Genomic DNA, 64,269 nt, shown 5'->3' with positions numbered 1-64,269 from the left:
AATATATCAAAATTTTATAAATAGTAGTGAAATAGTTTGAGTTAAAGTATTTTATTGGATTTTGTACAATGAGAGAAAAAACTTGAGTAAAAATATTACAAAATTAAAAAATGGTTTGAATCTAGTTTTTTAGTATTATTTTTATTTTAAAACTTGAAAAGATTGCATTGATTTTTGTAAGAGTTGTATTGATTTTTGTGTTTGAATAATGATTAGATAAAAAAACATTTAAAAATATAAAATTGAAAAGTATTTTATGTTTGAATGATATTTATATCTTAATAAAAAAGAATTATGAAAAACTTTGAAAAATTTACATCTCATTTTTTTGTTCAAACGTTCCATTAGCTAGTAGCTTCAAGAGAGTTTATCTAACGGTTAAAAAATTGGAAGATTCTAGTTTATCTAACCGTTAAAGAGTTGGAAGATTCTTACATATGAGAGACTGCAGATTCTTCTAGCTAGAAGATTGATGAGAACTTTCTAGATTTCACATTTTGTTAAAATGATTTACAAGAATATGTTGCCTATGATCACCTATAGTCTTCCTTTTTACGGCCTTTAAAATGTTTTTAACCGCATATTAATTAAAAGCTCATTTTGACACATAGACTAGATTTGGAACATTAACTCACCTCAATTTATTTTAAATTAATCATTAATAAAATTCACTATTTTTTCAGCTTATCATAAAAAAATTAAACTCATATCAATTTATTTCATACATTTAAATACATATCACAACTTATTTACATTCAAACACATTTCAATAGGCTCAACAAAATAATACTATTATTTACAGATCAATGTAAATCATTTGAGATTATTTCAGTATCCAAATACAGCTTTAAAGTAACTCAAAATTTTATAAATAGTAATTAAATAGTTTAGTTTTATTAAATTTTGTAAAATGAGAGAAAAAAAAAAGTTAGGAAATGAGAGATAGGTGGTTTAAAATTATTTTTGAAAAATGAGAAAAAAAATAGTTTAATATTATTTTTGTTTTGATGTTTGAAAAAAATTATATTAATTTTTATATTTTGTTTTGACATTTATAAAAATTATAATGATTAGGTAATAATTAAATAAAAAAATTGAATATTTATAATTAAAAAATATTTTGTATTTGATTGATGTTTAAAAAAAAAAATTAAAATCTCTTATCTCATTTCATCTCATCTCAACAACTTTTAACAAAATTAAGTGTAAAAAGATCAAAATTTACGAAAAAGAGCAGGGAAAGAAAATTAAATTCAACAGTTCGGGGGAAAGGAATAAAAACGGCCTCCAAAATCCAAGTCCAAGCATCCCAAACACACAGAAAAGGAGAATGATCGGTGTCTGCCTGCATAAAATGGATACCAGCCAAAACCGAGAAAAGGGAAGGGAGTCAACAGTCTCCTATTCCATATGTGGATAATCCGTTGGAATATCTGCATTCATATCATGAGTTAAACTGATCATCATCCATGCCAAATAAGTTGGTCGGAAAAAGTGGCATTTGGGTACTAAGATTACCTCGAGTACTTTCAACACTTTTCATTACTATTCATTATTTTATTATTATTTTTTACCTACTTTTACTACTATTCATTACTTTTCACTTACTTTTTACCACTATTCATAACTCTTCTCAACACTTCTCAATATCCAAACCCGCTCAAGGTCATTGTACAAAGAATCTTCCAATCTGAAGTCTTTATGTGTTGAATTCTTCATTCTGCTTGCAATCTTTGATACTTCCCATGCGGTTAGGCCCTATTTGGTTACACAAATGAGATGAGATAAGATGTTTTAAATAGTAATAAATAAAATATTGTTATAATATAATTTTTTAACATAATTTTGTATTAAGATTTGAAAAAATTAAATTATTTATTATATTTTGTATGGAGATTTAAAAAAATTGTAATGATGAATTGAAATAAGATGAAATTTTTGATTTTGTGTAACTAATCCGGTGATTTCGATGTTACCGATTGGAACTCAAAACCGTCGGACAGAAAATGTTTTATCCGGGTAGAAATGTACGCGCATCAGTATGCACAGTAGGGGTGGCAATATGTTACACAATCCATTAACCCAACGCAAACACCACACGATAATAGCGGGTTAGAGTTTAGTCTTAACGGGTTCCGGTCAAAACGGGTTGATCCGTTAAGATACGATTGTTTAACGGGTTGATAACAGATCAACCTGTTATAACACGTTAAGAAAGTTAAAGTTACAATTATACCCTTATACTTATAAGTAAAATTGTTAGAATTTTAATATCAATATTTTTATTATTTAGATTATAATTTTGGACTTGTATTTCTTTTTATAATTTTTATAAATATTGTGATTTTTAAATTTATATAAAATTATGCTAAATTTAATTAGGTCAAACTGGTTAATTTTGGACATTTTTAACCTATTTAAATAAACCTATTTACATAAATAGTTTGAAACAGGTCGTATTGTGTCGTATTAACTTATTTCGTAACAGTCATTAATGGGTCAAAACGGGTTGACACGACAGACCCGTTATGTTAACAGGTCGTATTAAGATTTGAGATCTTGACACGATAAACTGAACAAATCAAGTTAAGGTTAAACTATATAGTATAATATATATGCTTTAACACGACATGAACACGACCTGTTTACACAATTTGACACTCCTAATGTGCAAGGGGATATGACCCTGTTTTGCTTCTTTTTTCTTATATATTTTCTTTTAAAGAGAGGTCGACTTAGAGAACAGAATGCTTTGGTGATACCATAAGATACGGTACACAAGCTTTCTTAATGTGCAAACGGCATCTTATGCACGTTATTTATGCAGACATTCACTTCAATTGATGAAACAAAAGCATCATGGAGTCGCTGTGTCTTTCTGAACCTTACTGCCGCTACTCTTTTTGGCTGCAGGAAGATGATTCTGGGTCTTCATTTCTTTTCCTGCAATCATAATACCAGATTTCCACGTTTGATCAAGGCGTCTTATGAATGCAATCTTGATTAGAAGAACAAAAAATAAAAATAAAAAGTGAGATCTGGGTCGGCTTTGCATCCAAAAAGTGATAGATTGGTTGCAAATCACAGGGTTCTAACCATGACATACGCTTTTTGTCATGTACAAATTACAGCTTCTCTCTACTATATATAAAAGACATGCATAGAGAGAGAGAGAGAGAGAGAGAGAGTATGACAAACATATATACTTGGAAGTGAAGTGGAAACGGCCATTGCAGGAGGAGGGTGAGGATCGTGTCTCGGGTTGGCTCCAGGGCCATCGTAGTCCTCGTTGCCCCAAATAGTTTCATCTCCTGTGGAGTAACATCAACAGTTTACAAATGCTTTTGCCTAATCACTTCTTATATTAAGTGGATAGTGACCGTTTAAGTGAATCTGGTATTTACATGCTTCCATTCGTTAAGATTTTTGGGTTTCCTCTGATCCATAAATCGCATATTTCAAGATGAACTTAACCAAGTCAGACCTAACAGATAAATGAAGATAATGAAATCATATAGCCTACTGCATGCAACAACGATGTTACATACCTGCAGGGATTTTGCGAGCAAAGCACAGTATGGCAAAGGTGAGCAAGAAAAGGACGCAGAGGCGAGCTTCAAAACCCATCCCTCTCTCACTGTTTCTCTCTCTCTCTCTCTAGCCGGAACTGTGTGAAATCTGTACATGACTCATGACCCATTTACTATTTGTATTGCATTGGAAAAAAAGGAAAAACGGCTATCCGCTGGTAATGACAAATGGCCAACCTTTTTAGCCTAATGAAGTGATACTCTCGAACATGAACGCCACGACCTCAGAAGGAAAATGCCACGTTGGAAGTCCATTTGTAGTATCTATTAAGAGCGTGGCGTTAATATCCAATCCAAACCACTTAAGATTAGGGATTTTTTCTATTTTTTTTAGGTTTTTCTATTTGAAGTGAAATAAATAGAATTTATTTAATTTAATATCTATGATAAAATCAAAATGTCAGGACGGTAAAAACATAAAGAAGAACTGAACTTGTACAATTTTTTTTACCCGCTTCTAAAAGCAAAATTTCCCTTATTTAAAATACAAGGGTATAAAAATTTGTAAAAAGATTATGTCTATTATTTTCCTTATTTTATTATATCTGATCTCACTTTCATTTGCTTTCAAATCGTGGGTATTGACATGTAGAATGAGACTCTATTTTTATTCTCGTCCGATTAATTAATTCTTCAACAGATCCATTAGATTATGATAGAATAAATAATTTGATTAGTTAATATTCGATTATTTCTTCAATTTGGATCGATACACAACAATTGCTTCAGTTTTTATATAAATAAAAAATTTTAAAAAAAATAAAGATTCAAGTCATCATTAATTATTTGAAATAGTATGTTAGTAAGTATACGTATGTATATATATTTATCCTTCATATTTTCTGTAGTTTTGATGGAAGGATTACTTTAATAACAGAAAGAAGTCAACTCCATTTTTTAGAACATCTTCCATTGAGTCTCTTCCTTATCTATAAATATCCAAATTTTGATGCCTAATAACCCATAAATAGTTCCAACTGTATAAGAACTATAGTCAATTTTAGCTCGAACAGTTTATAGAGGAACCCTATCTTATCTTATCCATTCGATGCTAGCAATTTCTCTTCCGTCGATACGTCCTGCAATTTGTACTTGAATTCCTTTTATACCTAAAGGTACGGTTAGATAGTGAAAATTATTTCATCTCATCATTATAATTATTTTAAATTTTCACATAAAATATAATAAATAATTTAACTTTTTTAAATTCTAAAACAATAATAATATTAAAAAATAATATTATAACAATATTTTATTATTTTTTAAATTCACTAACCCGACTACACCACGAGCTTTTGAATAAATGTGAGCAAAAAGTCAAAACAATCCATAAATTTCTAAAAGTTATAATTTCAAAGACATTACAGGTTCGAGTCACTGTAACGGTAATATATTCCACAAAATACTCGTTCATTTTAGTCACAAACAACGCTTCAATATCTTCGAAGATATTTTAGTGCATAAAAGCTATTTAAAAAAGTAGCATATATATGTTTATGCCATGCTCATCATCCAACATAACAAGAGCCGTCATCTCAAACAGAGCAACCAAAAAAGGAAAGGCAGTTCAAAAGCACCAGATATTTTTCTATCCACTGCTCATCATCTTTTCTTAAAACCATACTTCTTGCGTTCATAAAATAGGTCAGTTTTTGCACTACCTAAATTAACAATTTTCGGACATCCATCCCTATCTTTCTCCTGCTGCGTACACTCCTTGCAATAGTAGGCATCAGAAATCCCCACGCCTCCACAGATAACACAGCGACCCTGAAAGGACCCATAGTTGCATTCATCACAAACCCGCACAAGAGTGCAAGGGCGCACATAGGAGTCACAGATTACACACTTCCCATCACATTTCTCACAAAGTCTTCCAATGGCAATTCCTGGCTGCTTCCGGCACATAATCAGATCTGGATGATGCTTGGCCATGCTTTCTGAAACCAGCTAGTTCCTTAATGAGAAGTAAAGAACATGCAAAATCCCTGCATGGCATTTTTTTTTTTTTTATCAGAGATTTTATCATCAAGAAGACAAAAGCTCAACCAAAAACAAAAAAGAATATTAACAGCATCACAGTTTCTAATTTCTATACTGGATTGAGTAAAGAATATGTGCTCCAGAGAACAAATCACAATGCATGGCATATTAACATGATGTGTGCACGCACAGCAAGTAAAATCAACCGCTTGGTTTAGACAGCTGACTATCATCTGATGACATAAAAAGAAAACTTCCAACTTTCCTCATAATCATCCAATCAATCCAACATTTTTTTCAAACAAAAGTTTAGATAGGGAACAACTAGATGTCACAAAAGTCTCCAGCTGAAATTCACGAGGATTAAAATGGCAATGGTCCTACAAACTCAGGCGCCCTTCTCCAAGCAATTTGCCACGTTTGTTCAAGTAAAATCGATTTTTTCTTTTAATTTCAACACTACCTCCTCCATGTGTTGGACGCATACAACTAGACAAGAAATCAAAATGTATAAAATTTGCATATAATATGTGAGCATTAAAAACCCAGATAAATGTCACACAATCAAATATATTTCCACGTTCTTCAGAATTCTACAAGAAGCAGCCAACTCAGAGAAAAAGGAATATGGATAGGGTCAGGATAGACTACAATTATTTACTGACAAATGAATGTGAGGGGACAATAAGAGAAAAAACCATTGCAGTGCCTGAGATAAAAACAATTTCAAACGTTTGTCCAGGATAAGGAATTCAACAATGACTTTATAAGTATGCTTCTGTTCAAGTTTTGAGCCAAATTCAAGAATGGCCAAAACATTGCTCCTCACAATATGAACTTTAACTGATCCGTCAAGTTTTTGCCATCACCGGTCAAATAAAGTGTCAGCTTATCATCACACTACAGCAGCTACTACTTAATTCTAGCACCATGGTCCAAGAGACAATCCATACGACACAAAACCCATGTGAGAAATGAAGGAAAATGGCAAACCAGGATGATCTTAGGTCCTCAACTTCCAAGCAAGTATAAACTCTATGGACCTACCTAAAATTTGATCAAACAACAGTAAGTCCAGTTTATTGTTTGTACTATGTCCAATATATAGATAATCATTGTCAAAAATATACTGAAACCCATGGCTGGTCAAAAATAAGCAAAATGACCTTGACACTTGTCACTAATGGTTTCATGGCTGGCTTCTCAATTGGAACCCTGGATAGGGGACTTATTAATATTTCTCATTGGTTATTTGCAGATGACACTCTTATCTTTTGTGAGGCAGATCATAACCAGGTTCGAGCATTGAAGACCCTTCTCCTTTTTTTTGAAGCAACATTCGGGTTGAAAGTGAATTTTGACAAATCAGAGATGGTGCCAATTGGAGGTGTTCATGATTTTTTTTTTATATAGGTATAAGACAAATGGCTAGCACTCTGGGGTGTAAGATTGCCTCGCTTCCTATGACTTACCTTGGACTCCCGTTGGGGGCTGCCTCGAGAGAGACTTCACTATGGGACACAGTAATTGAGAAAGTAGAGCGCAGACTAGCAAGATGGAACATAATGTACCTGTCAAAAGATGGTAGGATTACCCTGATCAAGAGTACATTATATAATCTACTAACTTATTTTTTGTCTCTTTTCCCTATCTTAACATCGAAAAACTTCAATGTGATTTCTTGTAGAGGGGAGTGAGTGAGTTTAAACTCCACCTAGTCAAGTGGGAGAAGATATTTAGCCCTATCTCCAATGATGGTTTGGGCATTAGAAATATGAGACTTTTTAATCAAGACGTTACTTGGAAAATGGTTGTGGAGATGCAATGAGGAATCAGAAGCCCTATGGAATATGGTGATTGAGAGCAAACATGGAGGCTTATGGGGGAGATGGTGTACTAAAGAAGTGAGGGGCATATAGAGTGGAATTGCGGAAACACATAAGAAGAGGGTGGGGAGTCTTTACTCGACACACAAGATTTTGTCTAGGAGAGGGTTCCAAGATTAAATTCTGGAATGATATTTGGTATGGTACCAGTGCTCTAAAGGATTTATTTCCTTCACTTTTCTGGGTTGCAAGTGCCAAATATGTTTCAGTAGCGGAAGTCATGGTGATATCAGAGAAGCAAATCTAGTGGAACATCAATTTTAGTCAGGTTGCACAAGATTGGAAAATGAGCAATTTCAAAGCCTTTTTCAGCCTTTTGTACTCCATAAAACCGAGCATCCTGCAAGAAGATATATTATGGTGGATACTTGCAGGTAAAGGCACTTTCTCGGTTTTCTCTTTTTATAAGTCCCTCACACAAGAGCCCAATATTCAGTTTCCATGGGGAAGGGCTTGGAGACATAAGGCATCCCCCAAAGCAGCTTTTTTTTGTGTGGACAACTTCCTTGAATAAGATCCTCAAAACCGACAATTTGAGGAAACATAGGGTGGTCATTGCAGATTGGTATTATATGTGTAGGAACGGGGGTAAATCTGTGAACCATCTCTTACTAAACTGTGAGACAGCTAGAGGGTTATGGAATAAGGTATTCAATAGACCAGACCTGGCTTGGGTTATGCCTAAGACAGTGGTGGCAGTTCTGGCCAGCTGGACAAATCTAAGAGGCATTCAACAGATTAAAGTTGTGTGGAAGATGATCCATATATGCATCATGTAGTGTTTGTGGCAAGAATGCAATGAACGGACGTACAAAGACAAAGATAGATCGATGGAGGAACTTAAATCTACATGATTTTCTTGTCTCTATCGCGCCTACTTAGTGAGGGCATTCTTTGTATTGTACCTGGCTATGCCTATTCTTTGATCAATAAAATTTGTTTACCTATCAAAAAATAAATAAACTGAAATATACCATTGTAACAATACATGAATGACATGCAGATTATTTCCTTTCAAATTGTGTTACAAAATGGTCCTACAAACCTAACTTGTTCTAAGAAAAAGTAATTGCACCACTACATCCCACAAAAGTTCCAATCAACCCTCAAGATTCCCTTAACAGCTTCTTCCCCTACTTTTTTTCTTGACAACACTTAATAAGCTCAACCCAGTTACTTATATTTTGTCCCAAAATAACCCACCCAACTATATTTTAACCCAAACATTCTCAATAGCACTTCATCAAACATTATTTCCTATAATATAGCTATTTGTTTGGGAACAATGCATGACCTATTAAGAACCCAAATGCAATCAAGTACAGTCAAATTTAAAAATTTTAAAAAAAATGATAATAATTAACTTTGATGAGAATATTTCATAAACATGCATTGACAAAATGCACTTAAAATAAAACAAAAACCATGTATGTGTCTGCATGGCATGCACAGCGCTATAGCAGGCAATACATACTCAAACAATGCATCTCGGTGTTTTTTATAAATTTGATATTCTTTGACTAGCTTCTCTGTATCCAATTTCAATGTGAAATTTCTAGTTTTATGGTCTTAAAACCCCCAATATTTTTGGTATATGCACTAACTCCGCCACAGGATTGCCTACCTCCGAATTAATTGGAGGTTGAATCTGAAATCCAAATTCACCTCCAAAACTAAAAGTCTCGCTCCACTCTCACTCCAACTTCACAAAGACCAAGCAGAAGTAGGATTGGTGTGTCGGATTTGGGCCTTTGAGGCCTTCCAAACAAATTTAACTAGCAAAAAAAGGCCAAAATGTAAACTTCGTGTTAGACATAAGATCCGTTTATGTAACATTCACGCCAAGATGCACAAAGTAATACAAATGAAATAAATCTTGTAGACACGATCCTGCCTTCCAACAGGCGATTTTTCAAGACAAGAGAGAGAGAGAGAGAGAGAGAGAGAGAGAGAGAGAGAGAGAGAAAGAGAGAGAGAGAGAGAGAGAGAGATTCCATATATGAACGCAGGATTTTGTAGATCTGCATTCCAACTCCAGGAAAACCATCTTCGAGAGTAATCTTGAAATAATCCAAGCTAAAAGCATCATAGAGTCATACTGAACTATGACTCGTACACGATGACATGAGTTAAAAACAATTCAGTGTATTTAGAAGATATGAGTTTAAAAGAAATTCGCCATATTAGAAAGAAAAAGGATAAGCCAGAGCCAAAAGAAGAACAAAAGAGCTACAACAACCACAAGGGGAAAACAAGGTAATATTGGAAAGCACAGAGATGCCAGTCGGGACCCGAAAAACATCGAGTACCATTACAAAACAATAAGGAAAAACAAAACAAAACCCTAGATTAAAATTGAAACCTGGATGCACGATGGGAAGGAAGGGCGAAGCTCTGCCTCTGTTTGACTTCGAAGAAAACCGGGAGGGGCAGGCAGGTGTGTGGACTAGGGTGTGTTGCCGGATGCGAGTCTGCGACAGTGAAGCGAGAGAGAAAAAATCAGACAGAGAGAGAGAGAAACAAACGGCAGAGAGGGGGAGCTAACAGTCATAGTAACAAACTTAAAACAACGAAATAATACTAGAAAACGCAAGAACCATACCCAGGAGGCTCTAACGTGCGCCGAGGGCGATGCTCTGCTCTGCTCCTTTAGTGTAATGTTGAAGAGGCTGCGCAGTCGGAGGGGAAGGGGAAATGTTGAAAAGGACCGAACCACTGCTATTTGGGCCGGTCTTTTTTTAAGGACAGACCTAATGAGGCCCACATGGCCCAACCCATTTCTATAATAGTTTATTTCTGTTGCCATAGCCACATCCGGCGTTAGATGAACGGAAGAACGTTCTCATTTTTCTTCAGTTTCATTAAAGTAGAAAGTTAATTATTAAAAAGAAATAAAAGGATTGTGCCTCCTAATGAAAAAGAGTGTCAATAAGAGATGTTTTAATCTTAATGAGATTGAGTCAAGTTATAATCCAATCGTTTTAATTTTTATTAAGATAAGTGATGATACACGCACTATCCTTATTATACGATCCATTTATATAACTATATTATAAAATAATAATATTTCTAAGTTTTCATGAGTTTACCTTCTTAGAATTATCGTTTCAGTATTTTATTATTTATATTTTTAATAGTTAAATTTGAGAGAACAAACTCGTTGAGCTCGTTGAGCAGCATCCTTTTCGCTATCCTCAATATATTGTCTCTTCTATTGTCCTCGTCTTCGCAAGTTGTAATCGAGTCGATTCACTAATTCCAACAGCATCGACAAAAGACTATATATTTTAACATATTACTGATTTCAACGTGTTTTTGTTGGCTTTTGATCCATTCTACCCAATCAAGACCGTTTCATGAAGTCTAATCAAATTACTAGAAATTAATAAACCTAACTATTGACTAATCTACAAAGTAAGAAGAGGAATCTTACTCACCATCTCACACTATAAATTTTATTTATTTTTAAATTATTTTTTATTTTTATTTTTATTAAACTAATGGAGTTGTTTTTTTATCATCCATTATATACTATATATTTTTGCGTAGATAATAAGTAGAATCATTTAAGTAAGAAACTAGAGGCTGCCGGCCCTTTCAATATTACGGCTATTTATATTCTTCACGCAACTATATCGGCAAGACCATCAAATTTAGCAAACTGATCAGAACCAGCTTCTGTTCAAAGACTTTGTTCTGGAAGCCAAGGCAGGGCAGGACGGAGGGACCCCGGAGGAATGTGTCGCTCGCGATATGTGCCAAAGTGGACCCTCTCCTAGAATGAACTAAGCTTTTCATAACTTTTTTTTTTTTTTTGTATGTTTCTTCTTTAAATTCTAGCATTACCATATTCCGGGTTGAAGTGCAGGATTGAAAACATGTCTGAATCTGAAGTGAACTTTGATTCCTACCCTCCTGTCTTTCGCCAGTTGAAGCAGCATACCCAGGACATTGACACAGTCGGTGCTATAAACCAGGTCCCAGATTCAGACCCTATACCTGTCATAGATCTCCAATGCTTAGACCTTGACCAGCTTGGGGAGGTTTGCAGAGATTGGGGTCTTTTTCGTTTGGTCAATCATGGGGTTCCTCCAACCCTTCTGAGCCAACTTCAAGACTATGCCAAGAAGCTTTTTTCTCTTCCCTTTGAATCCAAGCAGGCCATATTTAGCAGCCCTTTGTCATACTTTTGGGGCACCCCTGTCCTCACTCCTTCTGGTGCAGCCCTACAGATAGTTCCCCAGAATGTCAATTGGGTTGAAGGGCTCAATGCTCCTCTTCTTCAACTCTCGCAATTGCAAGCTGAAGATCCTGTACTTGCTTCTTTCGGGTACACGTTTCATTTGCTATAGTTCTTTTTTTCTTCCTTTTGCTTGTAGACTGTTGGGGTGGTCGGGGGGGCTATTAATTCTGACTTGCTTAGTTTTTAGGCGGGCAAAAATTGCATGGGGGAGTCATACTGATTGAACTATCCAGAGTTTTATGGGAAGTAGAAAGATCAAACGTACGGTCAATGTCAAGCAAAGTACAATAGATGTTCACAAGATTTTATCCATCTCCCACCTTATGAGATCATTATAATGGAAACATAAATTTGTAAGATAGATTTTGATGGTATTAAATGATAACCAGTAGAAAGAAAAAATCTTAAGATATTATGATAAATAAAATATAGCAAGACGAGAAAAAATAATCATTCATACTATATCAAGTGATAATAAAAGAATGATAAATTATATTATTTTGGAAGGAAAATATCTCTAGAATCTGTTAATCTTCTGTTTAATTGGATAATTAAACTCCTTTCATATTTGATATTAGTCAAAACTCTTCATTTTAGGGACACATTTGTAAGGAACCAAAAAAGAAGAAGAAATGCACAAAAGTGCATAGAGGTTTTCATACGGGAGCAGCTATGAATCAATGAAGAATCATTTCATTTGCATTAGGATGTACAGTGCAAGGGTACTCATATACACATTTATCTTAACAAACTAACAAAAGAACATTCCTAGAATAGATCATAACTCATTATAAAGAGAAAGTATTTACAATAAATGAAAACAAAAATTAAAGGTGCAGAAGAAGGAACAAATAGTTAAGTCGATTGTCCTTTTTCATCCTTCTATGTTGTGGCTGAGCAGTCCGTATTTGATATTGCTTCATGCTAGGCTTGGATGATTTGCTTGTGGGCTTTGACATTGTGAACTTGGGTTGGATGCACTTGGGCTAGATGCATACTATGTAATAACCCCCCCCCCCCAACAAGATGGAGAATAGATATTTACTATTCCCATCTTGGACAAATGTAAGTTGAGAAGATATGCAGGCAGTGCTTTGGTGAAAATGTCAGCTACTTAAGATTGAGAAGCAATGTGAGAGGTGATGATGCTACCTTCTTGAATCTTATCTCTGATGAGGTGACAGTCAAGTTTAATGTGTTTAGTTCTCTAGTGGAAAACTGGGTTGACAGCGATGTGTAGAGCTGCTTGATTGTCACAAAAAAGTAAGGCAGCTTGTGGATGTTATACCTTCAAATCAGTGAGTAAGAATCTGAGCCAAGTTAGCTCAGAGCAAGTGGAGGCCATAGATCAATACTCATCTTCAACTGAGGATCGAGATACCATTGATTGTTTCTTCGATTTCCATGATACAAGAGATTTACTGAGGAGAATATAGTAACCTATTGTGGAGCGACGTGTGTCAGGGCATGAAACCCAATCAGAATCACAATAAACTCGAATCTATAATTGAGATGTAGATGATAATAAAATGCCTTGACCAGGAGCATTTTTCAGATATCTGAGGACCTTGTGGGCTGCGAATAGGTGTGAACTTGTGGGCTGACTCATGAATTGACTCAAAAGTTGGACTGCATAGGAGATGTCTGACCGTGTGATGGTAAGATACAACAAACGTCCAATGAGTCTTCTATATGAACTAGGGTCAAAAAGGGGTTGTCCAGATGCTTTGTTTAATTTAAAATTCTATTCAAGAGGTAGCTTGACTGGCTTGCAACCAAGTTGACCTGAATCTGAAAGTATGTCTAAAGCATACTTTTTTTGAGAAATATATATCCCTTTAGAAGATCTTGCAACTTCCAATCCAAAAAAATAACGCAAACAACCAAGGTCTTTGATATAAAAGTGAGTATGCAAGAATTTTTTAAGAGAAGCAATGGATGTTGAATAATTTCCAGCAACAATAATGTCATCAACATACACTAATAATGCAGTGAATGAAGTGCCATCAACTTTTGTGAAGAGACTATAGTCAGCTTTTGATTGCTCAAAACCAAAGGCAATTAAGGAAGTAGAAAACTTGGAATACCATTGTCTTGAGGCCTGTTTAAGGCCATAAAAACTTTTAACCAGTTTGTATACCTGATAAGGTTGCCCTTTATCGTAACCAGGAGGTTTCTTCATATATATTTCTTCTTCCAAGTCACCATGAAGAAAAGCGTTGTGAACATCAAATTGATGTAAGGTCTAACCCTTTACTGCTGTCACAGAAAGAAGTACTCGAACTGTTACTAATTTGGTAACTGGAGAAAAAGTTTTTATATAGTCGATGCCTTCTTGTTGTGTGAACCCCTTTGCCACAAGTCGTGCCTTCAACCTCTCAATGGAGCCATCAGAATTAAATTTGACTTTGTAGACATATTTACAATCAATGGATTGTTTACCAGGTGGCAAATTAGTGATGACCCAAGTCTGACTTTGTTCTAAGGCATTCAGCTCAGTTTCCATGGCCTTACACCAGCCAGGATGATGTATTGCTTGTTTGTAAGTAGATGGCTCAGAAACAGTAAAAATTGAGGTAGAAAAGGCAGTAAAGGAAGGAGTAAATTTCTGGTATGTCAGAAAATTAGTGAGGGAATGAGAAGTACCATATTGACTTGTAGAAGTCTTGGACAGCAATTGGGTGGGATTGTTGAGAGATGCTTGTTTGCAGTGGAAATCTTGCAAGTATTGGGGTGCTCTCCTTTGCCTAGTAGATCTGCGAAGAGGGGGTTGAGGAGTTGGTGGTGGAATAGAAGAAGAAGGAGGAGTGTGAGAGTTGGGAAGAGTGGAAGGGGAAGGGGGTAAGTTATTGTTTGAATCAGAAAAAGTAGGGAGGGGGGGGGGAGGAGGGGGAGGTGCAGAATTTGTAAGAGGGAAAAGAATGAAGGAAGAAGGGGAAGTGGGAAAGTGAAATAAGTCAGGTAAAGGTTTAGTAAAAACCAGAGTATTTTCAGTGGCAGAATGTGGTGGATTTGATAAAGAATGAAAAGGAAAAATTGATTCATAAAAGACAACATCTCTAGAAATAAAAATTGTTTTGGTGTCATGGTCAAGTAGCTTGTAACCCTTAATACCAAAGGGATAGCTAAGAAATATACACATGCGACCTCTAGGATCAAACTTTTTCCTACCATGTGCAAGTGTAGATGCAAAACATAAGGAACCAAAAATTTTCAGGTGGGCATAATTTGGAGGTGAGCTAAATAAGAGCTCATATGGGGTTTTATTTTGAAGAAGTGGGCTGAGTGTCCTATTTATGAGATAAGTGGTTGTGAGAACACAGTCATTCCAATATTGGAGTGGAAGAACAGCCTGAAACCTTAAAGCTCGAGCAACATTCAACAAATGTTGATGTTTTCTTTTTATAATGTCGTTTTGTTGGGGGGTGGCAACACAACTTTTCTGGTGAATAATACCTTTGGTATTAAAAAAATCAATCATGTTAAATTCACTCCCATTATCACTTCTTAAGATTTTGATTTTAAGGTTAAATTGGGTCTCAATCAGTTTGGTGAATGACTCAATGCATTTTCTGGTTTCAGATTTATGTTTAAGGAGATACAACCATGTGGTACAGGTAAAGTCATCAACTGTGATTAAAAAGAATTTTAATCCATCATATGCAATGGTGGAAAGGGGACCCCAAAGATCGCAATGTACAATTTCAAAAGAATGAGAAGTTTTATGGTGACTAGTAGGAAAAGGAAGACGGTGCATTTTAGCTAAAGGACAAATGCAACAAGGCTTTCTATTAAGAGATGAAATATTGTTCTTTACGATGGGATCGGGTATTAAACTGAGATATTGAAAAGAAATATGACCTAGGCAGCAATGCTAAAGGTCATTAGCAACAACATCACTCAAAACAGAAGCTAAAAGTTTAAAAGATCTATGTGAAGACTGTGAAACTTTGTCAGCTAGGCTAGAAGAAGGAACTGCAGTATGTAAGAGGTGATATAGGCCATTTCTCACTTCACCCTTCCCAATCGTTATCCAAGAGACAAGGTCCTGAATGAAACAAGCATCAGAGAAAAAAACAAGGCAGTAGGTAAGTGAGGTAGCAAGTTTCTTGGCTAAAATTAGGTTAAAGGTAAAAGATTGAACATATAATATCTCAATGAGACAAATGGAAGGAGTGAGTTGGACATTGCCCATTTGTGTGACTGGAACATTAGTTCCATTGGGTAAGTTTACAAAGTGAGAAATGGTGTGGGTGGTAGAAGTGAATAAAGAGGGACAACAGACCATGTGGTCTATTGCACCCGTGTCTATTATCCAAGGGAGATTAGTGAAAGTTCGTGGGTTGTGTGTGTGAGTGGATAAGCACAGAGAAATACCAGAAAAGGTGGAAATGGAGGGAAGGTTGGATTGAATCTGGTTAGCCGAATGCTGAACAGCAATGAGAGCATCCCTTGGTTGAAGTAGAGCCATAAGTTGCTGAAACTGCCTAGTCAAACCCACTTTATCATCACTGAGTGTCTCAAGGTTATGGGAGGGTGAAATGGTGGATTGGGTAGCAAACACAACAGGGGATTGGGATTTGGTGAAAAATTTGTGGCCAGGTGGATAGCCATGTAGTTTGTAACACTTTTCAGTTGTGTGTCCAGTCAAATGGCAGTGAGAACACACAGGGGCTTCACCATTATCAATTTTGAAGCAATTTTCAAGAGTATGACCCGTGATTTTGCAGTGAGTGCAATAGGGTCTATTGGTTTTCTGGTTGGTTCGGGATTGGGGTGAAAATTTAGAGGCAGTGAATGGTTTCTTGATGGCTAAAGCCATTGAGTCAGGGGATGGGTTATGGTTAACAAGGTGGTGTTGTCTTTCTTATTGTTGGATTAAGGAAAATACCTTAGTAACAGATGGCATAGGGTCTAAAAGCATGATTTGGTTACGAACATTAGAGTAAACATCATGCAATCCCATTAAGAATTGAAACACACAATCACGTTGATATCGATCCATAAGAATTTTCATGGAGCCACAGTTGCAAATAGGAATAGGGTTGTAGATGGAAAGCTCATCCCAGAGGGTTTTAAGCTTTCCATAATAAGCACTTATAGAGTCATTGTCTTGGAGAATGCTGGCAAGAGACTTCTTGAACTGAAAAATACAGGGTCCATTCTGTTGAGATAATCAATCTTGAAGATCAAGCCAAAGTTTAGGGGCGTCATCCACAAATGCAACACTTGAATTAATGGATGGGCTGATCGAATTCTGAATCCACGACACCACCATGTCGTTGCAGCTGTCCCAAAGTTCAGTGAGAGGATCGGCTGGTTCAGTGGGGCGTTGGATGTCGTTGGTGATGAAACCTAGCTTATTTTTGGCACGAAGGGCACAGTGCATTGCTCGTGACCAAGTGGTGTAGTTATCGGCAGTGAGAAGGTCAGTGACGAGAATCACACAGGGTTGTCACCGTTGTCTAGTCGAAAGGGGTTGTCATGATCTGTGAGGTTTAGATAACGTGCCATGAGGTCGGCACGGAAGGTGTTTGATGCTGGGTTTGTATGAAGGGAGGAGTCAGAATGGGTGGGAGAAGAATTAGCAGAATTTTCGTGGTTATCATCTATGGAAATTAGCTCTCTAGCTCTGGTACCATGTAAGGAACCAAAAAAGAAGAAGAAATGCTAAAAAGTGCATAAAGATTTTCACACGGGAGCAGCTGTGAATCAATAAAGAATCATTTCATTTGCATCAGGATGTACAGTGCGAGGGTCGTCATATACACGTTTATTTTAACAAACTAACAGAAGAATATTCCTAGAATTGATCACGGCTCATTATAAAGAGAAAGTATTTACAATAAATGAAAACAAAAATTAAAGGTGCAGAAGAAGGAACAAATAGTTAAGTCGATCATCCTTTTTCATCCTTCTGTGTTGTGGCTGAGCAGTCCATATTTGATATTGCATCATGCTGGGCTTGGATAATTTGCTTGTGGGCTTTGACATTGTGAACTTGGGCTGGATGCATACTATGTAATAACATTTATATAACGTTGTTCTATGTTTTTCACAAGACTGCTACTAGAAGAATATGGAAAGCACCTGTCGAGACTTGCTACAACCATATTCGAAGCTATGGTGATGAAACTCAATCTAAATTCAGAAGAATCCAAGTCCAACCTATCAGAATCCACAGGATTTGTTCGTGTTTATCGCTACCCACAATGCTTTGTGGCTAACTCTGCCTGGGGCATGGACGTGCACACAGACAGCTCGGTTCTGTCCATATTGAACCAACCCGAAGTGGGTGGCCTCGAAGTCCTCAAGGACAAGGAATGGATCCAAGTTAGACCTGTTTCCAACACACTGATTGTCAATCTTGGAGATATGATGCAGGTCCCTACAAAAGAGTACCTTCCCTCATATATATATATATATATATATTTGTCATGCATTAAATGCTTGAGGCATAAAACAAACTGTATATGGTAATCTATTCGTTCATGAAGTGATCTTTTTTGGGCTTTTTCGTTGACGAAAGTTCTTTGAATATTGCAGGCAATAAGCAATGACGAGTACAAGAGTGTGGAGCACAGAGTGAAGGCAAGCAAACATAAAGAGAGGATCTCAATCTGCTACTTTGTGTTCCCAGGTGAAGGCACTGTGATTCGAAGCTCCAAGTATAGACCATTTACATACAGTGACTTCCGAGCACAAGTGCAAGAAGACGTTAAGAGCGTTGGGTTTAAGGTTGGGCTTGAAAGATTCAAGCTTACTGAGACCTCTTGAGCATGATGGGCTTCAACGATGTATTGAGAAAAATTATATTTTCAAACCGTTCTTTTTGCTCTGTCGTTGTAATAGTGTTTAATTTGTAAGAATATTTAATTTTATATTTTTTTTATAAATCAAATTTTGCTATTTAGGTATGTCATATACACCCAGGGCGGAACCAGAAAATCTGGTTGGGAGGGCCAAGTTACAAAAAAAAATAATTTAGGAGGGTCAATTCTAATTTTCATATAATTTACTTAATAAAAACATTATATTTTTCCATTTTTGGGTGACACGCATGGAGAAGAAAAGAAAATATTTTTTTGACATGAGTAGGGTCGTGGTGGTTCAAGAAGAAGGTTGTTACAGGCCTCTCCATTTACAAAATAATTTTTCAAGTCGATCAACAAAGTCGCCTTAATAACAACGATTCACCACTGTTACGATAAGGATTTCTAACCTTGACAATTTTCATTTAACAATTTTTAAAATTTTCCCGAAACTTATATATTTTAAAATAAATTTACATAAATCATTTTTTATATAAAAAAGCTTATTTAAAAGGTTTTTGTAAGTCTTTTTGAAAAAACAAAAAATCTAACGTTGGAATAAATTTGGGACCTCTTTCCTTTTGCAGCGGAGGATCTTTTCCTCTGCAGATTTATCGCCGTCATGTGTGCAAAGAAATGCGGCGGTTGGGAACTACTTTGATTCTCTACTAGACACGAAGAAGTCGCTCTTCCGTCGAAAGGAAAGGGGTGATAAGTTTCATACTTTATGTAATATTTTATCTCAAGAATAATCCTTATAATGTTACAAACTTAAAATTTGTCGCCTTTATTACTAATTTTCGTGCATTTTACTTAAAAAGAAAATACTGCAAGATAAGAAAATACATTAGACATTGTTCCCAGGTATATAAATTATGCATTATTAAAAAAATAATTTTTTCTTATAAATTTCATATTTATTCACCTTTTTATATAAGTATGAGAGTTCTATAAATTAGAACTGTAAAATTGCGAATATTATATCTATTTATTTTTAAGAAAAAGTACATAGTTTTTTGTACTCTAATTGTCAACTTTAAGCTTAATTTGTTTTCATAAACCATCTCAACTCAATTTATCTCATCTATTGACAGTGTGTTTCATATATCTAAGGGCTGGGTTCTTAGGGGTTCGGATCTTCGGTTTCCTGAGCCTGTAATAACAAAGAAATGGTTGGAATGAGCAACCCTGATATGACCTTGGAAGCCTCCGATGCCTAAATTAATAATAATCATTTGGTGCTTCATGAAGTAAGAAATACAATAAGTAAAGAATGCTTGATTGGAAGAATTTGATCCCTTTACGTGAAGACTAGGTAAGCCAGAAGGCCATACCTTGTGACCTAGGGGGAAGGGATATCCTCTCGGACCTCCATCCACTATACTGCATTTAATATGGCGTGGTTCTCTAAATTTAGTCATTAATACGGCATGATTGTTTAGCGAACTCATTTAATATGGTATGATCTTGCCATGCTACTTTGGAGTCTCGTCTCATCTCTCTGACGTGCTTCCTTTCTTAAGTTCCCTTTCTACTGGTTTGGTTTCCTGTGCCCCTTGTGCAATGTCCCATCCTGACCCGGACAAGCATGTCTGACTTTTGTGACTTGCGGGTCCCATTTGGGTTGCTAAGGAATTCTGCGAGCCTGGGTAAGATTTCTTGGACCCTTTAAGATGAGGGGGATCCTCCTGTTATTTGGGTTAAGCCAATCCTCGTGGCCGTAGGGAAAAATCCTTCAACTTTATCATTATAATTTTTTCAAATTTTCTTACAAAATAAAATAAAAAATTTAACTTTTTCAAATTTTAAAATAAAAATAAAATAAATAATTCATCATTTTCAAATTCAAAAATAAAAATAATATTAAAAAAATATATTCTAATAATATTTTATTGAATTTTTAACTTTAAACTCAACTAAAGTTTGAATGCTATTCCAATAGTCGTTTCGGTTAAGGTACTTGAACAAAATATTTCGATACTTATACTGGAACCATTTCGGATACCGTTTTGGGATTAATTATATGTTATATATAAATAATTATATGTACATATCAACTACCAACTAATATAATAAATACATATATATGTAAGTGTATATAATGTATATGTGTATATATATAAAAGAATTGAATATTTATAAAATGAATATAAGTTTAAAAAATCACAAATTTGAGTTGATAGACAGGAACAAAGAAAAAAATAGAGAAATTATTAAAAATAATGATATTTAAAAAAATAATGAGGGGACATATTTAAAGTTACAAAAAAATTAAAATTATATAAATACATTTTATATTTTAGAACTAATTAAATACTATCTAAATTTATAATTTACAAAAATGTCATTCAAATACAAAAAAATTACAAGAACAATAAAAAATAGAACAAGGCTGAGAATCCCAATTCTGGCCAAAATAGCTAGAATTTGATCAGATTGACAGAAACGGACCAAAACGGGCTGGAATTTGGAGTGAAACGGACCAATGAGGTAGTGTACCGAATACTACACCGGAAGGAAAATTCTGACCAAAATAGAATGAAATTTCAACTTATATAATCTTATTTAATATCATTTGTAAAAACAGACGAAAACCTTCACTTTACCATACCATATTATTATAATAAATAATGATAGGATTATTATCTTACTACTACCCATCTATTACTCTTTTGTATTTGATTTTGATTTTTTATTTTACTTAATAATTAAGGATATGAGTATTAGTAAAATTATATATTTTTAAATTTTTTTTAGTGATTAAGAATGTTAAAAAAATACTTAAAAAATAATAATAAATAAATAAATAAACTTAAAATATGAATAGTAATAAAGTAATAGCTCTATCACGACCCTATTATAATAGTGATTGACCTTATGATAACAAGAATGATAAAACATTCGGTTTCGTTTGTTAGGCCGAAACAAATCTTCATGGACCCAACTTTTGGCCAATCATCTGCATTTGCATGTGCAACCTGGCGACTCCTTGGAAAAATGCGAGTTCTATTTTTCGCTTTTAAGAATGATTTAAACTGTTTATTTATTTATTTATTATTGTTTTGATGAAAAAGTGGAATTTCAAAGGCCCCATGATTTCTTTTTACACTCACCGGACACAATTCCCGTGAAAAATAGGGGATTCAGTGCGCGCGTTTACTTGGTGAGCAAGCTACATTTTTCTTTATCTTTCCTTCAAGTGCTGTACTCCCGGTTGACTCAAGGGCAACGCCGGTACTCCGCGTTGACTCAATGGCAACGCCGGCGATCGTATCAAAATCTGGGAAAAAGAGAAAGCGAAAGAGGCCAGCCGCAGAAAGAAAGCTCGGCATAGGTGAAAGAGTGGAGGTGATACAATGCCGCTTTTGTTAGAAACGTCTTTTCTTTTCTTGATTGTTTTTCGTTATAATTCATAGGTTGCGATTTTTCAGTCTTAAACAGAACTTTTGGGTTCTGAGCGCCCATGCATGTTTTTTTCTCTTTTAAAACTTTTTTGGATACCCAGTTGAGTTATCGATCGTAGTTTATTATAAATTTTTATATTTTTATATTAATTATTTGCTTTCATCCTCCCGTCCTTTTAGTTGTGTGTTGATCATTTGGGTTCCATTTCCGTGAATGCTATCTATTTTTACTTAGGCAACATTGTGCACTGCAGTTGTTTCTCTTGTCCATGTATGTGTCCAGTTTGTGTTCTGTTTGGTATTCCTTCAAGCCTTGAGGTGGGTTTTTTGGGGGGAACAAAGGCGTGGACTTGGGGGATTTTGCTAAATACTTTCATTTTTTGTCTCCACATCTAGCGTTGCCTCGCCACTCACTTATCGAAATTTGCTACATGTTAATTGGGAATTCCAAGTATTAATTTCTTTATATGGTGTAAACTTTTGCAGGTAAGGAGCGATGAAGATGGGTTTCAAGGCTCATGGCATCCTGGGACTGTTATCGCATGTTATAACCAAGGTCGTCGTGTTAAATACGACCATATCCTATGCAACGACGGGTCTGATAATCTTGTGGATGCTGTGCATGTTTCGCCTTTATTGGACGGCATTGATTTTGCCAATGCGAACAGCCACACTTATCGTGGGTCTATAAGGCCGTTGCCACCTCATGTGGAGTTTAATAAGTGTGGCCTTCCCTATGGTCTGTGTGTGGATGTGTATTACCAGGACGCTTGGTGGGAAGGTGTGGTTTTTGATCGTAATGAAGGTTCGGATGAGAGAAGGATTTTCTTTCCTGATTTAGGTGACGAATTAAAGACAGGAATTAACATGTTTAGAATAACTCAGGACTGGAGTGAGGTTACAGAGAATTGGCAGCCTCGTGGGACCTGGTTATTTCTCCAGTTGATTGAGGAATATGAACAAGAGGCATATCTTGGCATTTCGGTGAAGCAAATATGGTATGACTTACGAGGGAAAAAAGGTTTTGGGGAGATTAAGGTTTGGACCTGTACCAGGAAAGACTTGTGGAAAGAGTTGATGTTGCAGGTCATGGATGAGAACTTGAGTATCATCCTAAAAGATGTATTTTGGGTTTTCAATCCCTGGGGCTTGTTACAAGAAATCAGTGGAGGATTGGTGTCGGCTAGAACTACCGTTGAAGTTGATATGAGCCCTGAAGCAAATTTGGCTAACTCTCTTGCTATTGTCCCTGCTGAGAATGAGTTGTGTAGTGATTCATTTATCGATCAAGAGAAACCTTCTGTGGATGGATTATTTTCTACTTTGGATGTTGATGAGTCGGATATAAAAGTTTTAGCCGACTCAAATGTTCCTTGCCATAGTAAAGCAGTGTGTCTGGTAGCTGAGAATTTGCCGGTATTGCATTCCAATCCAGATGGAATTTCTAGCACCAACTCAGTGACGATTGGTGAAGAACTCTCTAGTACTAATTCTCATAAGATCAATTGGAATCCCAAATTTTTGACACTAAGAAAAACTAAATATTGGCTGCCTGCTGGCCCTGATTTACTTCCTGGAGCTGCATTCTGTCCAATTGCTATTACTGATTATGCACATTTAAGTATGAATAACAGAAAGCCTGGGAATTCTTTAACCACAAATGTGCGGAAGCATCTATCATACCTGGGTTGGAAAATTGAGTATATGAGAGATGGGGGCATAAATAGACTACGCTATACCTCACCTGATGGGAAATGTTACTATTCACTTCGTCAGGTCTGTGATGATATGAGGGAATCCAGCACAGAGATGATCTCTTTAATCTCAGACAGCCAGAGAAGTTTGCATATCTTACCTGATCATAAGACTCGTACATTGAGGTTAAAAGCCAGCCTTACAAAGTTAAAAAGAAGAAAGGTGTTTGGACGATTGCCAAATTTAAGAAATGGTCTGCAAAGTCATTGTCCAACCCGTATCCTTTTATCAAGCAAAAGAGTACAGCAGGTGGTTACTCCTAGATCCTCACACCACAATCCTCGAACTGTACTCTGTTGGCTGATAGACAACAACGTGGTGTTGCCGAGAGCAAAAGTACATTACTGTAGCAGAGATAGCCACCATTCAATGGCAGAAGGGCGGATAACTCGTGCTGGAATAAAGTGCAGCTGTTGTGAGATGGTGTTTACTCTTCATAACTTTGAAGTTCATGCTGGCAGCAAAAACCACAGACCAGCTGCTAATATTTTTCTGGAAGATGGCAGGTCTCTGTTAGATTGTCAAATGCAATTGATGCGCGCTCAGAAGATAGGAAGCTTCATGAGAAAACTGGAAGATAGGATAGAGGAAAATTCTCATCAAGGCAAGAATGACAACATTTGTTCTGTTTGTCACTATGGCGGTGAATTGATTTTATGTGATAACTGCCCATCTGCATTTCATACAGGCTGCCTCAATTTGAAGGTAGATTTTTTTCCTGAATTCTGATCTCATAACTCATAGTTATCAGATTCCTTGGACTTTATTCTCAGTCATCAAGACCTTTCCTTAGGAATTATATGATTGAGATCATTGATTTTTTTTATTCTTTTGGACTGCAAATTTTTTTATTACAGGATGTTCCAGATGGTGATTGGTTCTGCCCATCATGTTGTTGTGGAATTTGTGGGCAAAAGAAATTCAGAAGCAACTGTGAACATCTGGTTGATGACACTATTCTCACATGCAATCAGTGTGGGCGTAAATGTGGGTTAGCTATAATCTGCCTGAAGCTAAACTGCCTGTTATTTGAGGGTATGCAAATCCATATTCTGGCATTCTTCTAATAACATTTTTGTATATTTTCTGTAGATCACATTGGCTGCTTAAGAAATAGAGGAGCCGATAAGCTGGAAATATATCCTGAAGACAAATGGTTTTGCTGCAAAAAGTGTGAACAGGTATTTTATATCCACTTTTTTTCCAATATTAATTACTTTTGTCAACAACTGTTGGTTTTGGAATTTATTATGTTTAGGCTTTTTGCTGTTTCTCTTAATTCATATATATATATATATATAAAAAAAAGAAAAAAAAAGTATCCTTCTCTTATGATTTTTGCTTTTCATGTCAAATTTTAAGTTTGAGTTTCACATTTGGGAGGTACTGTTTGAAGACCAGAAAATATAAGGAATTGGATCATTCCATGCCTAAATGACTAAAGTATTTACAAGGGCAAGAACTCTCTTTTAATAGTTTGAAGAATAAATGCAAAGGCGAAAATGCTGAGCTAGAACTACATTGTCTTGGGAAATATTAAAAAGCATTCCAAAATGATTTTTCTCTTTATAGAATTTCTCATTCTTCCTATTATGATGCAGTTCATGGAACAGTGGGGGACTAGAGTTATTGGTTCCTTTGTAATTAATTGTTCGTGGTTGCAATCTCTATATTTAGGTTCCAGCTGGTAATTATGATATCATTAATGCAATCTGAGTTTGCAGAAATATTTATTACAGATATATTTGCAATTAATAAAAACATGAAAAGAGCAAATTGAGCGAGCATAAGTGGCTGTTATCTTCTATTTTCTATTGGGAATAGGATGCATATGTGTATGATTTTAATTTTATTTTATTCTTTCAGTAGTTCATGGATGTATTATATTCATTTTGTTTTTGCAGATATTTTTGGGCCTCCAAAAGACTTTAGGCAAACCAAGTCCAGTGGGTGAGGGTACTCTGTCTTGGACATTATTAAAGCCAATGACGCCTGATAGTCATGATGTTGAGGCCTTGTCAGAGAATTATAGCAAGCTTAGTGTTGCTCTCGGTGTGCTGCATGAGTGTTTCGAACCTATTAAGGAACCTCGCACTTGCACAGATCTTGTTGAAGATGTTATTTTTAGCAGAGGGTAAGAAGTTCTTTATTTTGGCTTTGTTCGTTACTTCATTATATTCCTTTATGTTAGCACGGTACATAATTATTTTATTTCCTAGCACATAATACTCTACTTAATCTATGATCTCTTCCTGCATTGTTTTCATTTACTCTTACCAGTGTTGAAAATACAAATGAAGATGGAATCATAGTCTAAAAAACAATATAACCATGATCTATGAATAGAATCGTGATCTAAAAGAAAAGTATCCATTAAACATAGTTTAAGAAAAAATGGATCAATTGATTCATTATAAATCATTGATTTAATTTGGTATACCAACTAAATCTTAAAACTCTTATGTTTGTGGCAGCCACCTGTGCCTCTGCAATTTACAAATTTTCAGCACTAAACCATAATTTCTGTGCTTTGAAATATTTTAGGTCCGAGCTTAACCGTTTGAATTTTCAAGGGTTCTACACAGTGCTTTTGGAGAGAAATGATGAAATGATTGCTGTGGCTTCTGTAAGGTGAGTCTATAAAATCCCTCAGTTTTTTGCTTTTTCAAAGTGTGCTACTATTCTGAATTGTTGTCCTGATATAGGATCTATGGAGGGAAGGTGGCAGAAATACCGCTTGTTGGGACTAGACTCCGATATCGTCGACGTGGAATGTGCCGCATCTTGATGAATGAGCTGGAAAAGGTAACTACGTTGCAAAAATGACTAAGGACATGTTTGGTTCTCAAATAGGCATTCCTATTCCTTTAGGAATTGAAGGACCCATTCATTTTCTTTTGTTTGGTGATAAATGATGAATATCTCAATGTAATTGAAGTGAAATTTCTATAATATCCAAATTTCACCATTCTGTAAATTTACAAAAATGCCATTATCCTTATTTTTAAATTTGAATGTAAAATAGAAAAGAAAAAAGTTTCAATTAAAAATATTATTAAAAAAAAAAAGAAAAATAAAGATGGTGGTCTCTGCCACCTATCAAAGCCTAGGGGTTGGCCGGACCACCCATTGGCCATGGGGGTGGACCCCATTGTGGCCATAGGGGTGGCTTGGTGGGGCGGGCAGTTGGGGGATGCCAATGGCCACCTACAAGATTTTTTAAAAGAAAAAAATGTGTTTTTATAAATTTTACATCGATGCCACCGGAATACCTATTCCTCTCATATTTGGATTCCTCATATTCGAGAATAGCTATTTCCATGGAATGGCTATAATAGCCATATCCATTCCAGCTGCCTATTCCACCACCAAACACACCCAAAAGGTTTTTTTTTTTTTTTTAATCAATTCAATTCCAATCCTCTATGACTGCTAACGTGTACTTTTAGTTTTATACATATTCAATGCAACTTTAAACAGTATTTTCTCAAAATTGCAATCTTCAAAACGATATTCTCTACTGTTGTAAGTGGACGTCAGCCCTAATTCCACTTTCTTTTACAAAAAAGAAAAAAGTGTTTTTGTTTTCTGTAGTCTTTTGAAGTCTTGTTTAAAACATTTGATGATTAGTATTAGTTCGCTTATGGTGGTTTGTCGTTGATGGTTGCTGATTGCCCTAGTACCTGTACATAATGTACTATGGATCTTTGTTTTCTCAGCTCTGTTTACCTTTTTTTTTTTAATAAATTGAAAATGAAATGGTTGGATAAATTTTTGAAGTAGAATTTTGAAAAAAAAAAAAAAAATTGAAGCAAAAGGTCCCCCCGCCCCACAAATTTTAACTTGTGTTGTTAAAATAAGTATGGAATACAGACTTAAGTCTCGTTTGGTTACACAGTTTAGATGAGATGAGATGTGATATATAGTAATTTCTCACCATGATTTTCACTACATTTTTTTTTTTTTTTCCTTAAATGCAGAAGCTCATGGAACTCGAAGTGGAGAGGCTTTTTTTGCCTGCAAGTCCTAGTGTTCTGAACACGTGGACTACTTCTTTTGGGTTTACAAAGATGACAAGTTTGGAGAGATTTCTATTTTTGGATTATACTTTCTTGGATTTCCCAGATACCGTTATGTGCCAGAAACTCCTAAGAAAGAACCCTCCAACTGATTCAAGCCCATCAAGAGGTATCCTCTTTACCCTCCAAGTACGTTCTACAAAGGGAAGTAAATCACTAAATTTATGTAAATACTCCATATGGCAGGAACAGAGCATGATCTTGTCTGTGGAACCAGGGACGATACTGATTTGGATGTGTTCAGTGCCGTATCTGAAGTATATCAATCAGAACAAGTGGATGAGAGCACGTTTGTCAAACAGGGATTAGTGACGTATGTCTAACCTCTCACTTCCTATGTGTATGAACTGAAAAAATATAGGATTCTATCTTCACAGACAATCACATTCAATCCTAGTGTCCAAATCTGTGCTACATTAAGAATATGAAATGAAATATTTTGTTCTGGATGTTGTTATAATATAACAATTCATATTCCAATAATAAAACTAGTCAACGCCCTGGGTTGAATACATTTATGGACTGCTATGGCCTAAATGCAGAGGTCCAAATCCCCATCGAAGCAGTGTTCTTATTCCATTCTCCGTTTCTGTTTTTGATTTTCATCTAAAATTTATACCAACCATACAGAAATACTGTAATTCAACACAATTGGCTAGACTTGGGCTCAATAAATATTGAAAAATGATATGAAGACTGATTCACTTCATAATTCAAGAGTTTTGAACAAATAAATAAATTTCAACCCTTCTAAAAATAACAGTTCCTGCTACTTCCCAAAAAGGGACTCTTTGCTTGTGTGTGTAGTCGTGCAAACCTTGAAATTAGATACATACAATATGACTGCAGCCTGCTCCACAATTTTAACTATGCTTTGCAGGTAAAGCTTCTACTGCTCCATATCAGAATAATATTAAAATGAGTAGTTGATACTTAAAACTAATGCCTTCTTTTAAGTAATTTACACGCAGGAAAAAAGAAAAGGTAAGAACATGCGGGAATCCCTTCTCTAAGTTCTTAATGCCATCCCATGCTGAATTTGCTCTTATTGCAGCTATTAACAGAAGTCCATCCAGTAAGAAGTTTACGGTTAGAATTAATGTACATTCGGGCTCTAGTGGGTACTTATGTCTAAGTCTAATTTGACAACCTCGTTTGATTATACAGATGAGATGAGATGAGATAAAAGTTTAAAATTGAATAAAATATTATAATATTATAATAATAGCTCTTGATTTTCTGAGTTTAAAGTAAGTTAATATCATTATTGGTCTTGAATTTATATGTTATCTGACCCGCCGCGTCGTTCGAGAACCCAGCGTACACCGTCGTACATACCAGATCTCGTCGTCCCGTTGTCGTCGTCGGTAAACAAGAACCAGCGTCGTCCTGGTCCATCGGAACAGCGACCTGTCTTCTGTTTTCCGGCGAGGGGAGAGCCTGGTTTCCGGCGGGGTGACAGGCAGTGACTGGTCGGCAGGTTCTGGGTGGCCTGGGTCCTCGTCGGCTTTGTCTGAGCTGATTTCCGGCGAGGGGAGATATGCTGTTATCCGGCGAGGGGAGGGTTGTCGGTTTTCCGGCGAGGTGACAGGCAGCGCCTGATCGGCAGGTTCTGGGCAGTCTGGGTCCTCGCCGGATCTGTCTGAGCTGTTTTCCGGCGAGGTGTTACTGTTCCGGCGAGGAGTTACTGTTCCGGCGAGGTGTTTTTGTTTTCCTGGTGTAGTCTTTACAGTTTCTGGAGAGTGCAATGGTATCACGTGAAGTTGTTGTTGAGTCCAAGTTGTTTATCCTCACAAAGGAAGGAGTTAATATTCGTTTTTCTGAACTTGGATGGAAGGAGAGGTACGACTTGTTGGTGGGCAGAAATACAACCTGGTGGATTGTAAAAATATTGGAGGATTGCCTTAAGGGGGGAAAGAAGGAGGTGTACTCGGTAATTAGAGAGGGTTATCGCAGTTTTGTTGCTCAACGGTGTTCGAATAGGCGTGGGCGTTATTTGTCCATTGCCGAATACGGGAAGAATGGAAGAACAAGGTTGCTCTGTTTTCCAGAATGTGCAGATGGGTGGGGATGGAGGAAAATGAGAAACCTGGCTACCGAGATGGTTCAGATAAAAGGGATTGGGTCTGGAAAAGGGGGAAGAGGGCAGAGGTATCAAGTTGAGAGGGATTCAAACATGGTGGCCAGAACCTTCAAGGAGGTTCTCAGGGAGGGAAGGGCGCAGAGGGGGTCTGTTGGAAGTGCAGGTCACGTTGGTGGGGGGGAACACCGAAATGTAGAGGGTGGTAGGCTGGTTGGACAGGAGACGTGGGTGTCCAGTAAAAGACTGTTGGAGCTACAAGGGCAGTTGAGGAAGCTGCAGAAAGAGATGGAGGAAGTCAGAGTATTTGTCGGGCTAGTTGTGGAAAAAGGAGGGAGAAGGGAAGATGACAGAATGGTGACTGATTTGGTGGAGTCTCAGAGGGATAGGTTTAATGAAAGAACAGAGGCTGGGTCTCTCGTTGGGTTGGAAGCTGTGGGCCTGGAGATGGGTATGGGGCTCAGTAGCCCTTTAGCAGTAAACGAAAACAAGGCTTCCACGAGTGGAGGGCCTGGACCTCCTCAGGCCAGGTCCTCTTCTGAAGACCCAAACCCGGGTAATTTTTCCAACCCGGTGTTCAGCAACACATCTGAGGATCTGGTGTCTTCACCGCGGCAGCAATCGGCGGCAATGGTCCCGGAGACGACACAGACCTCGCCGACAGTGGTGCTGGAGACTGTCGTCGAGTTCCCGGAGGTTTTGTGTGATGATTTGACGCTACCAAGTGTAGCAACGGGCCCGAGACTACATCGGGATGGGTCCTCTCCGTCGGTGGAGGCCTCTATCACACCAACGGAGGCAGCGGTTGAAGAGGAGGGGAGTTCAGAGGAGGTGGAGCTTTCGGTGGAGGAAGAGGGGGAAGAACTCACCTTCCCTGATGTGTGTGGACAGTTGGGGTTGGATGATCTACCAGTAGAAGGAGATTTTACAGGTTTGCAGATTAGTAGGGTGGAGGAACCGATGCCGCTGAACTTCCACCTACCAACGCAACCAATTATTTCAGATTGGGTCTTCCATAAGGTGAAGGAAATTCAAAAATTAGTGGGGATTGAAAGTGAAGGATATGAGGAGCAATTCATGGCTTTATTTACAGCAATCGAAGAGGGTCACAATAAAAATACTAAAGGTGAATCGAAGAAGCATAGGGAACTTAAAAGATTAAATTGGTTGATGAACACTGAGAGCAGCGCTAGTAGGGGAAGGGTGAAAGGGAAGGGGCTGTCCATTCCTCAATGAAGCCTAAAATTGTGACTTGGAACGTCCGCGGGTTAAACGAGGCAAATAAGCGGCTACGGGTTAGGAATCTACTTCGGGCGTGGAAGGCGGATATTGTATGTTTACAAGAGACCAAGCTGAAAATGATTGATAGGAAAATTGTGAGGAGCCTGTGGAGGGGTAATCATGTGGATTGGTCATTCCTGGCATCAAAGGGAGCATCCGGAGGGATCGTGGTGATGTGGGATAGACGGGTGGTAGAGAAGGTGGAGGATTGCATTGGGCAGTATGTGGTAGCATGCTCTTTTAAGTGTGTTTCCGATAATTTCTCATGGGCTTTTGCAGGTGTTTATGGCCCCAATCTAGACCAGTCAAGAAAACTTTTGTGGGAGGAACTATCAGGGATTCATTCCTGGTGGGGACTTCCATGGTGTATAGGGGGAGACTTTAATGTGGTGAGATTCCCGAGTGAAGTTTCGGGTACCAGAAGATTGCGACCAGCCATGGAGGAATTCTCGAAGTTTATTTTTGATGTGAACTTAGTGGACTTGCCACTTGCGGGGGGAATTGCCACTTGGTCAAATAATCAGTCATGGTCCAGATTGGACAGGTTCTTAATTTCTCCAGAATGGGAAAGCCATTTCCCATGTGTTTGGCAAAAACGTTTGCCCCGTATTGGATTCGACCATTGGCCTATTCTGATTGATTGTGGAGGAGTTCATAATGGTCGTCGGCCGTTTAAATTTGAGAATATGTGGCTAAAATCGGAAGGGTTCGTGGAGAGGGTCAAACAGTGGTGGTCTTCTTATTATTTCCATGGTACTCCCAGTTTCTTTTTTGCAAGTAAATTGAAAGCCCTAAAAAGAGATCTAAAAGAATGGAACTTAGAGTCTTTTGGCAACGTAGAAGTAAACAGGAAAGCCAAGATGTTGGAACTACAGGAGATTGAGAGGCTGCAAGAGGTACAACCACTCACTCAGGAAGAACAAGATAGGAGATCAGAGCTGGTCATTGAGATTGAGAGACTGATTCTGTTAGAAGAGATGTCTTGGCGGCAAAAGTCCAGGGCACTGTGGTTGAGGGAAGGAGATCGAAGCACAAGTTTCTTCCACAGAATTGCAAATTCACATAGGAGGAACAACAATATTGAGAAGCTGATAGTGGATGGTGCAGAGTGTAGAGATGAGCAGGTACTTCACAATCACGTAGTTGAATTTTATGAGAATCTACTGACAGAGCAGGAGGGTTGGCGGCCTTCCCTAAATGGGATGGAATTTGATACTATTGGGTCGACTGACGGCTCTCGGTTGGAAAGGGAGTTCGAGGAGTTAGAGGTCTTTAAGGTAGTGAGTAAGATGGCCAGGGATAAAGCACCAGGACCGGATGGCTTCTCCATGGGCTTCTTCCAAGATTGTTGGGATGTATTAAAGGAGGACCTTATGAAGGTTTTCCAGGAGTTTTACATGGCTGGAAAATTTGAGAAAAGTCTAAACACCACTTTTATAGCACTGATTCCCAAGAAGGTGGGGGCTATGGATTTGAAGGAGTTTAGGCCTATTAGTCTAGTGAATGGATTGTATAAGATAATCTCGAAAGTACTTGCAAACAGAATGAGTGAGGTTATGGGACAGCTTATTACTAAACCCCAAAATGCCTTCGTGAAGGGCAGACAGATCTTGGATGCGGTACTAATTGCCAATGAATGCCTTAATAGCAAGTTGAAAGAGGGAAAGTCAGGAATCATGTGCAAGTTAGACATGGAAAAGGCCTATGATCATGTTAATTGGGATTTTCTTCTACTTTTGCTAAGGAGATGTGGTTTTGGGGAACGGTGGAGGCCGTGGATACACTGGTGTATATCTACGGTAAAGTATTCTGTGTTGTTAAATGGAGTTCCAGTAGGCTTCTTCCAGAGTTCTCGTGGATTGCGACAAGGGGATCCTTTGTCACCTTTTCTGTTCGTGATAGTTATGGAGGCTCTAAGTAGGATGCTCTTGGTTATGGTTGAAAACGGACTCTTAAACGGGATTCCGATTGGCAACACGGACAGGGGAACAATTATCATTTCTCACCTCCTGTTTGCAGATGATACACTCATACTATGTGAAGCTGAGCAAAATCAGATGCAAGTGTTAAAGATTTTACTCCTTTGCTTCGAGGCCGTCTCTGGGTTAAGGGTGAATTGGGAAAAATCAGAGTTGGTGCCAATAGGGGAGGCTTCTAGTATTCGACACCTAGCGAGAACGGTGGGGTGTAAGATATCTTCTTTTCCTATGACTTATTTGGGACTTCCTTTAGGGAGTGCTTCGAGGGCGTCTGCGGTGTGGGATTCAGTTATCGAAAAAATAGAGAGAAGATTGGCGGGGTGGAAGAGGTTGTATTTGTCGAAAGGGGGAAGGACTACATTGATAAAGAGTACACTCTCTAACTTACCTATCTACTTTTTATCTCTTTTCCCAATACCAGCAAGTGTGGCGGTTCGTATTGAGAAGCTCCAACGAGATTTCTTATGGGGGGGCTTGGGGGAGGAGTTCAAATTCCACTTGGTTAAGTGGGAGCAAGTGTGTCGACCTATATCAGGGGGAGGCTTGGGGGTTCGAAACCTAAGGATGTTCAACCGAGCGCTATTAGGCAAATGGCTTTGGAGATTTGCCAACGAACATGATTCCCTTTGGAAGCTGGTGGTTGTGAAGAAGTATGGCGGTTTATGGGGGGAGTGGTGCACTAGAGAAGTAAGGGGAGCTTATAGTGTGGGGTTATGGAAACATATAAGAAGAGGATGGGGGTTCTTTAATCGACATGTAAAGCTTTGTGTGGGTACGGGTTTAAGAATCAAATTCTGGAGAGATGTATGGTGTGCTAGTAGGGCCTTGAAAGAATTGTACCCTCCTCTGTTCCAGTTGGCTAGAGATAAGGATGCTTCAGTGGCAGAAGTCATGGAGTTGGAGGGGGGTCAGATTCTTTGGAATATTAATTTTAGTAGGGCTGCACAAGACTGGGAACTAAGTATGTTTGAGGACTTCTACGGCCTTTTATACTCCATAAGACCCAATAGCCAGCAAGAGGATGTGTTGAGGTGGTCTCTAACAGACAAAGGTATTTTTTCTGTTCGCTCTTTATATAAGACCCTCACACAGGAGCACTCCACTCCTTGTCCCTGGAGAAAAATCTGGAGAAATAAGGCTCCTCCCAAAGTATCTTTCTTTGTGTGGACTGCATCCTTGGGAAAGATACTTACTACAGATAATCTGAGGAAAAGAAGGATCATTATCGCGGACTGGTGTTGCATGTGTAGAAGAGGGGGAGAGTCGGTTGACCATCTCCTTCTACACTGTGATACGGTAAGGGCCCTTTGGAATGAGGTATTTTTACGACTAGATATGGCTTGGGTTATGCCTAAAACTGTGGAGGCGGCACTGGCTAGTTGGTCAAATATAAGGGGCAGAAAACTAATTAAAGCTATCTGGAAGATGATCCCTCTATGTATCATGTGGTGTGTATGGCAGGAGCGAAATGAGAGGACCTTTGAGGACCAAGAAAGATCAGTAGAGGAGCTTAAACTTTTATTTTTCAGAACACTTTGTAACTGGGCTGTGTCTGTGGATTTTGATGGCATGGCCATGCATGATTTTCTTGTCTCTAATGTACCTACCTAGCTAGGGCGTTAGAGTTGTAATACTGGCTTTGCCATTGATCAATAAAATTAGTTTAATTATCAAAAAAAAAAAATATTATTATAATATTATTTTTGTTTTGAAATTTAAAAAAGTTAAATATTTTATTATATTTTATATGAAAATTTGAGAAAGTTGTAATGATTATATGAGATGAAATGAGAAGGTTTAGTTTGTGTAACAAACCAGGCAATGCAATCATTTTTTCAAAGTTTTATGTGCAACTTGTCTCATAGATTAAACTTTCTGTTTTCTTAAAAACACGCTGGTCTTATTAAGCCTAGAATCCAACCATATCCCTTAGTGCTTAACCCTTACTGGCATACTAGGTCGTTGGTGAGCACAGATGTGTTTTCCTTTCCTTCTTTATTCCTTCCTTTCCCCTATTCTCTTGTCTAGTTGGTGGGTGTAGGTTTTTTGGTCATCAAGTCCATTCTAAAAACATGTGTCTTCAGGTGATTTCTGCTCCTGCGGGAATAAGCCACTTACCTCCTACCCGATTGGTCATTTCCTTCCTTGTACATTTCTTGCTTGAAAAATAAATCTTGTTTTTATAATCCTGTTCGGTATTCATATATGTGGAGGTGTAGGTTATGTTGCTGACCATGGGGATTTTTTTCAGGACTGCAGGCACCAAAGGAGGTGGTAGTATCAGCCCAGTCGATACGGTTGTCATGTTATTTCACCTTGGGAACAAATCTTTTCTTTTTTCCTTCTCCTTTCCTGATTTTGGTATGCCTATTTTCTTCTAAAATAAGATTTTTTGACTGAATCTCTGTCCAAAGGTGGATCAACAATGTCTCAGCGAAACCAGTAGAGAGTGCTTGCTCGAAGCTGCTAATTTTGACAAGACAGGCGGAAAAAAGAGTGATTCTGATTTCAAGTGCTACAAGCGGAGGAGGGTATCATCCCACAGAAGCTGAGCTTGGTTCTATTGCCCAGAAAACAAAATAGATCGAACTAAATGCGATCACAGCACAGTGAAGTGAAAATCGGTCTAGCCTGTCAGGGTGAGGCTAGAAGAATTATGAGGTAGTTGTTTAGACTTTTGAGTACTTCAAGTTTTGCTGCACGAGATGATTGTACAGAATACATTAGGAAGGAGCTTCGAGGTTCTAGAGACGTGACTATAGAGCTAACTTTTATTTTTCTTGGATGCATAGTATTGGTGTAGAAATGTAGGCATACAAACATCTACAGCAAAAATAGGATGCATATCTGGGACTTACAATCTTAAAGGGAAGAAACAAAAGAGATTTTTACAACAGCATACCAGAGAAGTGTCTTAAAACTGGCAGGCTGCAAATCAAAATTGCTTTAGCAGGCTGGGAGGACCATGCTCCTAAGGTCAGTTGCCTCCTCCATACAGTTTACTGCAAATAATGGATTCAAGATTCAAAAATATTTGGTGGGGGTTCGATTATCTTTGTTAGCCCCGCTATGTTGGACCGGTGCTTTGGGGAGGGCCCCCTCCCTTCATTTGCAGAGTTTGGATGACAACTTAGCCGAAACCATTTTTGGCAATGGGATCACATGCATATCAAGAAAATGCTTAAATCCAAGCCCTTTGCCTATTGGTTTTGGTCCGCCCAAAAAAGCAGGGGACCTTTTTATGTTGGGGCACTTGATTTCAAATTTCCTCTACAACTGTTTGGCAAAATCACCCTTGAATCTCATTTGGACGCTCATTTAAGAGTAATAATACACTTATAATTCTTTTATAAGTCTTTTAAATGGAGGATAATCATGTCAGATTCAAAAGATATGAATCACGAAAACTATTTTTCTTAATGGCGTTACAGTATTTTATTGATTAGATGTGAAAAAAAGAATTGTAAAGCATATATCATTCTTTTGTAAATAAAAAATTATTATCCTTTTAATAATGAATTCTATTTTCTTCAAAAAGAGTACACTTGCTTGACTGTATTTATTATCTACTGATGAATGAGCAAACGACACGGCATCTTTCCTCGAATGTGCAATAAATTAATAATTGTAAGGCCAATCTGTAGAATGAGAAAAACAGCAGCAGATCCTCTGCAATATTGGTCCAAAAAACTTCACATCCGACACACGAAACCTATATATCACTCAACTCAGCAGGATTGAGAAGCATGCTACTGACAAAGTTTGATATCCAATTCCGCACCCCACATGAAGTGTTAAATAATCCAAAAATATACAAAGCATTCGAATTTATCTATAAGGAAAATAAAAAATAATCCAAAAATGATAAAAATACCACATTTCAGTGATTTCACGTAATGAGATGAAAGTACCATGTAGTATTACTCCTTACCATTTATTTTTTATGACTTTTATAGAAAATTAAAAAAAAAAAAAAAAAAAAAAACAAAAACATTATTTAGGACTCCTTTGGGTGGCAAAGTAGAGACACATTGCCGTTTGATGTTATATGTCTACTGCTGAGATACCATTCCCACAACCCCAGACCCCATACAATGTTTGTCTTATAATGATTAATGTTTTTCCTGATTGCCTAATCACATGGCAGTAGGTAACATGCACCATACAATTAAGATTTGAATTTTCTTCCCCATTTCTCGAAACTCGTTCTTTCTACTTAACCCGATTACCAAATGTCTTCCTTCTTTTCTTTTCTTGTCCTTTTTTTTTTTTTGCAAATGCTATTGATAATTTCGTCCACGTGGCCTAAGTTGTAATTATAATCTGTAATGCAATACAGTTGTGTTCTATAAAATAACTGCCATCATTGATTGCTGTAAGAAATGCTATATTTGAATTTCAACCCATAAAGTTTAGAGGCAATTTAAATCTCTCAATCACGACAGCATCTTTGACAGACCAAATGGGATTTGAATTTCAATTTGTATTGTGCTTTACAACCTTGACATGATTTACATGCATGGATTCATTTTTGAGGTTTTAAAAGGAGCACCTCAAACTCGTGTAATTGGAGGTTGGTAGAGATGATGCCAAGATTTCCTTGGATTTTATTTAAAAGAAGAGTGAAAGAGAATGACGTTCTATTTATGTGGGAGAAGGAATTTAGGAAAGCCAAGAAGATTTGCTGTGAGCAATTGTCTACTTCGATACTTGATAGAAAGGTGTACAAAAAAAATGCAGCTGCAACTATTCGTCCTCTTCTGCCTCCTTTTCGTGATTGGAGTTGGGAAATCAAACTTTGAGGAGCAAACGAGGGAGGGCCAGGGCCATGGCTCCAAGTGGGATGACCTCAGCCAACCCTAGCTTTAACAATGGTCAATATCCTTGGCCCCATCTCCCAACTGGCTTCTTTTTGGTTATCTACTCTCTTAGCCTTTTTGTTAAACACTGTCTTGACTTTTCAAGAAGATCTACCGTTTAGTATAAAAAACCGACGTGAATGAAACCAGATTTAACTGGGGTTTCTGTTTCAATAATCACTTTTTTATGTTTGGTTGCTCCTCAAACAGTAATAAAGATGAAAATAATATTCCTGGTCTTACTTAAATTTTGTCTGTCTTAAATCGTACTAATTTTCTTTCATACAATGTCAGAAAACATAGACCGTCAAAATCATATGGAAAAATCTAAGTCCAAGCCGCAAGTTGTGAGTCTTTCTGATCTGTTTGGCGGTGTGCCTGTGAAGGTCCAAACCAGCTTCACAGGCACACCGCCGTCAATACATTTAACTCACGTGAACCCATCTTAGCTACCTTCACATGCATAAATACATACACAACAAAACAAAACAAGACACCCTCCATTTCTTTTATAAAACCGCATTGCACAGAACCAAACACCCCGCATCCCCTCCTCCTCTTAGGTTCTTCCTCCGGCCTTTATATATATATATAGGACGTAGCCCCTCTCCCTCCCTTTTGGCTTTTGCTTTTTTCATTCGTTCCTAATAGCCTCTGCAATGGCTCTTCTATCCTCTGAATCTTCTCGCTTTATTTTTGGGTCGTGTTTAACAATTCTCTGTCTACTTCTGGTTCAACCCCGCAGAGCCTCCTCAGCTCTCCTATTCGGCTTGAGAAGCCACCATAACAACCACCAGCACAGACGTCCCATGATCCAAGCCAACCAAAGCACTTGTGCATTGTTTGCTGGCACCTGGGTTCGTGATGACACATATCCACTATACCAATCTTCCAACTGTCCAATCATAGACCCCGAGTTCAACTGCCAAATGTACGGTCGGCCAGACTCCGATTACCTCAAGTATCGATGGCAGCCCCTTAATTGTAAGCTCCCCAGGTAAAAAAATTGCAACATTTTCTTGCAACAGTAGGATTATTGTATTTCCGTCGTACATGACTTTTGTTGTAGCATATTCATGGTAGGTTCAATGGACTTGAATTTCTACTGAGAATGAGAGGGAAAACAGTGATGTTTGTGGGTGACTCGCTTGGACGGAATCAATGGGAATCTTTGATTTGCATGATTTCAGCTGCAGCTCCTACAACCCCAACAAAAATCTTCAGAGGCGACCCTCTCTCAACCTTTAAGTTCTTGGTCAGTCTCAGTATTGACCCTCCCTGTCTTTCTTTCAATAATTTTACAAGTTCGCATTTACTTTCTCAACTTTTACGAATTCCAAGAGATAAAGCTAAAAATAACGAATGATTTTCTGGTAGCCACGCCCCACAAGCCCTTTGACTCATCTACGTCACGATTCATGAATCCTTGAATTAATGATAGAGATATAGTTCTTATAATACAAAAACCAGTCGGAAAATTTGTTGAAAGACCCAACAAAGCTGTCAGTATTATATTCTGCTGGTTGGTTATATGCAACACACTAACCACCTTTTTTTAAGCCTTTTGTTTTTTTTTTGGGCCCAGAATTATAGTCTATACAAACTAGCCATAATTGTGTTTCGCTACAACATTATTGCAGGATTATAGTCTGTCCATATCATTTTACCGAGCTCCATATCTGGTTGACATAGAAATGGTACAAGGAAAGAGAGTTCTGAGGCTGGAAGAAATGTCCGGCAACGGCAACGCTTGGCGGGGCGCCGATGTGCTGTCCTTTAACACCGGTCACTGGTGGAGCCACAAAGGATCCCTTCAAGGGTTGGCAAATTGTTGCCCTTGTTTTCAACTTAAAAAACATACGTCTGCAATTTATTTGTGTATGATATATGTTTAAGAGGTTGACTAGTTTAACTAAAGGTTTTAAGGTGATAATTTTCAGGTGGGATTACATGGAATCAGGAGGGAAATTTTACCAGGATATGGATCGGTTGGCTGCTTTGGACAAGGGACTTAGAACATGGGCCAATTGGGTAGACACCAACATTGACAGCACCAGAACCAAAGTGTTCTTTATGTCCATCTCTCCCACACACTACAAGTGGGTCTCTCTCTCTCTCTCTCTCTCTCTCTCTCTCTCTCTCTCATAATTGCGTTGGGTGAAAATCTAGGCTTCATTATTGTGTGTTGGAGTGCTTGACTGCTAGTTTCAAATGCTAAAAAATTGCTCCAATATGAGCTGTTTATAAAATTAAAGTTGAAAGTTGGGCTGTACTGGGCCCAATTTGTTGAATAGTGTGGCTTAAAGCCTTAAATACTTAGAAATTTATGTGGTCTACGATACTCCGAGTCCCGTGAAGTTTCTTTATCAAAGAAATAAGAAAAAGCAGAGAACAAGATTAGTGTTGGGAGCAATGGGAGGCATTCAATCCTAGGGAAAGATTAGTGTTGGGAGCAATGGGAGGCATTCAATCCTAGGGAACTTCTAAAACGACTAGTTCTTTTAAATATTTCAGTGTATATAATATTTTTGGATGCTGCAGAGGATAAATGATATTCATATAATAACAAGAAAGAAAACATGACAACAATAAATGATAGTTCTGCAAAGGGAAAGGAAAAAAAACAAATCAATAAAAGAAGGTTTCTGTCGGTGGCACCAAGCACATGCAATGCCGTCGGCAGACAAACTAGCTTCTGTGCTTCACTCGAAATCACAGTGGCCCACCTGGTGTTTCCAATTAGTAATGGCCCTTTTAGTACTGTTTAGTAACAAGGACAGGGGTCTGTTCTAATTATCCAACATCTTCAAGTTCAGTTACCAGATCAAAATATCTGCTTGCTGTGTTAAGTTCCATAATGTTAATCCTTTAGGCAGATTAGACACCTAAAATGTGTTGGTGGATGACTTTTGGCAGCCCAGGTGAATGGAATGTTGGCTCAACAGCATCAACAACAAAGAATTGTTACGGAGAAACAGTACCAATTACAGGAACAACGTATCCGGGGACATACCCTGATCAAATGAGGGTGGTGGACAGTGTGATTAGGGACATGCGTAGCCCTGCGTACATGTTGGACATAACCATGCTATCTGAGCTGAGGAAAGACGGCCATCCTTCCATCTACAGCGGAGATTTAAGCCCCAAGCAGCGAGCCAACCCTGCAAGGTCTGCCGATTGTAGCCATTGGTGCCTTCCTGGATTGCCTGATACTTGGAACCAATTGTTCTATAATACTTTGTTTTCCTGGATTTAGTGTGTTTGTTATTACTAGTCTATGGTTTTTAATTGTTGTGATAAATTTAGCGAGAGAGTGCAAAATTGCACCTCTCTCTCTTGTAAATTAATGGCAAGGCATGTTGTTTGGGAAATAAGACTATATATATATATAGAATTTGTTTTCTTAAAAAAAAAAATTAAAAAAAGTTGTTTAGTGGAGAAAGTAATCAGGAAATTTCTTACCATTTCAACACTCATTGCGTGTAATATTGCCATTGCCAAGGTTCAGATGTTAGAATATTCTCGTGTTAAAGTTGTTTCATACCATACATGATAAATGCTGAGGTGACAAGATCTTAGCCATTTAATTTAAATCTCAAAATCTTGACCAACTCACGTTATTCTAAATTATTAATATTTTTTTATTTCAATTTTTTTTCTTTCTCGTGAGTGGTGTATGTCATATGCAAAGATCTTATAATATCTACACAATATCCCGTAAATAAGTGGCTGTAGTTTAGTGGTAAGAATTCCACGTTGTGGCCGTGGAGACCTGGGCTCGAATCCCAGCAGCCACAATCTACCGTTGTATTTTTTGTGTTTTTCGCAAAAATGCATAGCTCCAGGAGATGGTTGCATTTGCAAGCCCAACTTCCGCGGAGCGAGGCTCTTTGTTGACAAATCGCTCTAATTCTTTTAGGCTTTTGAAACGAGGTCCACTTTCAAAAGCGGCCTGGGCCTCGTTTAACAAGCTTTGCTTGGAGTTAACCGTGCAATGAGTTTGGGCTAGTTTGTAAAGAAAGACGCTTAAGTTTTTCTGTCGTTTCGGAAGCTTTTGGGATTGATCTTTCTGCTTAAACTTGGCTGAGTTCTGCACTCTAGACTTGGTCAAAAACCAACATAAGAAAGATGCTAACAAAAATGGTTCATTAATGTACATATAAGAATCATTCTTTATAGTATTTTGGGTATGCCTATTGGTTATTAGTATTGCCAATCATATCAGACTTCAGTAATCTTTGAAGTTGGAGATAAAGAAGGAAGATTTCCCATTTTGTCTTAAAAACAGATGAAATATATTCATAGCACACTTCAAAAACTATGTACAAAAGGAAAAGTAGACTACGTTGATCACACATCATCCTTACAACACCATAATAGTTCTTTCTTAACATCAAGTATCCCTTTCAATATAGCAGGGCTTGCAAAGTGACTCAAATGGATCAAGTCACAAATAATTATGTCCTCCATAGGCCTACTAACTTTGGATTGCAACTCCTGGAGTGCTAACTTCCATCTTCAGATGTACATCATCAAGAATCTCTGATATGCCAGGGCTGACAGAGGGGACCTGCTTGTCATAAGCAGAAAGATGGACTCCTAAAGCAGCCCTCCCAGAAGGATCAAGATTGTTCGACCATGCAGCATCCCACTCGACAGCTTTAGCTGTGCTGCAGGCTATACTCGCTCCACCGGGGACACTAAGCCTGGCCGAGTTCTGCAAGACCAAACAGAAAATGAAGGCAAGCATAACTGAGTTAGTTCTCGATGTTATCCACGTTCAAGACTAATGTCAGCTGGCTAAGTTAAGTCGGTTTCATCACCTGTGGGAAGAACCTCTCAAAAATGGTCCTGTAGTAGTAGGCTTCTTTTGTGGTGGGAGTGTTTTGTGGGAAAATGTGTGCAGCATTAAGCATCATCTTATCAGTTACCTGAAAGTATGAGTTGAGCCCTAATCATCAGCCACGACAGTTAAATAAGATCAGTTAACAAACTAAAAAAGGTTCCAAAAAGCAGAAAGCAAGTGATATGGGTCATTACATGTAGAGCAGCATGGGCTTTGAGCCCATCAATCCAGCTATAGCCAACTCCATCACTGAATTGTTCTTTTTGCCTGTACAGAATGTGCTGCAAGGAATCGAGGAGGACATGTTAGCCATGTAGTTACCATTCTGATAAGTAAGGTTGAATTGTAAACTTATTGTTCAATTTGCAATACCTTTGGCAGATAGGGACTCTCCTCATCATCGAAAGCCTTCCTTAGACCCCATTTCTCAATGCGTCCCTCATCTCGTTTTATCTGAAAATGATTGAAAAAGATGGTAAACCCAGTTGTGTGATTTTGTAATTTAATGATCTTAGTTCCGATGGAAAAGATGAAGGAAACTCAATTTAGCGAATGTTAATTCTGTACCATTTTCCACTGGGGATCAATATCCATGGCAACGTTAATGAATTCCTTGTCTAAAAAGGGAACTCGAGCTTCCAAGCCCCATGCAGATGTTGATTTATTTGCTCTAAGGCAATCATACTGGTGGAGTGCCTTAATCTGCATACAAGAACAGAATGTAACATATAATCTTTCATGCTACCACAGCCCATATATCAGCGATCTTTGTGCATCAAAAGATTATGGTACCTTTCGGCATGTTTCCTGGTGGAACTCTTCCTTGTTGGGTGCCTTGTGGAAGTACAAATATCCACCAAAAATCTCATCAGAACCTTCACCAGAAATCACCATTTTCACCCCTAGCGATTTAATTTTACGTGCCATAAGAAACATAGGGGTGCTTGCTCTTATCGTTGTAACATCATAGGTTTCAATATGGTATATAACATCTTCTATGGCATCAATCCCATCCTGTCACAACACAGACAAAAGTTGTTAGTTTTTGGATGGTCACGAAAACGAGGCTAAGCTTGAGATTTAAATACTAATTTTGTCTTAATACCTGAACGGTAAAGTGAAATTCATGATGAACTGTACCCAAATAATCTGCAACTTCTTTTGCGGCCTTCAGATCTGGGGAACCCTGCTTATTAAAAAACCTGGTCTAAGACTAAAAGAAGCTTCCCTGAGCTGCAGTATAATTGATTATCTTGAAATTTTACAACAAACCTCTAAGCCGACACAAAACGAGTGGAGTTGTGTTCCCCATTGCGTGGCAGCCTTTGTCCCAGCCAAGTGGCGGGCAGTTATGGAGGCAACCAAAGATGAATCAAGGCCCCCAGACAGCAGAACACCAAATGGCACATCAGTCATCAGCCGTTTGATCACAGCCTGCACATAAAATCCGCAAATGAGCCAAAGTCACAAAATTTCTCTTTATCTTAACCAAATCTAGAACCCTCTCACGAGACTTGGAGCTGTGACTCCAACCGCGAAGTAAAGGAAGCATTTGTTAAATTCCATTTTCAAGAAACTCGGGTTAAGTTATAGAATTACAAGGACTGATGAAATAACTTTTGAGTCCCTCTTGGGAAACAGTATAGGAATCTCACATTTTCAAAAGCACGTCTCAGCACAAGTGGATCGTATGGGGTTGAGGGAATAGCCTCAGAGAACCAAGGAGGATTGTACCATCGCCTTAGTCCACCTTCTCTGCTCGAGTATAAGTGGCCAGGAGGAAAGCTCTCAAAATGCTCACAGTCGTCATTTAAACCTTTAAGTTCAGACGACACCCAAATCGAGCCTGAACATAATAGAATAAGGTTAAGCTTCTAACACCAATTTCAGTTCAAAATTGCAGATAGAACATATATTGCCATGGCTGCACTCAAAAAACAGAATCCCCTGAAACATTACCATCAAGGCTCCAACCGATGTAGAGGGAGGTGATTCCAATAGCATCACGGGCAACAATGAAGCTATTGTCGCGGGTATCCAGTAGAACAAAAGAAAACATGCCGTCCAACATGTCAATAAAACTTTCTCCATACTCCTCGTACTGCACAAAGATTTAGCAAGACTATTACTGCTTAAACAAGAACCACATGTCCTCTATATGTTCTAGTTCAACAAGAAATTATCATATGTGTCAAAATGCTTAAAGCTTCTTTAGATTATGAATCAAGTTTGATATCGATTAGTACAAAAAGATCCCAAAGACCCACCAGGTGGGCAATAACATCGCAATCACTGCCAGTTCGAAACTCGTGATTCGGCAGACGCTTCCTCAGATCTTCATGGTTGTAAATTTCTCCATTTACCTGATGTTCAACACAAACTTATCCATCAATTTTGCAATTATAATAAAAAAATCAACAAAAAAAAGAAAAAGAAAAAAAGCTCTTGGATTCCGAACAAATTAATCTAATTGCAGGGCAATATACTACTACCTACTTCTCCTCTACGCTACTAACAAACAAAATTTTAAAGCTGCTGAAAATGAAAGTTTGATAGCTAAAAAGTTGATGAATGAATATCACTATCATGAATGAATTGGGAACATGGCCTACCGTGACAACGATTGACTTGTCCTCATTGAAGAGAGGTTGATCACCGGAAGCGGGATCAATAATGGCCAACCTCTGATGGGCCAGATAACAATCCCCATGCTGATACAGCCCGCTCCAGTCAGGACCACGGTGCTTCAATCTGTAACAAGCAGAACGGAAACCATTTCAGAGTTGCAGGTTGTTGGTTTCTCGTACAAGCTAAACCATTTTTATTTAAAATCCACCATTAGTCGTAGTAATGTGTCATGGACCCACATCCCACACGGTTACCATGATTAAATTTTTATCCTTTCCATATTTTAATATCACTTATCCCCCGTAAGTTTATCCAGTTTTTTCCACATGGGTGCCCCCATGTGGCGACTATGTTTTTTTCCTTTTTTCTCCGCCATACAGCAGCAATTGGGATGGAGCAAGAAATTTCGTCATTCAAAACAATTAATTTCCCTGATGTATGAGACTTTCTCTGAGGACAGCATAAGCGTGGGACCAGCATATCAACACGGTCAAGATCAGACGTTGATGGGGAAGAATTCTGCCCCCACAGTAAGTCACTGCATACGGATTGTAAGACCAACACCATCCATGTCCATGCTTTGATTAAGTTCAGATAATGATGGTTTTTTCCCCCTTATACTTTAAAACTATGCAAAATATACTCGCCGACATACAAAACAGTTCGATTTCTAGGAGCCTTGAGAAAAGGAAAATGGAGATGTTCTCCATGGCAAACAAAATCTTGCGTAAAAATTTTTGTCATTTGTTGAACCTCCAAAGAAGTTGAAAAAGCCAACTATTTTTCTGTCATGCTTACCTAAAAAGAAGCAGCGTAGAATGGGGCAAATTAAGGAAACATGAACGGATAAGATAAACAACCATAGAGAGAGAGGAAGAGTAGAGTTGAAGGGATATAATTGCCTGCGGGAAAGCTCAAGCACTCGAACCCTTTTGGCCTGAGAGTCATCAGAGCAGCCAAGAAGAGCAAGTATTCCACACATTGTGAATTGCAGAACCTAAGACCAATAACAAGAATGTTTTTGCTAATAAAAATAATATAGGTGAAAGAGAGTTACGATCTTTTCGACCACTCGATTGAAAGCTAAAAAGGTACTTCAAAACAACGAACGAGAAAAGAAGGCGGTGGAGTGTATATAGGAGGGAACGCCACGTACTCTGGTTTGAAGGAGTAAGTTCTTACCATCTCGGCCACGTCTATTTATAGCGCGGGAGCTCCGAGTCCGAGCTAATGGACCTCAACGACACCGTTCAATCATGTTTCCTTTCTGGTCCCGCTGCCCATGTTGTCCCCGTCTTCGCCACGTGTTATCAAGTATATTACTGTTCATTGCGGTTTTTTTTTTTTTTTTCGTTGAAAAAAACAGGAAAAAGAGATTTATATTGGTAGTTCCAAAGCTCCAGTTTCTAAGGTGGGGTTTATCCGTTTGGGATTCGGGAAGTCTTAGTGCTGAGTCAGCAGTGGTCTTTTCTTTAGTTTAAGTAAGACCGTAAAAAGAGTCATAAGTCTTATTAGAGAAATAGTTTTCCACACAATTTTTTCAACCGCCCACGTGTCAGTTACTAGAATAGTGGGGCCTAAGACTTGGTCAAGTTTCTGACGTGGCTTTGAATGACCAGTTTTGGCCTATGCAAGTACGTGGTGATAAAACAATGCATATGTGAAGAATTTAAGAGTCTTTTATTCTTTTATAAGAGATAATGTGATTGGTAATTAACATTATTTGGCTATTATTTAAATTGATCAAAATCATGGGATCCATTTTTTTCTACCAAAAAATAAATGGTAAGATAGATATGAACCATCAGAATTTGGTGGCCAAGAGGTTAAACTTTCTCTCAATGCAATTATTTTGTTTGATTTCTTATATTAAAAAAAAATGGTAGAATATATATGAACCATCTAATTTTGGTAGTTCTGAATGCAATTATTTGGTTTGCTAAGCATCTTCCATTAATGCCAATGACCGTTCAACATGACTTTTTTAGAATCAAAAGATGCTGATGATCAAAGCTAAGAAGATTCATTAGAATCAAAACAATCAATTAATTAGGTAATGCACAGCCGCCACTAAATTCCATTTGATTTTGGTGGCAATACAGTCTTGAAATGTGTAATTATCGTATAATTTCTTTAAAAAAATAGAGTTTTTATGTCATTATAAGAAAATTATTCAGTTGTGACTAGTTATTTTTAGAAAAAATAACTACTTTATGTTAAAATGAGTTTATTTTAACCGTAAATAATCATTATCGTCGCATATAATCATTCAAAAATGATTATTTTTTTTGTAGTGCGTAGATCTCAACATTATCCTTTTTTGTTACAAAAAAAATCGTGCGAGACTTATGCAATTTAAAAAACCTAGATCTTCAAATATCTTTTCTCATAAAAATAATAGTTCAATAATATTTTAATTTTTTTAAAGGAATGCATTATTAAACTCGGTACAAACTAAAACTGTTCAATGAAATCAATTTGCAGACAAATTCTTTGAAGATATATCACTTGGATGGTTCTTAAAGTGGGGATATAAATGATTGCTTATTGGTTTTATCCCCTAGATTCTCATGACTCTTTCAAGATAAATTATTAAAAAATATATCAAGTTAATTATGCATTGTGTTTTAAAATAATACATGCTGTCCCATTTCTTATTATTATATATATGTTTCTTTTGTTTTTGGGGTCCAACATTTTTTAAGGAAGCTCTACAGTACCACCGGCCTTCATGGTCTTGGAATCACGTCATGGTGAATTATATATTATGTACATATGTGGGTCTTTTCAATTTGAAAAAAAGCTAGAGATCTCTTCGAGCTACTGCTATAATTTTTTTTTTTAATTTTTTTACTTAATGATTAAAAAAATATTTTTTAATAATATTGTAAAATTTTTTCTTTTTTTAAAAATATTTAAAAAGTGTTAAAAAATGATATAAAAAAATATATTTTAACTTGATTAGCGGAAGCTCTCAGCTGTAGCTAGCCTGTGGGTGTGGTAGACCCAGCCTTTCAATTTCCATACGACCCTAAGCCTTATGTCACGTTCACGTTTGCATGCATGGTCCAGAGTCATAGTTATTATAACCTATTAACATACAATTATATTTATTGATGTGAATAAATCATGCGACCAGAAAACAATACATATATCTTACCCTCCTCGTGATCATTTTGGTCCCCGGCCGGCCATTCGCATGCCATGCAAGAGTTCATCTATCCGCAAATTTGGTCTAAGTTCACGAACTACTCTTGACATATATATATATATATATATATTCTTAATTGACAGTCAAGGCATGGGTTTCGTTTCAACATCAGTTGCGCATATTTTCGTGATACAGCCACATGAGGTTGATTCACAGAATTTTCGTACGGATGAACGCAAATTTTTATCTTATTCACCACAATATTATTGCAATTTTTTCATAGAATTAACCGGTGCATGTGTTTATAATTCGTCCGGTAAAAAACATGAAACGCTGAAGGGGTATTAATTCATGATGGCTTCTACCATGCACGTAACACATATCATCTTCTTATAAAACTTCACGTTTAAATTTGTTAAGACATAAACTAAATAATAAGATCTATATTTTTCTATTAATTTAATTTTTTGAGATAAATAATGATGTTATATGATATCAAAATAGAGATCCTGAGTTCAAATCAAACATTAACTCTATACTTTACCTAATTTAATTAAATATTCTACGTGTTCAGTCATCCATTGAGATTGAGTGTTAAGATATAAAATAAATAATAAAATTTGTATCTTTTTATTAGTTTAAGCTTTTGGGACCCTCAATAATTTTACAAAATTAACTTCATATCTAACTGTACTAATTACCTTAAAAGTTTCTCTTTTTTTTTTTTTTCTAAGCCTTTTTTTTCTGATCATTTTCTAAGCCTTTTTTACTTTGAAGTCTCAAGTGTTCTTGCAATCGTGATCTATTTTTTGTTTATTTTTAAGTTTAATATATATATTCCAGTATTATTAATTAATTTCATCACTGCTTTATTAATATTACATCTGATCTCTTTAAAACTGTTCACAAAACTTCTGGCGATTAACGCATGCATGCATGCAGTTCATTCATGATGGTCTACTAATTATCTGAAGAAAAGAGGACAATAATCAACGTCGTACGTAAGGTTCATTTATGATGCACTTATTTGAAAAAGGGTCGTACTACCATGTCATCCAGCAATAATTGTAAACGATAAAGGTCAAATTTAATTTTTTTTTTTTTATTTTTCATATCTTTTAAATATTTAAAAGAAAGTTAAAACAAAAAAAATACTGAGTGATACATTTAGCGGGACAATCCGGACCGCAGAGTAGTGTTTTTGCTTGTAAGTGAAAGGGGGAGAGAGAGAGAGAGAGAGAGAGAGAGAGAGAGAGAGAGAGAGAGAGAGAGAGAGAGAGAGAGAGAGAGAGAGAGTACTAATGTACGTAATGGACGTCTGCATTTTTTAAACTTATGTGACTTTCTGCATATAGAAACAAACAGAGCCACAAATTAAGGGGAAAATGTAGCCAAAAATTCTGCATTTTTTTTCCCCATTAAACATCTGTGACTTTTAGAGCCTCTTGTGCATGAGATGAGATGACGAGGGTTTTAGGGCATATTTGGAGTTATGATAGAAATTTTAAAAAGTGTTTAAATATTTTAAAAAGTTTTTTAATAAAAAAATTAGATTGTTTAGATGTTACATATTAAAATACTTTCAATTTTAAATAAGTTAAAAAATAATATTTTCTCAAACGTGTTTTTCTGTATAATGGAGAATATAATTCAAATTTTAAAAAAATTGTCAATAGATGAAAATATCCATATAACTTTAAGATAATTACAACTTTTAAACTTTTAAAGATATGATCATAATTTTTAAAAATTCAAATAATCGTTATTTCTACCTCAAAAAATATTTTTTTAATTTTTTTTCTAAATAAACGTAACATATTTGAAAGTATTTTAAACATATGGTTATCAAACAGTAAATAATTTTTTAATAGTAGAATTTATTACTTAAGTTATAAGCTATAAGTTCTAAAATTATAAACTATATTTACTACCACAATCTCAAACATGCACTTCATCTTTTTAATCTGTAATTGACATTTTGTTAATTGATAAGTCAAGCTTAATATTTTACTTTAATTTCATGTTCTAATTTTGATCAACTCGATCGATGGATCAAAAACAAAACTATAAGGGGAAGAAACTGCCAAAAACCAAAATTAGGATCCTTTTCTTATTTAGCTAATTCCAACTTGCTGATATTACCAGGCAACCCCCAAAAGCTTTCTTTTACCTGAACGGCTTCGGATTTAAACGTCAACTCGGCTTCGACTTTTGGCATATTGGAAGGTCATGTTTGGAATTTTAACTCTCTTACGTAATCCAAAATGCTGGAAAACATCAGTTTACATGGACTAGAATATAAAGAATCTTTCTCTGCTATCTTGTTCTTGTGGTGGGATGATAAGTGACAACGACCTGCAGAGTACAAAGACATTGGTATATACGATTACATCCTTCCAAGGTTTTGGATATTATTATTGAGAAGTGGGTGCATGTTGCACATGGGTCGAGCTGCCATAATGCTTTCTTGGCTGATTAAAATTTAAGTTATCAAACTTCATTAATTATAAATGAATATATGTGGCATCATGTTTCATAATTAAGCTAATTTATTCTTATTTAATTTATTAATTATTTATTTATCATTAATTAGCTACTAATAAAATTCATTTTATCTTAGATGCGATATCTAATATGACGATTTATGGTGATGCTAATGCTTGCTATATTCTAATCAAAATAAAGCTAATAATGCAAATCTGTTAATTGTTAGCCAAACTTCCAGCATAACCTGAAAAGAAGATCAGACGGGGCCGGGGAACGTCCCACAAGACACCAATTCAAGGCAGGCATTTGGATTTTTATCAAATAATTGAGCTATAGCCTTATGATCAGATCTGAGTACGTAGTTACGTTAGAAAAGCATGCAGCTCAGATCATAAGATCAAATACAGTCTCATGGATGGGAAAATGTTGTCGAGGCTAATGTATATACATTTCCTGTCGCGAATCTCATAAAGATTCCCACAAACTGCATAAAGTCGTGAAGATAAGATTAAAATCTTGAAGAACTGAAAAAACCCAGATAATTTGCTCATCAGATGACGAAGGCCCTATCCTGTCCATAGTTCTAGACAGAGTAAAGGGACAGATGGCACATGAGGTTGATTGGTGGACCATGCTGTCAGACATATCGTTTATATGCGAGTTCAGCTAAGCATGACAGCAGAGAAATAGATGAAGCATCTCGTACAAATTATTGTAGCTTGTTCTTTTTCTTTCTACTGGGCTAGTACGTGTTGAAAGAACAGCTTAAGTACTTTCACGTTGGATGTGAAAATAAATAAATAAATAATCAATCTGGGAGTACTGCATGCATGCATGCATGCATATGAAAGCCCCAACTTCTGGGTACCCGGCTCCATTAACACTAATGGATTTTTAAAAAAATAGTAATGTTACGTATAGTCATTTTTATGTATTTTTTGTGCACTTCACTGATATAATTAGTTGGATTAATTTTTTTTAATACACAATTAATTATATTACTAGAATATATAAAAAAATCTATAAAAATAACTACACATGAAATTTTCCTTAGAAAAATCTTTACCGGTTTATTAACATATCCAATACACTGCTAAAAGTTAGACGTTCTTGCACAAAATAGCATATAATTATTTGCACGTGAATCAAGATATATAGGGATCACTGTCATTGTATTTGGAGCTAAGCTTTCGTTTCTGCTGCAACCTACTTTATTGCCAGAAGTTTTTGCATGAGTACGTACGTGTTCATTTTACAGGTTCACATGGTCACTACTGGCTATAGCAATTATAGCTCGCTGCAGCTCTTTCTCCTCAATTATTGAGTCCTTTTTATTTTGTTCTTAATTTGAATATGAATATTAGTAAAATAAGAAACTGCAGTACTGAACGTTACTCAGGACTGCTAGAATTTTTACCCAGAAATTTCACGTACGTGTAAAGCCTGCAGGCCCCCCAATGAATACGTCTACGACTCGACGACAGCTGCATCTTTTTTTTATATATATAAAAAAAGATATGGAACCAACTCAAAACCTATTGAATCCGGTCTGACAAAGTTAAAACTATACTTGTCAACGACGTGCTTTACCGTCAACCACAATTTATAATGAATAAAGAGGTAGTATTGATTATTCTGAAAAAAATTTTGACGTCGAAGTTAAAAATATAATATGGGTATAAGAATATATAAAAGATAAAATAAATCAAGTTCAGTTCAAATCTCCTGTTTGTTACTTTTTGTATGTTATTTATAGAAATTATTTTTTTGAAATGATAGAACTCAATTTATCTTATGAAGTATTTTTCTTTTAGAAGTCTAAGTGATCTATCTCTTATAAGAAATCTGATTTTCTTCTTTTTAGGAGTCTGAGTCCCTTCTTACCTTTATCTCTTAAGTAAAATTGTGAGGATTCAAATATTCCCTCTAGTTACTCCTCTAATTTTCTTCGTAATCATCACGTGAAAAATTAAATATACCACGTTTCTTTCTATCCCATTAATTGTTGGTGCAGAGACTTGTGGCAAAATTACAGTTGCCATGGTGGAAGGCCTTGGTTGGCGTGGGGTTTTGCCGCACAAAGCATTGGTCACCATTATGGCATGTGGCGAGGAAACTCTAATTGCCATCATGAGTGTGGCGAGGTTAGCTAATCACCATCATGGCTAGGTTGGTCGCTATAGAAACAGTTGCTGGCCTTGCCAATCTTAAGAAGGGTGCTGAGAAGACTTGATCACCAGCATGGCGAGGAGTTTTGTTAGAGCAATCTTGCTTGCTGCTTTCCATTATTCCCAATTGAGGTTGTTTTCTTCTGAATGATTTTTGCTGGGAGAAATTATTCATCCTTAAGTGCTTTTGTAACAGTATTTTCATACAGCTGAGGCTGCTAAATACTTGCTTACCCAGAGTTGTTGGTCGTGTTGCTCACCTAGAGGTGCTTATCCTCTTGGTCGCATATAGGTGTTTGTATGGTTGTTTGCCTAGAGGCATTTGCATAGTTGCTTGCCTAAAGGCGTTTGTATAGTTACTCGCCTAGAGGTGTTTATATTCTAAAAACAAAATAGGCTAGTGTAATAAAAATTACAAAGTTGATTTTTAAATACCTAAGCCTTGCTTTGACAATGGTGAGCTTCATGGCGGGAAGACTTCCTTCAGGTGGCGAGGGGCTTCTTGGCGAGAAGACTTGCTTGGGCGCTGATGAGCTTCTTTTTTACATGGCACCACGAGCCTGATCGTTCATCATTGGTGTTTAAGGGTAGCGTGGTCTACTGACATCTGCGCCATTTTTTACATGGCATCGCAAGTGTGATAACTCACCATCGGTGTTTAATGGTCAGGCGATCCCTGACCTTTCCCATTTTGCATGGCACCACGAGGCTGATTGCTCATCCTTGGTGTCTAATAGCTGGGTAGTCCCTGACCTTTCCCTTTTTGTATGGCACCGCAAGGCTTATTGCTCGTCATTGGTGTCTAATAGTCGAGCGGTCCCTAACCTTTCCCTTTTTGCATGGCACCATGAGGCTGATTGCTCGTCATTGGTGTCTAATAGTCAGGCAGTCCCTGACCTTTCCCTTTTTACATGGCACCGCGACACTGATTGCTCATCATTGGTGTCTAATAGTCAGGCGGTCCCTTACCTTTCCCTTTTTGCATAGCACTGTGAGCCTAATAGCTCGTTATTGGTGTTTAAGAGTAGCATGGTCTACTGACCTCCACACCATTTTTTACATGGCACTGCGAGTGTGATAACTCATCATTTGTGTTTAATGGCCGGGCGGTCCCTGACCTTTCCCCTTTTGCAATTTCATGAAGCCATGACCACCATCCGCATTTATGGGTAAAGTGAGACTGATCTGTAAGGGGCACTTTATTTAGCCCATCAATAGAATCAATAAATTTAATATTTACCAGATGTTCTAGAAATATGCAAAAAGAGTCTTAGCAATAAAACAATAAATCATATAGAAAATAAAAATTTTGTTATCATGGGTAAGGTTTCTCCAACTGCTCTGCATTCCTAGGGCGAGAAGCCTGCTCGCCATATGTTTCTCTTGTCCCGCCGTTGATCAAGAAATTTCATCTGATTTCACCTCGGGGCGCCCTGTCCCTATCATCATTTGAGGGCGCTCCATCTCTGTTGTTGCCACGAGTATCTTGCTACCTATCTGGGCTGTCCTCTCTTTGCTGGCTATATTCTTGTTCATACCGTCGCTTAGGCTTTGAGCGTTCTGTGAGCATTCGCTCTAACTCTCTCATGCTCGCCAATTCAGTGACCCTTTTTTTGATGGTCGTGCAGTCTTCTATCCCATGCGAACTCGTCTGATGATATTTGCAACAACGATGGCCTGCTCTAGATTGGCGATACTCTCTTCCTGGCTTCTCCCTTTCTTGCACATTTAGATTATTGTTCAGCAATCTGTTGTTATGCTCTGGTTGCCTTTCTTGTCTTCTGTCCTGATGACTCGATGTAAGTTTTTTGTCACACTGGTTGGTTTTACGTTCTGCCCTCTGCTTCTCTCTTCTCGGGTTTGCAAGGGTGTATAGTGTATCTTCAGCATTCACGAAGTCATCTGCCCTATCCGTGAACTCCCTCAGAGTAGACGAGGTCCTCTTGGCTAGCTCAGTCATAAAAGGGTTGCGCAGCCAGATTCCACCCAGGAGGGCGGCCAGAGTGATCTTCTCGTCTTGATCTTCGGTTGTCAATCTCTCTTTATTAAAACGGGTGAAGTATGTCTTCAGATTCTCATCTTCTCTCTACTTAACTGTTAAAAGGTATGCTGATCCTTCTGCTGGACATAAATTGGGTTAGTAACTGTTTAGCTAATTTTTCAAAACTGTCTCTTAACCTTGGCTTGAGGGTCTTGAGCCATGCTCTCGTTGTCCCCTCTAGGGCCAAAGGGAAGGCCTGACACACAATCTCACCTGGAGAACTGTGGAGTGTGATGTAGGCCTTGAAGTTCTCCATATAATCTATTGAATCTTTGGAACGGACCCATCATACATATTTATCTAAGGTACCTTGAACTTTGGCGGGAGTGACATGGCCATAATTCGTTCGCTATATGACAAATTTATTTGGTTTAGCAAGCATTCCACCGAGAAAGATCCCTCATCCTCTTCGCCATCTCCTCATACTTTCCTGTCAGTTCTTTCAATTCGTCATGCATTTTTTTCTTCTTTGTTCACCCTAAGTTTGACTCTGTATTGCACGGTGCCTCCCCCTCACCTTGCTCATTGTGAGCTAGTACAGTGGTATCGTTAGACCCAGCATTCTTTCGCTGCAACTCGTCGTTTTCTTTATGCTAGACTTCCATGACCTCCAACACCTTTTTTAGCTTCTCTTAGGGCTGAGCACCGATTCAACCAGAGTCGGATTTGGCCTCCTCCGACTCCGACTCCGACTTTGTCGGAGGCCGAATCCGACCTCTGACTCCGACTCCACTTACACCCCACTCCGCTCCAACTTCGACTCCGACTTGTCGGAGTCGGAGTCGGAGTCGGAGCGGAGTCGGAGTTGGGCTTTTTTATTGGGCTTTTTTTTTACCCAATTAACATTTCAATTTTACAATTTGTAACTCTAATCGGATTTGGGGTTCTATATCAATTTTTTTAAAAAATATAATTTGAGATTTCTAATTTATTTAACCAAAATCATCACATTAGAAAATAAAACTAAATTCAAAATCTATCACTATAAAAAATAAAACTAAATTCAAATGTGCAACCAAAATTAAAAACTAAATTAAAACTAAATACATACATTAAAATTACATAACCAAAATTACAACCTAAAATTAAAAATACATAACCAAAATTACAACCTAAAATTAAAAATACATAACCAAAGGTCCAAAATTACAACGTAAAATTAAAAATACATAACCAAAGGTCCAAAAAATGTCATTTTTCAACTTGTGCCTGAAAAAAAAAAAAAACAAAATTAGTAAAGAAATAAGATACCATATAAATTTATAAAAATAAAGAAAGTAAAATTGAAATAAGATACCAGAAACAAGATTGTCAATCCTCTTCACGAAGTATGCTAGCCATAGAATTGGCTAATTCTGCATTAAGATGTTAAAGTATAGGAAATTATTATTACAAAATGTTAAAATCAACTTATATAACAATTTAAAAAAATCTCTAAATACATTACCTGAGTCTAGCTTATAGCTCTCTGCATCATCAATGGCTTCTATTATACTTTTGACTCAAGCATATGGGAGTAGATTTCAACCAATTTTGCGAGCACACGAGAGCTTCTACAGTTCTAGGAGCCAAAGAGCTCCTAAACGGATCCAGGACACGCCCTCCTGTGCTAAATGCTGACTTAGATGCAACGGTGGTGATAGGAATGACCAAGATATCTCTTGCCATTAGAGCAAGAACTGGATATTTGGTGGAGTTGACTTTCCACCAAATTAAAATATCGAAACTCCCCGTAGGAATCTCAATGTTCTCCAACAAATACCGCTCTAACTTCGACTTACAATCCATCAAGGATGCTGTATGCTCTTTATGGAACTCCCTCAAAAAATCCAAGGGATCATAGTCTGTAACTGTATTACTACTCCCCATTGATGCACTAGCTTCACCGCTTTGAGTTTTGTTAGTACCAATAGGGGTGTTCATATGGGCCGGGTTTTACCCGGCCCAGTCCGGAACCCGGATAACCGGATATCCGGTTACGAGTTTCGGCCCGGATTAAATCCGGACTGAAACCCGTATTCTGAAAAACCGGGTATATGCGGTCCGGATCCGGTATAAAATGCGGTTTATGTTTTAAGACACCGGGTACCGGTTTGTACAAAATGAGAAGTGAACCTACCCGTCTCCCAGCCGAACCCTTTCTCATTTCCGTGTACATCTCTCTCTCTCTCTCTCTCTCTCTCTCTCTCTCTCTCTCTCTCTCTCTCATCCGAAGAAACCCTAGCCTCCGCCGATCGAAGACAAGAATCAAGATGGCCTCCCTTTCCTCCCTCACTGCCGATCGAAGACAGGAATCAAGATGGCCTCCCTTTCCTCCCTCACTGCCGATCGAAGAAAAGAAAAAGGTAAGAAACTCTTTGAACCAGAAAAAAAAAAAGATCTCCAATGTAGTGATATTTTGGGGTTCTTCACCATCACTCCAGCATTTTTTCTTTTTTCTTTTTCCAGATTTGCAAAGGGTCCCAAACTAGTGGACGCTGGTAGCTATCGGTGAGATCTAACAAAGGGGGAAATCCTTCGCTTTCTGTCTGAGGATGCACAAGTGTTGGGTGCTCTGTCGTTTTCTTCATCGGTAGGTATGTTTTTTTTTCTCTGTTTTTTTGTTCTCTCTTTGGTGACTTTGAGTGGGTATGTGATGATTTGGGCGTGCAGTGGATTTTCTGGGCTGGTCCGTTTGTTATGTATGGAATTCCTTTGTAATTCTCAGTTGATTTCCTCTTCACCACCTGCGTAAACGTCTTTCTGCGAAAAAAAAAATTGTTTAAAAAATAAAAAAGGAAGAAGAAGAATAACTAGAACCATAATCTGTGTCAAAGAGTTCTGGGATGATAGGATAAATAATACGAGTTCGACTGCTATATATAGAACAAAGGTCAAATACCAGAACTCCAGTCGGTATTAATTTAACTCAGCAACAGGTTTCCGGCCATTATTTCTTTCAAAAAAATCTTTTCCACTGATAGGAAAATAGGCATTTGATTTCTCATAGCAGATTCATAGTGTCTAATTTGATTCTGGCTTTAGTTAATGAGTTGAATATGGTTGAGTATTGTTACAATTCTATCCAATCTGTATTGATGACAGAACATAATTGTTCTACCAATACTTGCCAAGAAACTCACAAATCATACACAAGCAGTAAAGAAAATCATAAAGAACACAAAATATTTACGTGGTTCAATCCTAATAATCTACATCTACGACAGGAACAACTAGAAGCCTTCTTTGTTTATTGATGAAGTTGAACAATACAGTTTGTGTTACAAGACTAAAAACACTCACAGATCACTTCCTCTCCCAATGAGAAAGTATCTCCCTCTCTTGAGTTCTTTCCACTCGTGCTCTCCTGTATTTCTCTCTTACTTCAATATTACACTATAAAATGAATCACAGAGATCTATCTTATAGAGGTTACAACTATAACTGAAAACTGCAGCCCTCCACCTCAGCACTCGAGTCTTGGCTGCTTTCTTTTCTTCATTTGACATGTGTAGAGTTCTAACTGGTTGTCACCTTTTATAACAAGTATGCATCCACTGAAGTTGGTTAATATTGAGTTGTAAGAAATTTTGATTGGGGTCATGCAAAATCAAGTGAGCCATGGAGACATAAGATTTTTTGGAATGGGTTTGACCTTTTGCAAACATCACTCATTTAAAAAAAATATATATATGTAGAGTATTTGTGTGATGCTAGGGTATGGACAAATTAGTAAAATACGTGTGCAAATTTTGTTCATTGGCCAATTAACACTAATGTGGTGATGGCGTTGACTTTAAAGGGGTAATTTTTAGTTTTTTTTTTTTTTTTCCTTTTTTGGTATGGTTGGTGATATAATGTATTCTGTATATGTGATTGCAGAGACTTGAAGTCTTATCTGTTATTCGAATTAAGTACTAAGAAAGGAAAAGCATGTTGATGAAAAAGAAGCTCATGTTCTCATGTTGAGAGGTTAGATGGGATTTAGTACTTCCCCTGCTCTGGGTGCAAGACAACCCAGAAAAAAGAGTGAGCATACACTATCTGTTAGTCACAAATTTAACTATATTCAATAACTTTTAAGAAATAAGACCACCTGGGCATTTTAGAAAAATGTAGGGAGTTCACATTTGGATGCTTGTTGTCCAAAAGATTATAAGGCAGTACAATATTTTTAAGAATTCATGAATGCATACTGTTGTTTGAATTCTTTTGATCTAGAATTCATTCTACTTCTCTTACGCCAAATTATCTGGTCGAGCAATGGAAGATCTCAAAAGTTTTGTGGGCCAGTGGTGGCATTGACCTTTTCTTTCTTGTATTTTTTGGTAGTTTATGCTTGTAAGGAGTAAGCAAGTAGCACAGGTTTTTGGCTTAATTTGAGTTACTTGATTTGAGCTAATAGCTGATAGTTTTAGATCCCTTTTTTTCTTTTTTTCTGCTTCTTTTTTTTTTTTTTTTTTTTTTTTTTTTTTTTTTTTCTGGGAATGGGGGTTTAAAATTTACTCCTTTAATCTGTATGTTCTTATAGGTGATGGGGAGAGTATGGGTTTACATTCGAGTAAAAAAAAAATGTTCGCACTGAAGGGTGAAGATTATGGCTCTGTTGTGCATGCAATTTGCTAAAAAAAAAAAAAAAAAATCGGGTAAAATCCGGAACCCGGAATCCGGTTTTTTCAAAACCCGGATACATCCGGGTTCCGGACCGGATCTGACTCGGCTTAACCCGGTCCGGGTTCCGGCCCGGATTTGAGATCCGGGTTGCGGTCTGGGTGTACCCGGGTTCCCGAGTTGGAACCCGGATGAACACCCCTACCTGTGGATATAATTTTATATCTTATAAAGTATATGCATTCAAAACATTTAGATTCGAAACACAACTGAACTTACGAATAGAACCAACTTAAAAGCAAATCCACGTGAAACAAAGTCCAGCCCATGGTTAATCTAGGTAATTAACATGAACTTGTATGCACTATTCAGTAAGAGAAATGATTGTATAAGTTTCAAATTAATAAGTCTCAAATAGACATGTCTCGTACAAGCCTTTATAAAAAAAAAAAAAAAAGGTAGACGATACCTAAAAACAAGTATAATTAAAAAAAATTATTTTTTATTAATGAGACTCACTTTTTACAAAGGACTTGTATGTTGTTTGTTTGTTTGAAAATTGTACCTAATATTACTTATTCAGAAATGATAGAAAGCAAAAGGCACCAACTTTCAAGAACAACAAATAAAACACCATAGAAGAAGGTCTATGTGACGGGCTCATAGAGAGAATAAACGAGCGATGGCGGAACTGGGTGAAGATATATAGCAGTGCATTTAGAGGAGGCCTCTAACCGTGGTGGAATATAGAGGAAAAGAGAAAGAGTTAGTTTCAGTGGTGCTTACTGAGAAGCGAAGGAGCAGAGGGAGAGAGTGTGTCGTTGTGCACTTAATTAATGAGATGGTGCGCCATTGAAGGGGAACGGTCAGTCAGCTACATCTGTAGCCGTTCGACGGCTTCCATGTAGTGCCCAAATCCAAAATCATAGATGGACAAAGTTCCGCTTGTATTTTTAAAACTTCTTCCCTTCTTACAAATATATATCAAATACACAATTTTCAAATTATTCATAATTATAATACAATGATTCTAAAAAATCCATTTACAAGTTCAGCTAGAGTCATTAAATTTTAAATGATTATAAATTATAATACAAATAATCCCACAAAAACTATTTATTGCGGCCACTAACGGTTTATATGAAAGGTATTAATTATAGTAGGACTATTCCTATCAAATTAAGCATTCATGTATATTTCCAAAGGACCATCCTATACTTAAGACGTAATCTCCTGAATTTATTATTAATTAGGAGACAATGGGAATGGTATATATTTTCGCATGAGATTATAATAAATAAAAAAATTTGTAATTTTAATATTGACTAATCATTTTCGTATCATTACAAAGATTTCTATATACCAAATTAATATGATAATAATTATATGCAAATGTGACTGAAAGGGCATTAAGATAATAGGGCTATTGTCATTTCAGTGAAATTATTTAAAATATTAAAAAAAACCGAAGAAGAGCCAACCAAACACATGCTACAAGAGTCAAGAAATGAGTTTATATACGACAGTGGAAAGGCCGGTTCTCACAACCATCTTATACATGGCCGGCTCCCACCAAAAGTAGAAAGGCCCACTTTTTATTATTTTTCTTAAAGTTTTTCTATTTTTAACTAAAGGACAATTATGTTTAATTATAAAAAAGATCGTTTCGTCATTGGAAATAAAAATACAGGAAACCAAAAATTTGAAATAAAACTTAGATCATTTGAAAAATATATTATAACATAAATAAGTTTAAAAAATTCTAAAATAAAAAAGTGGTCAATGGTCACCCCTTTCATTGTTCAGCCACCACGGGCTGGCCATCATTGTGAGTCACTACGTAAGGGTTCGACTTTTATGTTAACAATATAATGTAAATAATTAAATTTATCTCTTTTTATAAGATTGATGTTTTAGAATAAGTAGTAATTTTACATAGTATCAAAATAAAAATTTTGAGTTTAAATCCTGACTTTATATTATACTCTATTTAATTAAATATTCTACGGATTGATTAACTCACTCATTGAAAAAGAATTTGACCCATACATAATGAAGAATATTAAAAATATAATATAAATAATTAAATTTATTTTTTTTCGTAAATTTAAACTTTTGAAAAAGTGATGCTTTCACACTCTATGAGCCTCCCTAGGGGGCAAGTAGCACGTGGCAACCCATATTAAGCTAGACATATTGAACTACCCCAAGCACTTAAACACCCTATTTATTTTCAGAGGATGCGAAATTAGTTTGGAATCCTTTTGATTTTTTAAAAGTTAGATTCAACTTGGATTACTCGGAGACTTTTTTATTTCTCTTTCCTTTTTCCTTTGTAGATCAATTTTTTCATCTAACGCATACAAATAGTGACAGAACTTAATTTGAAAATTCATTAACTGCTATTTGGATAATGAGTTGAGATAAAAAATAAAAGTTGAAAGTAGAATAAAATATTATTCGAATATTAATATAATTATTATTTTAAGATTTGAAAAAATTGAATTGTTTATTATATTTTGTATGAAAATTTGTGACAATTATAACGATGAGATAAGATGAAATGAGTTAAGATGGTTTGTCAGTCCAAAAGGAGCCTTAAAGCATAGGAGAAGAGAAAGTAAAAGAGTACCTTATTAGGAACCTCGGTCTAGTCCCTAAACATTAAGATCTTCTAGCTCCGCTTCTCTTTAAGATGACCGAAGTGCCTCATCTTCTTACTTGTCTTTACTTGAGTATGGATCTTGAATAATAGTGTTTGATGAATAATGATGGCTTGGATGGTGATTATGGATTGAGAAATCAATGGAATGAATATGAGCAATGGTGCAATGTGGACGGTTTGGGTGACCTCTCTTGATGTTGGCGCCACTTAGGGTATTTGAGGGCTTGTGGAAGTGAGGCTAGGGTTCGTGATGAGTGTGATGAGATCCAATAGTGTAGTGATTACTTTAGGGTAATGGGAAGTACGGCTAGGGTAAGACAAGGTAGGGCTTTTAGGGTTTTAGAAGAATTTCTAATAATTAGGAATTAATGGAGACTAGGGTTGGAATTCCTAAAATGTAGGAAATCTTTATAGGATCTAGGGTTTTTGGCCAAGGCAATGGAGGAACTAGATCTAGGCTAGATCCAGGGTTTTATGGCCTTATGGAATGAGTGCCTAATGGAATATGGATGGATGGAGGCTAAAATAGTGTTTGGTGGATCTTCTTGAGATAGTAGATCTAGTGTGTTATATGGAAGAATGAATCAATGAATGAAGAATGGAACGAGGTTGGCATGATTGATGATGGATTTGCAAGGCGTAAGGAAATCAATGAGAAAATAACAATGAAAGTAAGATCAAAAATGGAATTGAGAAAATAAACTTGTCATAAGATTGATAAATAAATCATCACTCACTCACGAATTGCACCAAAGTAGCCTAAGTACCAAGCACCGAAAATAGATCTCTTTGACAATAGTCCATCTACAAAGGAAATATGCTAAAAGATACAAAATGAAATACTAATGGTCCTACTTATAGGTTTACAAAGTGGAAACCCTAGTAGATCCCATAAATAATAAAAGATCTAAATAAATAAAATACTAATAAAATAAACTAGATCTGACAGTGGCCCACGGCTTGCCTTAAACTATTATGGCCCATAGCCTGAGCCATGGGCGTTACTACAGTGGGGCTTGGCTTGGTGCATGGTTGGGGTTGCTGTACGCATGGCCTGGCCTTGTGCATGGCTAGTGCTGCCATGTGCTTGCATGGCTGGTGGGCTGTGAGCATGGCCAAACTTAGCCTGTGCATTGTGCAGGCTGGTGGCCTGTGCATGCGCTTTGTGCTGCGTGTGTTGCTGCATGCTGGTCTGGTCACTAACCTCGCTAGCGTGTTGGCTGGCTGCGACATGGGCATATCATGGCATTGGCCATGACATGCCTGTGACTCGTCAGTGGGGTTGTCGAGGCATGTTAATGGTCGTGTCGAGGCATGGCCCTTGGCAACTTTTCTAGGAGTTCTGACATTCCCTCTCTCTTCAAGCACATCCTTGCCTTTAAGGATCAATTGTGGATATCTTGACACCATATCATCATAATCTTCCCATGAAGCTTCCTCTCTTGGCACTCCTTGCCATTTAATCAAAGCTTGCCACACCTTTCTTCTTCTCCTTCCCCGCGTTACCACCCTATACTCAAGTGCTTCTCTAGGTTGTAAAAGCATCATTCCTTCATCATCAATGCTTGGTAGCTCTTCAACTATGAGTCTAGGGTTACCAATCCTCCTCTTTAACATGGATATATGGAAGACCAGATATAATCTCAATGTTGGAAGAAGTTCCAATGTATAGGCCACTTCCCCCAATCTTTCCAACACTTTAAAAGGCCCATAATACATTTTGGAAAGCTTCAAACTAAGCT

At 37.2% G+C, this 64,269-nt stretch overlaps 5 protein-coding genes, 1 long non-coding RNA gene and 1 other non-coding gene across 14 annotated transcripts; 4 read left to right on the top strand and 3 right to left on the bottom strand.

Moving 5' to 3' along the window:
- Positions 1-4,940: 4,940 nt before the first annotated feature.
- LOC122292635 (PHD finger-like domain-containing protein 5A) lies at positions 4,941-10,280 on the bottom strand. Of its 3 annotated transcripts, XM_043101077.1 has the most exons (4): positions 10,062-10,216; positions 9,822-9,930; positions 9,084-9,234; positions 4,941-5,578 (listed from the first exon to the last, which is right to left on the bottom strand). In XM_043101077.1, exon 4 carries the CDS (start codon positions 5,523-5,525, stop codon positions 5,193-5,195), a length of 333 nt encoding a protein of 110 aa, XP_042957011.1. In that variant the 5' UTR covers positions 5,526-5,578; positions 9,084-9,234; positions 9,822-9,930; positions 10,062-10,216; the 3' UTR covers positions 4,941-5,192. The 3 variants fall into 3 exon arrangements, with proteins under 3 accessions (XP_042957011.1, XP_042957010.1, XP_042957009.1); XM_043101076.1 differs by lacking the exon at positions 9,084-9,234; XM_043101075.1 differs by lacking the exon at positions 4,941-5,578 and having other exon boundaries at positions 10,062-10,280.
- A 758-nt stretch (positions 10,281-11,038) lies between these two features.
- Positions 11,039-18,611, top strand: LOC122292989 (gibberellin 2-beta-dioxygenase 6-like). The gene is made up of 4 exons (XM_043101582.1): positions 11,039-11,222; positions 11,328-11,789; positions 17,765-18,086; positions 18,249-18,611. Exons 1-4 carry the CDS (start codon positions 11,197-11,199, stop codon positions 18,477-18,479), a joined length of 1,041 nt encoding a protein of 346 aa, XP_042957516.1. The 5' UTR covers positions 11,039-11,196; the 3' UTR covers positions 18,480-18,611.
- A 2,998-nt stretch (positions 18,612-21,609) lies between these two features.
- LOC122292088 lies at positions 21,610-35,914 on the top strand. 6 transcript variants are annotated; one of them, XR_006236848.1, is made up of 12 exons: positions 21,611-21,862; positions 22,405-24,378; positions 24,531-24,660; positions 24,766-24,854; positions 25,578-25,807; positions 26,218-26,304; positions 26,379-26,478; positions 27,654-27,861; positions 27,939-28,065; positions 35,344-35,389; positions 35,507-35,753; positions 35,885-35,914. XR_006236848.1 is itself a non-coding variant. In XM_043100301.1 (11 exons), exons 1-9 carry the CDS (start codon positions 21,767-21,769, stop codon positions 28,059-28,061), a joined length of 3,006 nt encoding a protein of 1,001 aa, XP_042956235.1. In that variant the 5' UTR covers positions 21,610-21,766; the 3' UTR covers positions 28,062-28,065; positions 35,352-35,389; positions 35,507-35,600. The 6 variants fall into 6 exon arrangements, 4 of the variants coding, with proteins under 4 accessions (XP_042956235.1, XP_042956233.1, XP_042956232.1 ...); XR_006236849.1 differs by lacking the exon at positions 35,885-35,914 and having other exon boundaries at positions 21,610-21,862; positions 27,970-28,065; positions 35,507-35,601; XM_043100301.1 differs by lacking the exon at positions 35,885-35,914 and having other exon boundaries at positions 21,610-21,862; positions 27,970-28,065; positions 35,352-35,389; positions 35,507-35,600.
- A 2,428-nt stretch (positions 35,915-38,342) lies between these two features.
- Positions 38,343-41,340, top strand: LOC122290821 (protein PMR5-like). Its single transcript, XM_043098485.1, has 5 exons — positions 38,343-38,948; positions 39,035-39,206; positions 39,592-39,770; positions 39,892-40,050; positions 40,868-41,340. Exons 1-5 carry the CDS (start codon positions 38,611-38,613, stop codon positions 41,205-41,207), a joined length of 1,188 nt encoding a protein of 395 aa, XP_042954419.1. The 5' UTR covers positions 38,343-38,610; the 3' UTR covers positions 41,208-41,340.
- A 336-nt stretch (positions 41,341-41,676) lies between these two features.
- TRNAH-GUG lies at positions 41,677-41,748 on the top strand. Its single transcript has one exon. It is a non-coding gene; the product is annotated as a tRNA-His (tRNA).
- Positions 41,749-42,222: 474 nt separating this feature from the next.
- LOC122290796 (asparagine synthetase [glutamine-hydrolyzing]) lies at positions 42,223-46,606 on the bottom strand. Its single transcript, XM_043098455.1, has 13 exons — positions 46,328-46,606; positions 45,410-45,548; positions 45,065-45,160; positions 44,757-44,898; positions 44,453-44,643; positions 44,070-44,231; positions 43,903-43,983; positions 43,590-43,811; positions 43,365-43,499; positions 43,170-43,250; positions 42,992-43,078; positions 42,775-42,882; positions 42,223-42,668 (listed from the first exon to the last, which is right to left on the bottom strand). The coding sequence occupies exons 1-13, from the start codon at positions 46,405-46,407 to the stop codon at positions 42,429-42,431; spliced, it is 1,764 nt and encodes a 587-aa protein (XP_042954389.1). The 5' UTR covers positions 46,408-46,606; the 3' UTR covers positions 42,223-42,428.
- A 9,814-nt stretch (positions 46,607-56,420) lies between these two features.
- LOC122291676 lies at positions 56,421-56,770 on the bottom strand. Its single transcript, XR_006236729.1, has 3 exons — positions 56,720-56,770; positions 56,570-56,627; positions 56,421-56,481 (listed from the first exon to the last, which is right to left on the bottom strand). It is a non-coding gene; the product is annotated as an uncharacterized LOC122291676 (long non-coding RNA).
- Between the last annotated feature and the right edge of the window lie 7,499 nt (positions 56,771-64,269).

Source organism: Carya illinoinensis, chromosome 13, assembly GCF_018687715.1.
Source record: "Carya illinoinensis cultivar Pawnee chromosome 13, C.illinoinensisPawnee_v1, whole genome shotgun sequence".
NCBI lineage: Eukaryota > Viridiplantae > Streptophyta > Magnoliopsida > Fagales > Juglandaceae > Carya > Carya illinoinensis.
This window is presented reverse-complemented; position numbering and strand designations above follow the sequence as displayed.

Coding starts and splice junctions, on each gene's coding strand:
- LOC122290821 (XM_043098485.1), top strand. CDS start 38,611: ATGGCTCTTCTATCCTCTGAATCTTCTCGCTTTATTTTTGGGTCGTGT. Junction 38,949..39,034: donor CTTAATTGTAAGCTCCCCAG/GTAAAAAAATTG, acceptor TATTCATGGTAG/GTTCAATGGACTTGAATTTC. Junction 40,051..40,867: donor ATCTCTCCCACACACTACAA/GTGGGTCTCTCT, acceptor GACTTTTGGCAG/CCCAGGTGAATGGAATGTTG.
- LOC122292635 (XM_043101075.1), bottom strand. CDS start 10,265: ATGGCAACAGAAATAAACTATTATAGAAATGGGTTGGGCCATGTGGGC. Junction 9,931..10,061: donor CGCACGTTAGAGCCTCCTGG/GTATGGTTCTTG, acceptor TCACTGTCGCAG/ACTCGCATCCGGCAACACAC. Junction 9,235..9,821: donor CCTTCCCATCGTGCATCCAG/GTTTCAATTTTA, acceptor TTTTTTTGCTAG/TTAAATTTGTTTGGAAGGCC.
- LOC122292088 (XM_043100298.1), top strand. CDS start 21,767: ATGGCAACGCCGGCGATCGTATCAAAATCTGGGAAAAAGAGAAAGCGA. Junction 21,863..22,404: donor GCATAGGTGAAAGAGTGGAG/GTGATACAATGC, acceptor AAACTTTTGCAG/GTAAGGAGCGATGAAGATGG. Junction 26,479..27,653: donor TGATGAATGAGCTGGAAAAG/GTAACTACGTTG, acceptor CCTTAAATGCAG/AAGCTCATGGAACTCGAAGT.
- LOC122292989 (XM_043101582.1), top strand. CDS start 11,197: ATGTGTCGCTCGCGATATGTGCCAAA. Junction 11,223..11,327: donor CGCTCGCGATATGTGCCAAA/GTGGACCCTCTC, acceptor GTTGAAGTGCAG/GATTGAAAACATGTCTGAAT. Junction 18,087..18,248: donor ATCTTGGAGATATGATGCAG/GTCCCTACAAAA, acceptor TGAATATTGCAG/GCAATAAGCAATGACGAGTA.
- LOC122290796 (XM_043098455.1), bottom strand. CDS start 46,407: ATGTGTGGAATACTTGCTCTTCTTGGCTGCTCTGATGACTCTCAGGCC. Junction 44,232..44,452: donor TGAGACGTGCTTTTGAAAAT/GTGAGATTCCTA, acceptor TTTTATGTGCAG/GCTGTGATCAAACGGCTGAT. Junction 43,984..44,069: donor CGTTTTGTGTCGGCTTAGAG/GTTTGTTGTAAA, acceptor TTTAATAAGCAG/GGTTCCCCAGATCTGAAGGC.